At 33.7% G+C, this 72,089-nt stretch overlaps 2 protein-coding genes, 1 long non-coding RNA gene, 1 other non-coding gene and 2 pseudogenes across 4 annotated transcripts; 5 read left to right on the plus strand and 1 right to left on the minus strand.

The window, feature by feature from the left end:
- The first annotated feature begins 19,406 nt into the window (after positions 1-19,406).
- On the plus strand, positions 19,407-20,413 carry LOC108485736 (actin-depolymerizing factor 5-like). The gene is made up of 3 exons (XM_017789581.2): positions 19,407-19,465; positions 19,565-19,824; positions 20,102-20,413. The coding sequence occupies exons 1-3, from the start codon at positions 19,445-19,447 to the stop codon at positions 20,250-20,252; spliced, it is 432 nt and encodes a 143-aa protein (XP_017645070.1). The 5' UTR covers positions 19,407-19,444; the 3' UTR covers positions 20,253-20,413.
- A 2,499-nt stretch (positions 20,414-22,912) lies between these two features.
- Positions 22,913-22,986, plus strand: TRNAT-AGU (transfer RNA threonine (anticodon AGU)). Its single transcript has one exon. It is a non-coding gene; the product is annotated as a tRNA-Thr (tRNA).
- A 928-nt stretch (positions 22,987-23,914) lies between these two features.
- On the plus strand, positions 23,915-25,390 carry LOC108485936 (subtilisin-like protease SBT1.6; annotated as a pseudogene).
- On the plus strand, positions 24,812-27,902 carry LOC108466227 (subtilisin-like protease SBT1.6; annotated as a pseudogene).
- Positions 25,735-28,802, plus strand: LOC108466229 (uncharacterized). Its single transcript, XR_008278968.1, has 2 exons — positions 25,735-26,053; positions 28,764-28,802. It is a non-coding gene; the product is annotated as an uncharacterized LOC108466229 (long non-coding RNA).
- An 8,546-nt stretch (positions 28,803-37,348) lies between these two features.
- LOC108466747 (amino acid permease 4-like) lies at positions 37,349-39,421 on the minus strand. The gene is made up of 7 exons (XM_017767119.1): positions 39,374-39,421; positions 39,143-39,278; positions 38,817-39,050; positions 38,654-38,747; positions 38,323-38,537; positions 38,076-38,233; positions 37,349-38,002 (listed from the first exon to the last, which is right to left on the minus strand). Exons 1-7 carry the CDS (start codon positions 39,419-39,421, stop codon positions 37,349-37,351), a joined length of 1,539 nt encoding a protein of 512 aa, XP_017622608.1.
- Between the last annotated feature and the right edge of the window lie 32,668 nt (positions 39,422-72,089).

The raw sequence follows: 72,089 nt of genomic DNA on the forward strand, positions 1-72,089 counted from the left end.
AAAATATATGTATTATTTAATTAAAATCAAATAAATACGATGTAATTACATGAACTTACCTCGACGATTAAACGTAGATACGGAGGCGACTATTTCGAAACTTTATCTTTGCCCCGCTCTAAAGTCATATGAGGTTTGCATTGATCTAAATGGATAAATTCAGCTCAATTAAATAAATATTCTATACAATTTCACCAAAATCATATTGTAGTAAAACTACAATTTTGCCCCTATACTTTTGATTTCATTTCAATTGAGTCCCTGGCTCATAATGAAAATTCACGCAATTCATCCTTAACCCACTATAGTCGAATTTCATATAGGTCCTTAGCAAGCCCTACATTTCATTTATTTCACAAATCCACCATGAATATTCTCTATTTTTCAATTTAATCCCTATTTGACAATTTCATCAAAAATCATTTAATAAAAATTGTTTATCTATCAACAACTAACCATTTTCTTCCATAAAACATCAAAACTCATACACATTCATTCATGGAAAAACTTTAATCTTTTAATTATTTCACAAATTAGTCCCCGGACTAGCTAGATTAAGCTACAATGATCCCAAAAACAAAGGAATCATTAAAAATAGGAATAAAATACATACCATGCACTTAGAAATGAACTAATCGAATGTTGAAGCTTCTCCAATTGATTCCTAACCCTTATTTTCAGTTGAGGATGAAACAAAAAAATGATAACTTTGCTTTATTTTATTTAATTTGTCATTACTTACCGAATTACTTTTATAACATTTTGAAACATTAAAAATTTCACTAATACCAAGCCATGTATATCCACTAACTTCTTTAATGGTCTAATTACCACATAAGGACTCATACTTTAAGGTTCTATAACTATTCAATACAGTTAGCTACTAGAACACTACTTTTGAACTTTATGCGATTTAGTCCTTTTTATTCAATTAAGCATGTAAACGGCAAAATTTCTTAACGAAATTTTTCTACGATACTACTAACATGCTGTAGACATTAAAAAAATAATAAAATAAATATTTTGACATCGAATTTGTGGTTTCAAAACCATTGTTCTAATTTTCATTGAAAACAAGCTGTTACACTTTTTCTCCTCTAATTTAAGCACATTAAACATGAATTAATATCTTGGAAATATTAAAAAAAGAGATAAGCGCACATAAATGAGAACAAAAATCAAGTATTTATCATGTGAAACAGAAATCAAATAATAGAATTCATCACAGGGTTCATCTTCAATAAGTATCTAGGGAAAACATCTCAAAGTCAAAATAACCACAAGAAATAAAGAAACTTATAAAAACCTCAAAAGAAATTAAAAGGAGTCTTTAGTCTTGATGAAAATCTACTTCAGAGTTGGCCCCAATAATGTTTTTCGAGTTGTTTTCTTCAATATTCTCTGATGGCCCCTTCTCTCTTCTTCTATTTGGTATATATAGATTTTAGAATGCTCAGAAAGCCTAAAAATTGTGTTTTTTCACGTGTTTGGGAAGCAAGTTGCGAAATCGACACGGTCTGGCACATGGCCATGTGTCCAGCCCATGTAGCTTACACGGTCGTGTGTCCAGCCTGTGTGGGAAGGCCCAACCTATGTGGCTCTTATAATCTACTCTCTTTTTTCCTGATTTTGGCTTGGTTTTTACTCCTTTTAAAGGATTAAGAGCATAAAATTCACCAATTTGCTTAAATAATCATCCAAAAATGAATTAAGAATGGATTAAAATATGTTACTTTCACAGCTTATCACAAATACACTTATACTAACTAAGCATCAAATTCATCTATAAATTAATTTCACAAAATTCTGGAAAATCGGTTCATGAAATGATGAAATTCAGATTTCTTTAAATTACCTCACAAATCATGCTTAATCTTGATAAATAAGATAAAAAAACCTTTTAATATATCCATTTTGAGTTGGAACATCCATTGATTTGTGGATTTCCTCTCAAAATTCAAAATCCACCATTAAAGAACCATGTGTTATTAGAAAAATATAACATTGATAAAAATCCTTTAATTGACTTTCGAATCATGTAAAAATGTTTTTAATAATCATAAAAACAAGCTTAGGACTGAAGATTACCTTTGATTCACTCTAAATTCGTTGATTGAAAATCTTGATTCAAGAAACTTGAGAAATTTCAGAATATTTTTGGCTACTTTTGAGAATAATTTCAAGTGAATTGAGAGAGTATTTTGAGAAGGAAATTGGCTGGATCTATTCTACGATGATAGATATTTAAAATCATGCAAAGGAAACGAATTCTAAAGCTCTCTAATCTGATATAAAATATGTGAAAAATGGCCACTCCCACCAAAAATTTATAAATTAGGAAATTTGTCTAATGGCCACTCCCACATTTCCTTTACTTTACGATTTAATCCTTTCCCTCCAAAATTCTGAATTTTGAGGTTTATTTGCCATATAAATACTCTAAATTTTCCCTTATTTTACAATTAAATCCTATTTAATTAATATTTAAGTTTTACTCAAATTACCCTAATAAAATTACTTTAAGATTCTTTTCAACCAAAATTAATTATTTTCACTAATAATTATTTAAAATATTTAAAATTAAATTTTTGAAAATATTTTTAAAATTTTTGGATTATTATTTAATCGATTTTAGATGAAATCAACCTCCTAAATTAAATTAAAAATTACTAAAAACCTTATAAATTCCTAGTTTCACACTCAGAACCTGAAAAACATACCCAAAACTACTAGACCCGGCTTAGGAATATTACACTCAACTCTCTTCCGAAGTCGGTCAACATAGTGCGAAAAAGCTCCCCTTTCCTGCTACGTCCCATCATTGGTAACCTAAATATTTTTCAGGTTTTGCTCTATTCTCACTCCCAAAACCTCTTTCATCGTATCTCTTTCTGTTGCGTCCATTTTCAAGCCAAAGAAGGCAAGGGACTTGTCAAAGTTAACCTTCTGACTAGAAATAAATCCATACTCCAAAATTAATTTCATACAATCTAAGCACTTGCCCTAGAAGCATCGCTAAACAACACGCATTCATCCGCAAAGAAAAGATGGTTAATAGCTAACCTTTCTCTACCAATCTGTGCCCTCTTCATTTCTCCATTCATCTTTGTCATATCAACAGAGTAGAAAAATATATAGGCTAAATGAGTAACCTTTTCGTAATCCTCTCAAGGGCCAGAAATGATCACTTACTTCACTATTTACCCCCACTGTGTAGGATATAGAACAAACACATCTCATAACTAAAGTGACCCTACTTGCATGAAAACCCAAATTCATTATTCCAGTTAAAAAATCTCACTCCACTCGATCATATGCTTTACTTATATCGAGTTTAAACGTAAAGTTTCCTTTTTTCACCTACTTTTCTCATTTTAAACAAGTGTAGAACCTTATACACATTATCAAAAATCTATCTTCCCGGTATAAAAGCCCCTTGGGCCTCATCTATGCAACAATCTAATAGCATACTTATCCATCCAACAATAACTTTGTCTATTATTTTGTAAATGACATTTCACAAACTAATAGGTCTGAATTGCACCATATTTTTGGGTTTATCGACTTTTGGGATCAAGAAAATATGGATTTTATTGATCTCACTTATATCAACCTTGCCATTCAAAGTTGCTAAACAATATTGGGTAATATGATGACCTATTATATGCCAGTACCTTTGGTAAAAGAGCGTTGGAAACCTATTAATACCCAGTGCCCGAACTAGGGACATTGCCTTCGTGGCTACCCATATCTCATCTTCTGTAAATGATTGTAGGAGATCCTCATTCATGTTGTCCGTGATCTTCCATTACATCAAGTCCAAATTTCGTGTGTCATCACTTGCATTCGATGTAGTGAACAGTTCCATAAAATAATTCGATGCAATATGCAACATTTCCTTTTCCTTAAAAACCCACCTTCCCTCATTATTCTCAAATCCCCTAATTTTATTTCATTTTTGCTTTCAACTTACTGCAACCTTAAAGAAAAAAATGTTATTACAATCACTATTTTCCAACCAGTTAACATGGGCATTTTGTTCCCAAAACAATTCCTCCTTATCTTCTTCCAAATTAACACCCAATTGAATCTCAACAATTTCCGCTAGAACATTATCCTCTGGCTATTGATCATAAAGCTCTAACAATCGCTCCTCCAAATTTCATTTCCCCACCACTCTATCCATTTTAAAGTGACGGCTCTACCTCTGTAGATGTCCCCTAGTTTTTCTAACTTAATAGGCACCCATCAGAAGATAGTGCCCACCCACACTGGATCACCTCCTCACAAGATTCTTCCAAACACCAGTTTGCCTAAAAATTGAATTTATAACTGCCCATCCTTAACCTTCGTCTAGAAACTCTCCTTCCGTCAATTAAAAGAGGACGATAATCATATATGGAATGATATAAATGCTCAACTGTATAATCATGAAACAGACTCCACCAATCCAAATTCGCAACGCCACTATTAAGCATTTCCCTGCTATTGTTTGATGCCAACCTACCCCTTTTCCCATCTGAACCATCTACTAATGAAGCTCAAGTCACTTAACTCGCAATCTTTTAACACCAAATGAAATTCATACATCTACCTTTTTTATTGGAGATGCCCACCTCTCTTTTCAAATGAGTAAGCAATCTCATTAAAATCCCTTATAATCAGCCAGGTAATTGCCTGATTTTTTAGTAAATTCCATGAAATGCTCCTATATCGTTCCTTTAGATTCCCATAAAACCCGTGAACCTCCACAAAGATCTCTCATTATCATCTTGAATAGTAACATCAATATGGTAATGAGAGAAACTCCTCAACATAACTAAATAGTTGCCTTTCCAACATAAAGATAAACCTCCCTTGGACCCTAAAGTTTTCAACATCGATACCATTGCCAAAACCACACCTCTTTCAAACTCCTTCCATTCGTTTAGCACTAATTTTTGTTTTCATAAGAAACAAAAATCAGGGAGAAACATCTATCAATTTGTTCCAAATACGATTAACAGCCTATGGCTTCCTCAACCCACGGACATTCCAGCTTAAGATTTCATTGCATACAGCTTCTCTGTATGACAGAGCTAATTGTTTTCTCATTTTTACCCCTTCCTACTTCTTCATTCAAAGAAACAGACTGTTCCCCCACTAAATGTTGCATTTTCTTCCCTTCCATTGTCATAAGCGAATCCCCCTCTCTATCCATAGCCAGGTCTATAGGCCTAACAAGATTCACGCCATTATTTTCCAACTTATGATCCATCAACTGTTTATTGTAATTCCAACTTGATGCCAAAATTCTATATCCTAATGGCATGTGATTGGGATTTTGATATATTTAATCAATGTCTTCCCGCCAATTACTTCGCATGCACCCTAAATCCCAAAAATTTCACCCATTCTCCCCACTTCCCATATCCAAATTTCTATTAATGGAACCATCAGACTCACGCAGCCACTGACTAACAGTTGTATTTCTCCTATTCTCCATTGCACATAATGAGTTGTCCCAACCAAAAATAATTTTTGACAGATCAACCCACACCCTTACCAGACAAAAACTCTCACAATGGCCAAGTTTGCCACACAGAAAACAAAATAGTCTAAGTTTTTCATATTGAAAACGTACATAAAAGACATGATCAGTCCCCACTAGGATATTCTTCTTTCTCTTCAGTGGTAAATTCACATCCAAACGAACCTTGATTCTCATAAATCATTGGATTCCTAAAGTTGAAATAGTGGTATCGTACTCAATAAAAGTACCTAAAAACTCACCAAACTGATAGGCCATTGCCACTGATATTAGTCCCAAAGGCAAGTCATGCACTTGGACCTAAAACTTCGCAGAAAGTAAAAGTATTAATAGCAGATTCTCCCCTGGTTAGATCTTGTGTAACAGTAGTAAATGATTATTAAAAAACCATAGGGTACCCTCTAACACTCTATTCATATCCACTTCATAAAAAAACTAGAATAAATACCTTTTCTCACTAAGATCTGAAATGGATATTCCTCCAATTGGGTGCCACAAGTCAGCCATAGTGTTCCTTAACGAAGGAAAATGGGCAACACAATAATCAGACATCTTCCTACCACGCATAATTTATAATCGTCTTCCACCACCGGTGCCTCCGCTTGGAAAACCACCTCCTCCTCTTCTATCATATTCAAACTAGCAAGTTCTTCCTCCATAATTCCTTGAGGCGAGAAAACTTGAGACAACAAACCCTAAAAATCTCGTGTCAATAGACAGACGAATACATGCCAAAGCGGCAAACTTAAAGAGAAAAAAAAGTCACAAAACAAGGTTTATTCTTTGTTCTTTACTTTACTGGTTTGGAATAAATACATTTAAATAAGGTTTTGGTTGAAATGGTAAGATTTAAATAATGACGACTATGGTGTTTTAGGTTCAAATATATTTTTAGATTTTATAAAAAATACTCTCATAGTAATGTTTGTTATTTTATAAAATGAATGAGTTTTCGATAACTTTTTAAATGAGTGGGGGTTTGATTAATGGGTCACATCAACTTCAACCTTTCAGATGATAGTATAGATGTAACATCCCGAAATAGGGCCTAGTCAGAATAGTGGTTTCGGGACCACAAGTCCGACATCAAAATATTTATTTTATGATTATTATGAGTCCTAGAATATGAGTATATTCATGTGTTAAAGTTTCATGAAGAAATTCTAAGTATAAAATGTCCAATTGAAAATTAGGGACTAAATTGAATAAATTGCAAAACTTGGATTCTAGAAGCAATTTGCATGAAATTGCAATAGATTATGAATTAGAAGGTCTTGGAGATGAATTGTCCCAAGTTCTAAATTTTTGGACAAAAATGGGCTTGCATGGATGAAATTTTAAAGAAAGGGCAGGAGGGCATTTTGGTCATTAGGCATTTTAATGAAATAAAAAGGGAAAAATAAAGCAAAAATATGCTCATCTTCTTCCCATAGCTACCGAAATTTGGAGGACACCATAGCTAGGGTTTCTTCAATTTTCAAGCTCAATAGTAAGTGCTCCCAAGCCCCGTTTTCGTGTTCTTTATATTTTTGAAATCTCGGTAGTTTGCTCTCTCCATTTCTACCCATATTTCATGCTAGGGTTCATGTTCAAAAATTTACCCATGCATGAGTTATTGGTATTTTGATGGATTATGGAAGAATATGAAAGATAAATGTGTGTTAAACATATTTTCCAAGTTGGTTTTCATGAGAAACCCTTATAAGGACTATTTTGCAAAAGATGTAAATGTGTGGTAGAAATAAGGAAAATAATGAAACATGTGGGTTTCTATAAGAGAGAAAAATATTCAGTTAGGCTTGGGTAAGATAGAAATTACATGTGTTTCATTATACGAGCCTAGGGACTAAATCGTAAAGATGTGAAAGGTTAGGGGCAAAATGGTCATTTGGAATGGGCGTAGGTATTAAACTCGAAATATATAATGTGGGGTATTCATGAATTAATTTTGCTGTTATAGACCCCGAGGAACAAATTCCGAAGGTCAATCGTGGTAAACGCAAGGTTTCGGAATAACCAAAATACAACTCCGAAAAGAGTACCAGGTACGTTCGGATAACTTATAGTAAACCCTTGATATGCATAATTGTATGAATTATGAATGCTTGATGATTTTATTTATTATTGGTATGAAATATCATAGAAATGCATATTGATGATAACATCTGAAAAATATCTTGGTTAAGGTTGACAAAGGGAACTCGATGGATAAAACCTCATTGAAAAGGTAAACTGAGATCTTGCATGTGTTGCAGTAAGTATTTAGCCCGGACGGGTAATCTGAGATCTCAGGTATGAAAAGGAATCTAGCCTGGACGGCTGTTCCTTGAATGATCAAGCCTCCCGAAGAATATGTGTGCATGATGGATTTAGCCCAGACGGGTAATCCGATTAGGGTCTGAATTTAGCCTGGATTGGTAATTCAGATTCTAACTCATTAAGGGTGTTTGTTGAATAAGGGATTTAGCCTGGATTGGTAATCCCGACATCATCTTATGAGTTCATATAATGGGGGATTTAGCCTGGACTAGTAATCCTGCCATATGATGTGAGGTTCGCGGGAATACATAGATGGAATAATCATTCATATGAATTGACAGATATTGGGTATTCCATCGAGGTTTCCTAAAAACTCAACGAGATTAACATGGGATATACATATATAAATGAAATGTTGAATGATGAGCTCATCTAGTTAAATTACATAATACATGATTATATGACTAACTCATTGATTGAGTGCATGTGATAGGAAATCCTTTCATAATGGATGATTTCATGAAATAAGTATGGATGTTTGCTAATTACTCGGTAAGTTTACTTTCCGGTTATTCGAGCTTACTAAGCATGAAAATGCTTACCCCTCTCTTTTTCCCTGTCTCACAGAGCTCAATGACTCATAAGGATTGGAAGACAATTGGGGAGTGAACACACTATCAACTAAATAAGCTTTGGTATAAAGACTCAGTTATTTTGTTCAATGGAATGTATAGTATTTTTGAGTATTTTGTTATATGTGTCATTTAACTTGCCCAGTAAAGGCATGTAAAAAATGTTTATCTCTTTGTATATGGCCATGAAAATTGGCTTAATTTAAGTAGGTTATGACCTACAATTTTATGCATGGTTTTAATTACGAAGGATGGATTGCTATCAATTGGCAATGAATCACATGAATAATCCAATTTCATATGGATTAAAGTAATATGAGAACCCATGACACTAAATAAGAAATAACCATTTATGTATGAAACCAATGATATTAGGTTTCTATACAACTATTTTCATTAAGATTATTTACAAGTATATAATCATGCTTCTTCTCAAACTTGGTAACCATTAGGCACAAGTAGTATAAATGGGTGACTAAAAGCTTCGAAAATAGCCTAATAAAGTTCACATGGTTGAACACACGGGGGTGTGTCTAGGCCGTGTGTGACACACGGTTCCCTTCCATGGGCATGTGCTATGGTCGTGTGTCCCCTGTACTTAAAACCTTAGCTCAAAGTTGTAAATAGGTAAGCCACACGGGCATGCGCCATGGCCGTGTTAAAATAACAGTTTCATCCACGGGAAGGTAGCACGGGCGTGTTCCATGGCCGTGTTGATAAGTCAGTGTTGCCCACAGTTAAAGGGCATGGGCATGCCTCAAGATACACGGGCGTGTGAGTCCACATGATCCACCTACACGGGCGTGTGTCCCTCTTAGTTAAGGAAAATTTTCTGAGGAGTCCAAGGCTAATCGAACGTGCCCGTATTTGTCCCACATTGCCTTTCGATATGTTATAGGTCTAGAAGGCCTATACAAGGGACGAGATGTTCATGAGTGAAAAGTTTTAAATTCAAATGAAATTTTGTGACCCGAGTTAGTATACTAAAAGTGTAAAGTTTCGGTAATGCCTCGAGCCCTATCCCGGTATTGGATACGGGTTAAGGGTGTTACATTTATTGGTATCAGAGCTACGATTTAGTCGGTTCTAGGACTACCGTAGAGGATGTTAAGGTTCACTATACATGCCATTATTTGAATGTTGATAGTGTGACATCTCCTAATTGTTTAAATTGTTTTGAATATAGTAAATGTCTTCTAATCAAGCACAAGATGAGTCCGAGGGAGCCGAAAGCCATGCTTCAGCTTTCGTACAACGAGCTGTATCTAGTAGTAGTAGAAGGTTGATGTCAGAAGGTCGAGAAGAGGTCCAAGCTACCTTCTTCGATATGATGGATGAATGGTTTGGGGATTATCTAAGAAATCGCCCCAATATACCAAGACTACCCCCACCCCCTAAACAATCTGAAGAGGATGTGCCACGAGGTATGACACCGATAAGAATTGGTAAAGCTCGGGTAGATAAGCTTAGAAAGTATGGGGCTGAGGAATTTAGAGCAAAAGTTGATGATGATGCTGAAAGAGCTGAGTTCTAGCTTGAGAACACTACGCGAGTGTTAGATGATTTGTCGTACACACCCGATGAATGTTTGAAGTGTGTTGTGTCCCTTTTGAAGGACACTGCATACAATTAGTGGAAGACCATATCCTCGGTAGTGCAAAAAGAAAATATTACTTGGGATTTCTTCCAAGCAGATTTTAGGAAGAAATACATTAGCCAACGGTTTTTAGACTTGAAGCGAAAGGAGTTCTTAAAACTCAAACAAGGTAACAAGACTATAGCAGAATACGCGAGAGAGTTCGTACGACTAAGTCAGTACGCAACTGAATGGGTCCAAACTGAATAAAAAATGTGTAAACGTTTCGAAGAAGGTCTGAATGAGGAAATCAAGTTGTTGATTGGGATCTTGGAAATACGGGAGTTCGCTGTATTGGCCGATCGAGCCAAGAAGGCTGAGGAACTTAATAATGAAAGAAAACAAGCTAAGAGAGAGGCTCGAGTTGTGAACAAGAGGTCTAGCAGTAAAACACTCTCATTCTCCATGAAGAAAGCCAGGAGCCTGCATGAACACTCCACATCGTTAGTGGGATATTCGGGTAGATCAAAAAGCTCTAAGTGACGAGGTCAAAAGTCTTCCTCCCCGATGGTAACTAGTGTGGGGAGTGTAGATGATCAAAAACCGAAGTGTAAGAGCTACAACAAATTTCATTTTGGAGAGTGTCGAATGAAAAGCGGCGCATGTTTCAGATGTGGTTCTCTTGATCATTTTCTCAAAGACTGCCCGGAACGAGCTAAAAAAGATGATGAATTAGCTCCGAAGTTAAGTGCTCCCATTTCACGAGGTAGACCTCCAAGATACCCTGGAAGTACTAGTGGCAGTCGAGTCGTGACTAAAGACGCTGTAAAATCAGAAGTTCGAGCCTCGGCAAGAACGTATGCGATACGTGCTCAAGAGGAAGCCTCTGCTCCTGATGTTATTACGGGTACATTCTCTCTTTTTAATACAAGTATTGTTACTTTAATTGACCTAGGGTCAACCCATTCATATATCTGCATGAGATCGGCGTCTAGTATGAACATACCTGTGGAACCTACATAATTCATTATTAGAGTGTCGAACCCACTAGGCAAGTTAGTTCTAGTTGATAAAGTTTGTAAGAATTGTCCTTTGACGATTCAAGGTTGTTGTTTCCCAGCTAACCTTATGTTGTTATCATTTGATGAATTTGATGTAATACTTTATATGGATTGGTTAGCCCTTCATGATGTAATTGTGAATTGTGGTAGTAAGTATATTAAGTTGAAATGCCCAGATGATAAGACTCTACGGGTTGAATCAAGAGAATTGGGAACGCCGCCGGTTGTAATCACAGCAATGGTTACCCAGAGATATATGAGGAAAGGATACGAAGCCTACCTTGCGTTTGTGATGAACACTAAGGAAATTACATTAAAGATTGAGTTTGTGCCGATAGTATGTGAGTATCCAGATGTGTTTCCGGAAGAATTACTCGGACTACCTCCTGAAAGGGAGATAGAATTTGGTATTGAGTTGATGCCAAGGACGACACCCATTTCTATTGCTCCATACAGAATGGCACCAACTGAGTTGAAAGAGTTGAAGGCACAATTGCAAGAGCTGACGGATAAAGGATTCGCAAGGCCAAGTTTTTCACCTTGGGGTGCCCCTGTGTTGTTCGTGAAGAAGAAAGATTGGTCGATGAGGTTATGTATCGATTATCGGTAACTGAACAAGGTGACTATCAAGAATAAATATCATTTGCCAATGATCGATGATTTGTTTGACCAATTGAGAGGAGCCATCATATTCTCCAAGATAGACTTGAAGTCTAGCTATTATCAGCTGCGAGTTAAAGACTCGAATGTATCCAAGATAGCTTTAAGAATGAGGTATGGCCATTATGAATTTCTTGTCATGCCGTTTGGACTGACGAATGCACCGGCCGTGTTTATGGATCTAATAAATAGGATCTTTCGGCCATATTTGGATAAGTTTGTCATTGTTTTTATTGACGACATTTTGATCTATTCTAGAGATGAGACAGAGCATGCGAAGCATCTGAAAATTGTGTTGCAGACCTTGTGGGAAAAGAAACTGTATGCTAAGTTTAGTAAGAGTGAATTTTGGCTCCAGGAAGTTGGAATTTTGGGTTATATAGTTTTGTGTGAAGGCATCCGAGTTGATCCAAGTAAAATTTCTGCAATTGTTGAATGGAAATCACTTAAGAATGTAACTGAGGTTAGAAGCTTTTTGGGCTTAGTCGGTTACTATCGAAGGTTTGTAAAAGGATTTTCCATGATAGCGACTCCGATGACGAAGCTGCTACAGAAAGACGTTAAGTTTGAATGGACGGAGAAGTGTCAGCAAAGTATTGAAAAGTTAAAGACATTGCTGACTGAAGCTCCTGTTCTAGTGCTAGTTGAACCGGGAAAAGAGTTTGTGGTCTACAGTGATGCATCGTTAAATGGATTGGGTTGTGTACTTATGCAAGATGACAAGGTGATAGCCTATGTTTCACGGCAATTGAAGCCTCATGAGAAGACTTACCCAACCCACAACCTAGAGCTTACTGCTATTGTTTTTGCCTTGAAAATTTGGAAGCATTATTTGTATGGTGAGACTTGCCATATATTCACAAACCACAAGAGTTTGAAATACTTGATGACTCAGAAAGAATTAAATTTGAGACAACAGAGATGGTTCGAATTAATTAAAGATTATGATTTGATTATCGACTATCACCCGGGAAAGGCGAATGTGGTCGCCGATGCATTGAGTAGAAAATCCATGTATGCCTTGAGAGCCATGGATACTCGTTTGACATTGCTTAATGATGGTTCAGTTTTGGCCGAGCTGAAGGCTAGGCCAACATTTCTGCAGGAAATTCATGATATTCAGCTTAATGATGATGACTTGCAAGCAAAAAGGGCTCAATGTGAGTCTGGTGTTGAGTCAGATTTTCGAATTAGTCCTAATGGAAGTTTAATGTTTAGAGATAGGGTTTGTGTACCCAAAGACAATGAACTTATTTGGAAGATTTTGCAAGAAGCACATAACAATCATTTGTCAGTTCACCCGGGAAGTACCAAGATGTACAACAATTTAAAGAAGATATACTGGTGGAACAGCATAAAAAGAGATGTTTCTGAATTTGTATCGAAATGCCTAATATGTCAGCAAGTTAAAGCTGAACATCAAGTGCCTTCAGGTCTGTTACAGCCTGTAACAGTTCCCAAATGGAAGTGGGACAAAGTTACCATGGATTTTGTGACAAGATTACCTTTGACTCCGAAAAAGAAAGATGTCATATGGATTATAGTGGACAAACTGAAAAAGTCGGCTTATTTTATCCCAGTCAGGACAGATTATTCCCTTGATAGATTGGCTGATTTTTACATTTCTGAGATAGTAAGATTGCACAGAGTACCACTGTCGATTATTTTGGACAGAGACCCAAGGTTCACTTCGAGATTCTGGAAGAAGTTACAAGAAGCTTTAGGTACGAAGTTAAATTTTAGCACAGCTTTTCACCCTTAGACTGATGGTCAGTCTGAGCGGATGATTCAGATTCTCGAGGACATGTTGCGTTGTTGCATCCTTGAATTTCAAGGTAGTTGGGAAAAATACCTACTATTTGTAGAATTTGCCTACAATAATAGTTTCCAAACAAGTTTGAAGATGGCGCCTTATGAGGCCTTGTATGGTAGGAAATGCTGAACTCCATTGTACTGGACAGGACTCAAGGAATATCGGATTCATGGAGTTGATCTGATTAAAGAAACCGAAGAAAAAGTTAAAGTGATTCGGGATTGTTTAAAAGTGGCATCAGATAGGCAAAAGTCTTATGCTGATCTGAAAAAAAAAAGGAGATTGAGTTTCAAGTTGGAGATAGAGTATTCTTGAAAGTATCTCCATGGAAAAAGGTACTGAGATTTGATCGGAAAGGTAAATTGAGTCCACGATTTATCGGACCATACGAGGTCACTGAAAGAGTTGGACCATTAGCCTATCGTTTGGCGTTTCCACCCGAATTGAAAAAGATTCATGACGTGTTCCATGTATCCATGTTAAGGAGATATCGATCAGACCCCTCTCATGTGATTTCGCCGACTGAGATCGAAATTCGACCGGACATGACCTATAGAGAAGAACCGATTAAGATATTGGCTCGCAAAGTTAAACAGTTGAGAAATAAATATGTGGCTCTTGTAAAAGTTTTATGGCATCGACATGGTGTTGAAGAAGCTACATGGGAGCCAGAAGAAACCATGATAAGCCAATATCCGAATCTGTTTTCTGGTAAGACTTTCGAGGACGAAAGCCCCTAAGGGGGGAGAAATGTAACATCCTGAAATAGGGCCTAGTCGGAATAGTGGTTTCAGGACCACAAATTCGACATCAAAATATTTATTTTATGATTATTATGAGGCCTAGAATATGAGTATATGCATGTGTTAAAGTTTCATGAAGAAATTCTAAGTATAAGATGTCCAATTGGAAATTAGGGACTAAATTGAATAAATTTCAAAACTTGGATTCTAGAATCAATTTGTATGAAATTGCTATAGATTATGAATTAGAAGGTCTTGGAGATCAATTTTCCCAAGTTATAAATTTTTGGACAAAAATGGGCTTGTATGGATGAAATTTTAAAGAAACGGCATGAGGGCATTTTGGTCATTAGGCATTTTAATGAAATAAAAAGGGAAAAATATAGAAAAAATATGCCCATCTTCTTCCCATAGCGGCCGAAATTTGGAGGACACCATAGCTAGGGTTTCTTCGATTTTCAAGCTCAATAGTAAGTGCTCCCAAGACCCGTTTTTCATGTTCTTTGTATTTTTGAAATCCCGGTAATTTACTCTCTCCATTTCTACCCATATTTCATGCTAGGGTTCTTGTTAAAAAATTTACCCATGCATGAGTTATTGGTATTTTGATGGATTATGGAAGAATATGAAAGATAAATGTGTGTTAAAAATCTTTTCCAAGTTGGTTTTCATGAGAAACCCTTATAAGGACTATTTTGAAAAAGATGTAAATGTGTGGTAGAAATGAGGAAAATAATGAAAAATGTGGGTTGCCATAAGAGAGAAAAATGTTCAGTTAGGCTTGGGTAAGATAGAAATTGCATGTGTTTCATTATACAAGCCTAGGGACTAAATCGTAAAGATGTGAAAGGTTAGGGGCAAAACGGCCATTTAGACTGGGGGTAGGTATTAAACTTGAAATATATAATTTAGGCTATTAATGAATTAATTTTGCTGTTATAGACCCCGAGGAACAAATTCCGAAGGTCAATCGTGGTAAACGCAAGGTTTCGGAATAACCAAAACACAACTCCGAAAAGAGTACCAGGTACGTTCGGATAACTTAAAGTAAACCCTTGATATGCATAATTGTATGAATTATGAATGCTTGATGATTGTATTTTTTATTGGTATGAAATATCATAGAAATGCATATTGATGATAACATGTGAAAAATATCTTGGTTGAGGTTGACAAAGGGAATTCGATGGATAAACCCTCATTGAAAAGGTAAATTGAGATCCTTCATGTGTTGCAGTAAGGATTTATCTCGGACGGGTAATCCGAGATCTCAGGTATGAAAAGGAATCTAGCCCGGATGGGTGTTCCTTGAATGATCAAGCCTCCCGAAGAATATGTGTGCATGATGGATTCAACCCGGACGGGTAATCCGATTAGGGTCTGAAATTAGCCTGGATTGGTAATCCAGATCCTATCTCATTAAGGGTGTTTGTTGCTATAAGGGATTTAGCCTGGACTGGTAATCCCGACATCACCTTATGAGTTCATATAATAGGGGATTTAGCCTGGACGTGTAATCTTGCCATATGATGTGAGGTTCGCGGGAATGCATAGATGGAATAATCATTCGTATAAATTAACGGATATTGGGTATTCCATCAAGGTTTCTTAGAAACTCAACGAGATTAACATGGGATATACATATATGAATGAAATGTTGAATGATGAGCTCATCTAGTTAAATTACATAATACATGATTATATGACTAACTCATTGATTGAGTGCATGTGATAGGAAATCATTTCATAATGGATGATTTCATGAAATAAGTATAGATGTTTGCTAATTACTAGGTAAGTTTACTTTCCGGTTATTCGATCTTACTAAGTATGAAAATGCTTACCCCTCTCTTTTTCCCTGTCTCACAGAGCTCAATGACTCATAAGGATTGGAAGACAATTGGGGAGTGAACACACTATCAACTAAACAAGCTTTGGTATAAAGACTCAGTTTATTTTGTTCAATGGCATGTATAGTATTTTTGAGTATTTTGTTATATGTGTCATTTAATTTTCCCAGTAAAGGCATGTTAAAATATGTTTATCTCTTTGTATATGGCCATGAAAATTGGCTTAATTTAAGTAGGCTATGACCTACGATTTTATGCATGATTTTAATTACGAAGGATGGGTTGCTATCAATTGGCAATGAATCACATGAGTGAACCAATTTCAGATGGATTAAAGTAATATGAGAACCCATGACACTAAATAGGAAATAAGCATTTATGTATGAAACCAATGATATTAGGTTTCCATACAACTATTTTCATTAAGATTATTTACAAGTATATAATCATGCTTCTTCTCAAACTTGGTAACCATTAGGCATAAGTAGTATAAAAGGGTGACTAAAGGCTTCGAAAATAGCCTAATAAAGTCCACATGGTTAAACACACGGGCGTAAGTCTAGGTCATGTGTGACACACGGTTCCCTTCCATGGGCGTGTGCTATGGTCGTGTGTCCTCTGCACTTAAAAACTTAGCTCAAAGTTGTAAACGGGTAGGCCACACGGGCGTGCGCCATGGCCATGTTAAAATGACAGTTTCGTCCACGGGCAAGTAGCACGGGCGTGTTCCATGGCCGTGTTGATAAGTCAGTGTTTCCCACGGTTGAAGGGCATGGGCGTGCCTCAAGATACACGGGCGTGTGTCCCTTTTAGTTAAGGAAAATTTTCGAACGTGCCCGTATTTGTCCCACATTGCCTTCCGATATGTTATAGGTCTAGAAGGCCTATACAAGGGACGAGATGTTCATGAGTGAAAAGTTTTAAATTCAAATGAAATTTTGTGACCCGAGTTAATATACTGAAACTGTAAAGTTCCGGTAATGCCTCGAGCCCTGTCCCGGTGTTGGATATTGGTTAGGGGTGTTACAATAGATAATAACTATCACTAAAAATAATGATTCACTTAAATTTTTATTTTTATTTTATTTTATTTTTTGGTACAAAAAAATGATTACATTGCAATAAAAGAGGGGGCAATGTGTTTATAAACATAAGAACGAATTGAACCATGAATTTCATGCGGATTAACATAAAACCCATAAGAGTATTGTGAATTTAGTGTACATATAATGGTAAAAAAAATGTTAAGCTTTTGTTGGAAAACAAAAGAATTATTTTATAGTGCAATAGGTGAACTCTGATGAGTTTTTTTATTTAAATATTAGTTTAAGAACTATTTAATAATTTTTAAAAGAATTATTTATTTTATTAAACTTAAAAATAATATGTTAATTTAAATTCTATGAATGAACATCTTAATCAGAGTCACTAATTTTTTTATTTGAATTATTTAATAATTAAAAGATAATAAAGATGTACCAAGATAAGATATAGAGTAATTTATGAGGCAAACCCAAAGGTAATAATTTTTTAATTTTTCAAAAATTATTAGAAATTATGAAAATATTAGAAAAATTAGAAAATATTGAAAATTAATAATTTTATAAATAATTTGAATTTTATATTTTTAAAAATCAATTAAACCTCACAAAATGATTAAAAACAATTAAACTTTTCACGTCAGTAATTTTTATGGTTTGTTTTTTTGCATTTAAGCCCAGTTAAATTTTGACAAAACTTTTACCAACAGTCAAATCAATTATTTATGGAAGACATTATTAGAAAGTTAATAAATTAGTATTAAAAATTCGAAAATTTCTATGTTTTTTATTGTTGGAACTCACTTAATCCATATTGACAAGATCATTGAATTTCTTTTCAGTTTTTAGCACTTTTCTCTTTGGCTTAGCTCAATCAATACTTTTTCTATTTGACTAAATAATGAAATTTATATTTTATTATATAATAAGATAATTTATTTAAAATTTTTAATATAATTCATTTCTAACTCTTAAATAAAAGAATAAAAATATTTCAATTTGATCGAACCTACAAATTTTTACGCTAACAACAAGGCTAGTATCAACTAAATTAAAATTCAATCGATTATTTAAATTTTAGTTTGATGTAAACAGTTTCTTTTTAGTATTATTATTCCTATAACTTTATGTCACTCCAACATTGTCCATATCAATAACATCTTTCATTAAATTGATTTAGATATTATTACAAATAATTGTTTTATTAAAACATTCTTCACTTAATAATTATTATATAATTATTTATAATATATTCAATTTTTAATTGAATTTTGTGTCAACTCATTTAGTGAAAATACAAAAAATTGAAATTATTTTTTAAAAGAATTATGTCATCTAATTTTTTTATTCACTATTCTTAATTAAACAAACCATTTTTCTTTTGTTAAAATTTGAAGTACTCAATACAGTTCACATAATTCTTCATGGTTAGGAAAACATTACCCACTATTTTCTTTCTAAAAAATATTTTTCAAAATAAGGGCAAAGTTAAAAAAATTTATTAGGGAGGAAATTAAATTGTATATTTTATGATAGTAAAAATATAATTTCACTATTTTAATATTTATATCTTTATAATTTTTAAAAGATTAAATCAAATTTTTATAAATTTTAAAGGAATTTAAATAAAATTTTTCTATTTTAAAGGCGAGGCCTAAAACTTTTTAAATATATATTTTTTTTCGGTCCATTTAGTGTCTTATATAATAACTGTAAAAAAAAAACTTCCTTTACTAAAGCACTAGGAATTACTTTTAATTAATAATAAATTAGTACATTTTTCCTAAGCAAAACTACAAACATAAAAACTAAAGTTGTTAGTATCGTATCGGTGGATATATATATATATATAATATTTTATTATAATATTAATATGTATTGATTTCGGTTTATTTTGTTATATATATACAAATATATATCAATTATGTACATACAAATATAAAATTAAAAATTATGTTCAATATTTTAATTGAATGATAATATTTTATTTGTAAGTTTAATTATAAAATTAAATATAAATAAGTTAAAAATATTAAAATTTTATACCAATATTGGTACAAACCGATATAAGTTAAAATTGACCGAAACAATTCCAAAATTTTGACCCAAACGAAAAGCAAACCGGTTTTCCAAAATCAAATCTATTTTATTGCAAATTAATTAGTTGTAATTATCAATGAAGTTTAGTGGCAATTTCCTACCTTTTTCTTTATATAAAGCTCATCACCACTCAGTTCTCATCACCTTCAGTTTCAAGTCTCTCAAACAGATTCAACAGCAATGGCGATGGCTTTCAAGATGGTACATATATCCCAATTTTCTTTTCTTTTCTTTTCTTTTCTTTTCATTTCAACATCAATGATTTGTAATCTAGTGTATTTGGGTGTATGAAAACAATAGGCAACAACTGGGATGTGGGTCACTGATGAGTGCAAAAACTCATTCATGGAGATGAAATGGAAGAAAGTCCATAGATACATAGTGTTCAAGATCGATGAGAAATCAAGGCTGGTGACCGTCGATAAGGTCGGCGGTCCTGGCGAAAGCTACGATGATCTCGCTGCTTCTTTGCCTACCGATGACTGCCGTTACGCTGTCTTTGATTTCGATTTTGTCACCGTTGATAACTGTCGGAAAAGCAAGATCTTCTTCATTGCATGGTCCGTCGCCTTTTCTACTTATACCGTCACTACTGTACATTTTCTTGTAGGAACTTTATTATTTATACAAGGATAACATGGTATATGGCATACATAAAGAACAATAATGAAGAGTATTATTTTCTTTAGTGGGTTAATAATAACCAAATAATTGAGGTTTATATAAGAATGGTCGGGAACATGTATTAATAATTTATGAATTGGAATCCAAGTATCTCTTTGCTTTAGGAATATATGTTTTTTCATTATTATTAATTAATAAATTGTTGGATTATAGGTCCCCAACGGCATCAAGAATTAGAGCAAAAATGCTGTATGCTACATCCAAAGATGGGCTGAGGAGAGTGCTAGATGGCATCAGTTACGAAGTTCAAGCAACTGATCCAACTGAGATGGGGATTGATGTGATTAAAGACAAAGCTAATTAGGATTTTAATTTGAAACATAAATCATGTTTATTACCATCTTAATAACTACAACAACATATGCCCCTTCTCTTGTTGTTACTAATTATGCTTTTTGGGGGGCTAGAGTTTTAGCATTAATCTTCTAATTTATAAAAATATTTATGATGTTCCATGTTTGGTTATTTGAGGACAACACCTAACTTGACCACCACATTAATTTGTTTGCCATGTTGTCTTCATCAAACTTGTAAAAAGATGTAGCAGTTTGGTAATCCTTGATTTTAGGCTTGCATTAATCATACATAAAGTTTGCCAATTCAATAATAGAGAGCATCTTTTGCTTTGCTTTGCACTACTCATTACATGCTTCTAATTAACCCCATCTCCTTTACTCAACACTTACCATTTTAGGGAATATATTCCCTTTGATATCTTTAATACAATAATTTATACATGTTTGAAGTGGTGATTAAAATTTTCGTCAAACACTTAGATAATAAAAGTCCAAATTATGTTGATGAAAATAGTTAATTACTACATATACATAATTTGGCATTTAATTTTGAGGGATTAAATTGCCTAGAAAATTGCATTCACATTGAACATGTTTCAATCATACAGTTTTTACTTAAATAATATAAAAATAAACAAATAATTATTGAAATGAGATTACATGGCATTATTTATAAAACTAGGCAAATTAAACAATAAAAAAGGTACTATCTGACCAATCAGCGACACCAACCTCTCTTGCTATCAATTATTACACTGATAATTAGTTTTTAAAAAATATAAATTTTTTGTGCTGCCTTTGGCGGCATTGATATGTATCATGTGAAAAATACGCCCTTGAAAAGTACGAACACAAGCCAAAAGAAATTATTTTTTTAATGATGTCGCAGATCAAGCGACATTGGAATAAATTAATATATAATTTTTTTTAAAGATTAAAGAAAAGTTGAAAAATAAATTTAAATTCGAATCCGTGAGATGGCACCGGCCTGACGACCTGCCACCGCGGGTGGCCGGTCAGTCACAGGTTTGGCTTTCATTCTGGTTTCCATCTCATCCCTGGTGAGGCTTAGTGATATAGCCATGGGAGTGGAGGCTGGATTGCCGTTCTCCACCTTTTTTCTTTTCAACATTTCCAGAATACACTAGCGTCGTTGAAGGAAAACACCCCCCATCTACTTGCTTCACCTCTATACTAAGGAAATACTCTAATAACACAACTTGGTGTGAAGTTGCCGTACTAGTGCTTCAATGCCATCGCCAGTAACTAATATATCACAAAGACATTAACGTATAAACTAGATACATAACGTCAGTCCTTTCTTTTAACAAACAAAGACGGATGAAAATCGAGACTGACTACAGAATCTCTAAGCATGGCAAACCAATTCTGTGGCTGTTGCACAGTCAAGAAACAAAGTGAGTACTGTCAGTGCTCTGTTACTCAAAACTCTGTGGTTGAACCATATAAACCTCCTCACTAATAGTCACTAAGAAAGGCGTTGTTAAGGTCAAGCTATCAAATTTGCCACTTACAGCATAGGTTAGTAAGATGTGTGCAGACTACCCTTAGCGACTAACCGGGCCTTACAACAATCAACCGTCCCATCTGGATTTCGCTTTACTTTGGAAGCCATTTGCAATCAGCTTGCTTCTTACCTTGAGACAGTGGTACCAACATCCAAATGCCGTCAGAAATTAAAGCATTATACTCAGTTACAACAGCTTCTCGCCAAATTTCATTACTGTGCTTCTTCGAATGTTGGTGGCATATCATCACTCACAGTAGTGTGAAAACATTTTGGACCAAAAGCCCAGCTTTACTCCTTGTAACCATGGGAAGAGATTTATCATGTAAACTATACAGCACCTTGGGCCTTAAGGATTCCGCCATCAAGCTGAGCTATGAGAGATTTTGGGCCGAAATTTTTGTTCTTTTCAACATCCAGGGATTTCAATCTCAATCTCAACTATGACTTTCCAGATATTATGTACTTTAATACATTTTAATGCATTACTTGTAGATTATTGTAATAATAATGAATTTAATCCACAAAATTAATTTCATAGCAAACAATTGTTGATAAGTTATAACCGTATTAAATGCATTCCAATATAATTAAATAAAATGTAGAAAACAAATTATATACATTATTAAGGAAATTGTTTGAGGCTTTTCTGTATTTAATAATTACGTTGTATTTTAATTAAATTCAAAATCCAAACTGAGATTTCAAACGAAGGAAAAGATCTGGTAATGTTATTGTATTCCTCCACAAAATCCTAAAGGCATTAAATTTCTTAGCGTTGGACCGTTAGTATTGGAGAGATTTTATTTAGACAAGTACAAGATCCTGTTTTCAAGGTTAGTTCGAGTAAAAACATCCATGTACAATGTAACAGAAAATCGCGTTGAAAACGGTAGCATCTCTCAAATGTGAAGACAGGAGGGGTAATAAGGTGAGACAGGTGTTCATATCCCCTGCTGTGCTGTGATCTGCTACATACAGTCCGAGTGGACATTCCAACAGACAAATGTCACTCTTTAGCGTCAACACTCGACCCATTTTTCGCCCCATTTCCACTTGAAATAAATGGCCGCGATGACTAATGCACACTGATTAGCTTACGATAAATATTCCTAGAAATTTCAAATCATTGATCGTCAGGCTCTCGTAGCTCAGTTGGTTAGAGCACCCGTTTAGTAAGCGGAAGGTCTTGAGTTCGACTCTCAACGAGAGCAATACTAAAAATTTTCGCTTCATTTTTAACAAAACCCATTTTCTTGATGATCGAAATGATCACATGTCCGCCACGCCACAAACCTCGAAGTATCTATGCCGTTTAACTACCAGTTTATTACAGAACAGTGGTCTGTTAAATTTCTATATTTGTCGTTTATTTTGGGGTACAGAATAAAACCTGTTCCCTTTGCAATTTATTAATTGCACCTTTTAAACATATTTCTAGTACTACTATTATTCTCTATCTGATCAACGGTGATGAATTATTTTGTCATATTATAATATCATAATCCCTCAGCTACCCCATTTCTTTCCTACAAATCATACTCTTTTATTATTAAGATTAAAAAAATGAAAACAAAATCTCACTTCTCTTTTATTTGTTTTAATTTATCTTTAGTCCCTGTACTCTTTAATTCTTAAAATTTAATCCCTTACTTTTAATTTTAAAAACTTAGTCTTCTATTTGTTTGGTTCTAAAAAAACTAATCGGACCAAACAACCTTGGTTGAACTTCTGTCATTTATGTGTTAGATAAAAATTCTTCAAATAAGTATTGCTGTTCAAACCTGATTAAATTAGCCGATAAAAGTAATTGAATCGAAAATCGTTTAATATGTTATTTTTAGTTTGGATAAAGAAATTGAAACTAAATGAATCACTTAGAATTGATAAAAATTAGAAATCGAGTAAAAAAATAACTAAGTTATAAAACTTTCATTTAACTTTTGCCATTTTTTTAATTGTTGTTGTAGAACCGAAAATATTGTGCTTTGGATGGTTGGGTTTTTAAACAAGGTAAACAGAGGGTTTAAATTCTTGAAGTTGGAAGAGTACAAGGACTAGAGTAGAATTAGACCCGTTAATTTTGAACGGTCAAACAAGGCAGTTTTGTCGTTGATTAATTAAAGTTTTTAAATTAAGGGAAAATAATAAGAGATAATAATGAGATACTCTCTCTCATAGCACTCTCATCTCCTAAAACTCACTCTAGTTCACTTCTCTCTTCATCAATGGCTACTTTACTCTACAGTTTTCTTCCTTTGCTTGTTCTTTTGTTTTTCTCTAATTTTTCGAAATCATTTTCCACTGATGAAGCCATTAAAACCTTCATATTTCGTGTAGATTCTCAATCAAAGCCGTCCATTTTCCCCACACACTATCACTGGTACACTTCCGAGTTCGCTGAGCCAACTCGAATCCTCCACACCTTTGACACTGTCTTCCACGGCTTCTCTGCCTGTTTGACTGAAACCCATGCTGCTTCCCTCAGTAACCACCCTTTAGTGCTTGCTGTTTTCGAAAATCGCCACCGACAACTTCACACCACTTGCTCCTCTCAGTTCCTGGGCCTGCGAAACCAACACGGGCTTTGGTCGAATTCCGATTATGGTTCTGATGTTATAATCGGAGTCTTCGACACCGGAGTCTAGCCCGAAAGGAGAAGCTTCGCAAACTCGAATCTTTGACCGCCTCCCGCTCGCTGGAAGGGAGTTTGCTAAACCGGAGCCAGATTCGTTGCTAAAAACTGTAACCGCAAACTTATCGGTGCAAGATTCTTCTCTAAAGTTCATGAAGCAACGGTGGGACCGGGTGGTCCAATCGACGGAATCAACGAAACAGTTGAATTTATGTCACCCAAAGATGCTAACGGTCAGGGGACCTACACGGCTTCAACTGCCGCCGGAAAACATGCATTTCGCTCCAGCATGGGAGGTTACGCTGCCGGAATAGCGAAAGGTGTGGCCCCGAAGGCAAGACTGGCAGTTTACAAGGTATGCTGGAAGAGTTCAGGTTGTTTCGACTTCGACATTTTAGCCGCTTTCGATGCCGCTGTCAACGATGGCGTCGACGTAATTTCAATTTCTGTCGGTGGAGGAGATGGAATCTCCACTTCATATCATCTCGACCCCATCGCAATTGGAGCATACGGTGCGGCTTCGCCAGAGGTATTTGTTTCATCCTCGACTGGAAACGATGGACCTAACTTAATGTCCGTTACCAACCTTGCTCATTGGTTGGTCACCGTTAGAGCGGGAACAATCGACCGAAACTTCTCCGCTGATGTCATCCTCAGTGATGGGCGGAGGTTAAACAGAGTTTCGTTATACTCCGACGAGCAGTTAAAAAGGAAAGATGTATCCATTGGTTTATCTTGAAAAATCTAAGGTACTTTCAGCTTCTTTATGCATGGAGAATTCACTTGATCCAAATGTTGTTAAGGGAAAAATCATAATCTATGATCGAAAGAGTAACCCAATGGTGGCTAAAGGCATGGTTGTGAAGGAAGCTGGTGGTGTAGGGATTTAAATTGCGGTTTCGGCTGATTTTTCGATCGCGTTGTGTTTATTGCGGTTGCGGACATAATGAATGCTTTGTGGTCACTACGAGTATTGCGGTAAATTTTTTTTAAATTCACACAATTTATTGTAAAACATAATAATTAGAAAATATAATTATAAAAATCATTTTAATAATTTTAGAATATTTTTAATACTTATGAACTTTTATTAATATGATATATTGATATCAGAACATAACTTAACATTACAATTCATTAAAATTCTAATTATATTCTTTAAAAAGAAAAAAAAAAATTTCTATATATATATATATAACAAATTAACATTGCAAATCATGAATAATTAAATTCAATTTGAAACGTAAAGTCTCATTAATTTTATTTTTAAAAAAATTCATGACATCAACCGATATATTAATTAAATAATAGAGTTTAAAGAAACTTAAAATTATAAATAAAAATATGGTCAAAACTCAAAAGTTAAAACAGCTAAGATCTTTGATCTTTCCCTTACCCGTGTAAACTACAAACCCTATATTTTATCCCTTTCCCTTTGCTTTTGGTTTTGAAAAAACCCAATTCTTATATTCATTATTCTGTTCTTAATTTTGGTTTTGATTTTTCTATGTTCTTTCTTCAATACATTACAGAAGCATTTGGTCGTCTCGTCTACTCGTCTCTCCAAGTCCAAACTGTTGTTGGTAACTTGGTATGGAGAGTGGAGACTGGAGAATCGGAGATGGCTCTTTGGGGTTTGGGCTAAGGTGAGTGGCCATGCAGTGCTTTAAACATGCTTTCACAGTTTCACTCGCACCCGAAACCCCTCTCTTGATTTTTTAGACTCTGCAAATTTTGAAGGACCTGCCTCTGGGCTCTGTTCTTAAATCCTAGTCTAAAGACATGCAAGCAAGAATGCAGATTTTTGTTGAATTTTAATTGAACTGATCATTAAAATCCTAATTATCCGATGTTTCCTATCTTCTCTAGTTGAACCTGCCCTTTTGTTTTATTGTGTTTCTGTAGATTTTGTTTCAGAGAAGAGATGATTTTTTTTTTACTGTAACGGAGAATAACGGGAATAGCAGCCCGTTATTGCCGCAATTGGCCGTTACCCGTTAAATTGCGGCCTCACACCGCTATTTTTAGCAATAGCAGTTTCGGACGGCGCCGACACCGCTATATAACGGCCGCTATTCCGATATCGGACCGCTATTTAAATCTAAGGCATGATTCTTGCCAATGGTGCTTCAAATGGTGAAGGCTTGGTCGACAATGCCTACCTTCTACCCACTTGTTCTCTCGGGTCGGACGAAGGGGATGCCATGAAATCATATGTTTCATCGTCCCCGAATCCCACGGCTACTATTGATGTTAAGGGTACCGTGATCGGCATTAAGCCAGCTCTGGTCGTGGCTTCCTTTTCCGCTACAGGACCCAATGGGTTGAACCTTGAAATTCTTAAGCCGGATTTGATTGCTCCTGGGGTTAACATTTTGGCTGATTGGACTGATGTTTTTGGCCCAACTGGCTTAGATTCTAATCAAAGGAAAACAGAGTTTAACATCCTCTCAAGAACCTCTATGGCTTGCTCTCGTGTTAGTGGTGCAACAACGTTGCTGAAATCTGCACACCCTAATTGGAGTCCAACAGCAAATCGATCTACTATAATGACTACTGCTAGTATAACTGATAATAAGAATTAGCCGATGATCAATGAAGCAACCAAGAAGCCATCGACTCCTTACGATTTTGGTGCTGGGCATCTAAATCTCGATCGAGCAATAGATCTGAAACTTATTTATGACATTACCAACCATGATTATGAAAGTTGGTTATTATAATCCTAAGTTAGTACAAGTAGTTACACGGTCTCCAGCAGTTTGTCCAATGAAGAAGCCATTGCCTGAGAACCTTAACTATCCTTCAATTGTTGCATTGTTTTCAACCACATTAAGTGGTCGAACAAGCAAGACATTCATGAGGACGGTGACTAATGTGGGTCAGGCAAATGTGGTTTACATTACAAAGATAGGGGCACTAAAAGGGGTAACGGTGACAGTGAATCCGATGAAGTTGGTGTTCACACCGATGGTGAAGAAAACAAGCTTTTTTGTAACCATAACAGTAGATAGCAAGCATCTGGTGTTGGATGATGCAGAAGTTGTTTTCAGGTCGCTGACAAGGACAGATGGGAATAACAAGCATGTGGTGAGGAGCCCCATTTTAGTTACCCAACTCGATCCCTTGTAAGCTAGTGGTAATCATTCGATCAATGTAGTTTTTGATCAATGCAAGGCGAGTTGTAGGTCACTGAGTTTTTAAGTTAGCGTAAGTGTAGAACTTACTACGCATAGTGAAGAAGCACTTTGTTACTTTTTTGTGTGTTTTATTTCTACTTCGGCAGGGATAGGATTAGAGTATCCTTCTGAAAACTGGATTTCAGGGTGATTTAGTGTGAGTTTTTCCATTTAATTTTACTTACTTATATATATTTCTTAATGTGTGTGTTTATAAGCTTGATAAGTTTATACGTACAGATTAGTTTTAAGAAATAATGAGACAAAGAAATCTCTATCACTGTAGCATTTACTACATATAGTATTCTTGCAGTAACATAGTTTCTTTTACTTGCATTTTTTTTGTTTGATACCATCCAATCCATAGTTTCTATTACACTAGTTTTGGCAGAATCCGAAGTTAAGCTGGATTGAACTTTTTACCAGTGGATTCAAATTACTATCATTTCATTATCAATCAACTGCTCTGTTGACTTTTCTGGTTGTGGCTCATGGCTTGAAAGTAACCATCAATTTATATGGTGGTTGAAAAGGTTGTCACTGTTGCTTTTACCCACATATTGATCAGTTTATGTATGAAAAGCTTAGACCATAGGAAGTAATGGTGTTTGAATCCTATCAGTGATTTTGTTTGCTCCCCGATTGGGGTAGGTTTCCCATGTCAACATGAAATCTAACTTTCTAGGGTACAAGAACAATTTAAAATTTAATGAAATATTTACTGTTTTAAAATCATAACTCAAAAATGACATTTAAAGCTCCCAAAAACAAAGGTTTGTAATGCCTTGCACTTTTTTAAACCTATTCTTTTATTTAACTCGAAATTTTGAATAAGCATTGAACACCATCATCAGAGTGAGCTAGTAGACGAAGTCTATTCTTTAATTTCTATTCAAACCGATAAAAGCACAAAAGATAAAGGAAATTAAAGGTGAAAACGAATAATCCCAATTTTTTTTATCATTAATAATTTATAATTAAATTGTATTTTGAGTTGTCTTAGGGCAGGGCCATGGACATCATCTCCTTAGATTGTCATGATCTTTGCTTTCAATCTAATATTTATGTCATCTAGCCCCCATATAAACCCCGTAAAATGATCCTTTAAAATTGATAGAAGAGAGAGGACCCATACATACACGTATATAGCTTTTAATTTCTTTATATAATCAAGCAGGAGATGGTGGCCAATACTGTTTCATGGTGGAGGGGGACCTTTCAGCTAGCATTGTGAAGAAACAAAATTGGTGTGTCGTCCACAGTCAATTTGGACTCATCCATGTCAATATTGTCTAATCAGACGTGTTGGAATGAAGACCCTCTTGGGGTCCGCCTTTATCAGTGCCATGAAATAATGCTTACGGGATAGGCGATTTCTAGTTGCATAAAATTCCAAGTTTTTATGTAATAGATAAAGTCCAGAGTAAATAAATATTGGGCCACTTTTCTTTATTTTCTTTTCCTTCTGCTGGGATAGGAAAGCTGAAGAACATCCATAAATTAAGGGAATTCTTAGTACTTGTTTGGCATATGAAGAAGCAACCACCCTACACAAATTTGGACCGAGGGTCCTATCCTATGGTACAAACTAGAGCTTATGGGGAAAAGGGTTTGATTGCAACTCATTTTTCTTTTTTATGAGAGGAAAAAAAAGTTTAGGCAATGAGGATAACTCAATCTAAGGTTAGGGTATACCATCAAACACTTCAAAAAGTATTAAATGTAGTGTTAAGACACATTACGTTTTTAAGGAAAAATGCATGTTCGAATCTTAGAGACGAAATTGTTGAGAAAAGTAACAACGAATCCCAAACATAATTCAAACTGATGATAAGATTCAATCTCTAATATTTATCACGATATTAATAAATACTCAACCAACTAAACAATTCATTTGACTATTACAACTTACTTTTCAACCTTTGTGTTTTACTTCTAACATTTATATCAATTAATCGTTTAGGTTCTAATAAGTCAAAATCTTCTTCAACAATTCATTTGAATTTATTGAATAATTGACTCAATTTTGAATAAAATGTATATATATATATATATATAATATTTACTTGTGAAGACCCAAGAGATTAGAAGCACATGGAAAGGATTCCTACTGTAGACATAATCTTTACCTAATACAACATGTTAAAAAACAGATTTCTTACCTTCAAAGTGAATTCTTAATGAATAGTTATATCATGTAATTACATATTGGATTTGGATCTTGTGTTAAAACTGTGTGGAGGATTTGTAAATGGTTAGCAACAAGAAAAGAAAAAAAAATGAAAATGTTGTGATTGTGATTCATATGATATGGTATGATGGGTAGGTTATTGAAAATTGTACCAACCTATGCTCTCCTTCGTAGGTTTTTTTGGTTAACTGGGCTTGAATTATTGGAATGAAAGAATAGGGTAAATAGCAGCCAAGTCCACTAGTGATGAAACTCATAATAATAATAAAAGAGCCTGATGTTGCAGGACATGCAATTGAAATTGCTTGGGCTGTCTTCAAGATGAGAAATGCTGTAAATCCACATACCTTGTCAAGTTAAATGTATGATTGAGAAATAATATTTCTTTTTCGAAAGGGAACAATATTTTATTAACCTATTAAAGCAAGGTTGGATATATAAAATTCCTTTAGGCATCATCCAATAATAGATGATTCAGCCAATCAAGAGGTTAATTGTGCTAAGGTATCGATACATTTGTTCCCTTTGAGAAATATATGCTACAAGGAATATCATACACTTATAAATCAAGGGAATAAAGTGAGATCAGGGATAGAAGTATTTTTCATAAAATGGATAATAATGGTAACATCTACTTCAGTCTCAAGATTTAAGATGTTTAGTTCATAAGCTAGCATAAGTCCATCTCTAAGGGTTCAAAGTTCCACTTCAACACTAGTTGTACATGGGATATAATGGAAACTCCTTACAATCCAATTGCCATTGTGATCCCAAATAAGCATGCTTACTCCCACTTTTTCCTGATTTCTCAAAAAATGAGCCATCCGTGTTAAGTTTAAACTATCCATTCAAAGGTGGCTTCCAAAAAAACCGAGGCAAAATCAAGAAGGCCTCCTCAAATCTGTTCATTGTTAAGAACTTGTTCTTTGGGTAAATAATTTGTATAAAAATTATTTAGTTTGTAATTAAGTTGAAGAAAGAAAGTCTTAGTGGAAAGATTAATCTTAGTTTGTGAGTGAGTTGAACTCAAATTAGGTAATGTATTATTGATTGATAATAAATTACTCTTTAAACAATACCATGCAAATATAGGAAATTTGTAACAAAGACTTATCTTTATATATATATATATATTATAGTGGACCTCACATCAATCAACTTAAAATTAACACATTTACCACTGAACTAGTGGTTTGATTGGTGGATATATAGCTTTTAGTTTTTTAATTAAAGATCATATAAAATTACAAAAAAATATCAACATAATAAAAGAAGTGTAGATCAATATACTTTTTGAAAAATTTAAAACATACAAATTTAATAGAGTAATATAAAACTAATTAATTTGATTTTAATATGACTTTCAAATTGGACCGAATTAATTAGTTGAATTGATTTAATTAAGGATCAGTTAAAGTATCACTTCAAGATAAAAGGTTGAATTGATTGATCCACAAGCCAATACGAATTGATTGAATCGATTTTCCTTTTTCTATTTTTATTTTTTAATGAATTATTAATAATTTTTAATTTTAATCGATGATGGACAAATTCCAGCACTGATCCAACTCTGAAAAAACCCACGACATAAAATTGAAATAAAAAAATAAACCGAATGGATTTGATTGAATGAATGAACATATTTCCATGGATTTTGGCTCTGTTGGAGTTTGAGTGTACTTTAACCGGGTAAGGAAGAATTTCAAACAGAGCACCAGCAGCAACGTATTATACCCGGATAAAATATGAAGGAAAAATGCTTGGAGTTCAAGCTTTTAGCTACTGCCAAGAATGAAGAACAGAACTTAGAAGTTTTTAGAAGGCAAAGAAAGATGGAGCATATGGAAGAAAATCTGATGATTTCATTCATTTGAAATATTGGCTTAAAGCCATTACATATACCAGTCATTTGGCTGGTCAAAAGATTAACAAATCCTTTACCTAAACACTACCTAACTCCACTAATTACATAGGGACTAGGTGATTTTGCTTGCAAACATAAACAAAGCTGGTGATCAGCTCTATCACCATCAAATTACATCAAACATAAACTAAACTTAGTTCAAAATGAACTAGATTACAAAAGCATAGTTAAACGGTAACAAAATGTAACTGAGACGGAAAAGAAGCATCAACCCCTTCAGTTGCATGTATTTTACCCGGGTAACTTGTGTGTATGAATTCTTGCACATACTTTACCCGTATAACATAAGTGCATTAATTTTCACGTGCTTGAATCTGCATGGGCTGCATGGGAACTAACTTCAACACTCCTCCTTAGTTTCCATGCTTGTAACACCTAGCTGCTTTCTCAGTTTTATAAACCTTGACACACCAAGGGCCTTTGTGAAGATATCAGGAACTTGTTCCTCCGAATTGCAATGAATCGCTCCACCTCTCGAGCTTGTTCCATCTCCTTATCACATGTAACTTGATGTTTGAAGTGCTTCGCTCGCCATGGAAGACAGGATTCTTTGCAATTGCAACAGCAGACTTGTTGTCACAAAAGATCTTTGTTGCTTCCCTTTGATGTAGGTTAAGATCAGCTAGAATTTTTCTCAGCCATATGGCTTGATTTACAGCATTTGCAGCTGCAACATATTAAGCTTCTGCTATTGATTGAGCCACAATCGATTGTTTCTTTGAGCTCCAACAAAACATGGTTGAGCCAAGGGTAAAAGCATATCCAGAGGTGCTTTTCATATCATCACTTGAACCAGCCCAGTCACTATCGGTATAGCCTTTCAACTTCAAGGTTTCAGTTTTGTTGAATAACACACCATAGTCAAGAGTGCCTTTGATGTACCTTAGCACTCTCTTTGCTGCTTGAAAGTGTTGGACATTACAGCAATGCATAAACCTTGATAACATACTCACAGTAAACAAGATATCTGGCCTAGTTGCTGTCAAATATAACAAGCAGCCAACTAGGCTCCTGTAAGTAGACTCATTGACTGGTTCATGATCTCCTTGGCTGGACAGCTTCATTCCAACAGCAATAGGAGTGCTTGTTGGCTTACAATTCTCCATCGAGAACTTGGACAAAACCTTCAAGGAAAATGTTTTCTGTCCCAAGAAGATTTTTCCTTCTATTTGGCGCACTCCATTCCCAAAAAGTATGTCATTAGCCCCAAGTCAGACATTTCAAACATGTCCATCATTTTGGCTTTGAATTCAGCCAACATATCTTGATCTCCTCCAGTCACCAAAAGGTCATCAACATAGAGGGATACAATAAGCTGTATTTCAGCTTCATTCTTCTTGACATATAGTGTTGGTTCATTAACACTTCTGTTAAATCCAAAACTGACTAAGTAGCTGTCAATTCGAGCATACCAGGCTCTGGGAGCCTGTTTTAGGCTATATAATGCCTTCTTAAGCCTGTACACCATTTGTTCTTTGCCAGACACAACAAATCCTTGTGGCTGATCAATGTAGATCTCTTCTTCAAGGAAGCCATTAAGAAATGCAGACTTCACATCAAGCTGGTAGATTTTCCACTGCATCTAAGCTGCCAAGGCAATCAGCAATCTAATGGTGTCTAGCCTGGCCACTGGTGCAAATGTTTCTAGGTAGTCCAGACCATATTTCTGGCTGAATCCTTTGACTACAAGCCTGGCCTTCAGTTTGTTCAAGCTCCCATCAGCATTTTGCTTGGCTCGATAGACCCACTTTACTCCAATAACCTTCCTCTTGGCTGGTCTAGGAACCAATTCCCATGTCTGGTTCTTCTCAATCATGGCAATTTCATCAACCATTGCCTGTTTCCAGCCTTCATCAGCTCCAGCTTCTTCAAAACTGCATTGCTCCACTATGGCAACTTGAGCCCTTTCATAAATTTCAGCCAAAGGTCTAGTGCCTCTGACTGGTATGTCATCAATGTCCATATCAGGACTATTTTCTTCAGGCTCTGTTTGATCAACCACAAGTTCTTCAGAGACAGCTTCAGGTTCATTCTTGTCCCAATTCCAACAAGCCTTCTCATCAAACACTACATCTCTGCTCACTTGGATTTTGTTGGTTAAAGGATCCAGGATCCTATAACCCTTTTTTACCATACTATACCCGGTTAAAATACCAGGAACAGCCCTTTTGGACAACTTGTCCCTCTTAACAGCTGGTACTTGGCTGTAACATAGGCAACCAAAGACTTTCATATGAGCCAATGATGGCTTGAACCCGAACCAGGCTTCAAAAGGTGTCTTGTGAGCAAGTGCTTTGGTTGGAAGCCTATTCTGAATGTAGACAGCAGTGTTGACAGCTTCAGCCCACATGGTCTTAGGCAAATTCTTCTCAAACAATAAACATCTGGCCATATCCATCAAGCTCCTATTTTTCCTTTCACTAACCCCATTTTGTTGGGGTGTGTAGACATTGGTTAGCTGGTGTTTGATGCCAGCGTCTTTGCACAAAGCTTGGAACTGAGCTGAAGTGTATTCAGTTTCATTATCTGACCTAATGGTCTTTATCTTGCAGCCTACTTCTGTTTCTACTGCAGCTTTGAACTTCATAAACACTTGAGCAACCTCAGACTTATGCTTCAAAAAATAAACCCAGCAGTATCTGGTACAATCATCAATGAAGAGAATAAAGTACCTGTTGCCACTAAGTGACTCAGTTCTCATGGGGCCACAAACATCAGTGTGCACTAGTTCTAGCTTGCTTGATGCTCTCCAGGCGGTGTTTACAGGAAATGGAAGCCTAGCTTGCTTTCCCATCTGACAGACTTCACAAGCATCTTCATTATGAACTGTCTTGGTGAAGTTTTCAACCATTTCCTTACTGACCATCCGAGCCATAGACTTAAAGTTGGCATGCCCAAGCCTTTGGTGCCAAAGCTTGGAGTCTTCAGAAGAAACAGCATAGGCATTATCAAAGCCTTTATTCCAGTCCACAACAAAGCTCTTTTCTGTCATGGCTACTGACATGAGCATGGATCCACTTGGATCACTAATCTGACATTCATTTCCTTTGAACACCACTGTATAGCCTTTTTCAACTAACTGAGCTATACTTAACAGGTTTCTGTCAATTTCAGGAACTAACAAAACATTTGAAATGATTTTGTTACATGTTGGAGTGTGAATAACCACATCTCCCTTTCCTTCTGCCTTGATAAAGTGGCCATTGCCAACTTTAACTTGTGTTTTACAGCTTCTGTCTAAGGACTTGAAAATAGCTGCATCTGGTGACATATGGTTGGTGCAGCCACTGTCAAGGAGCCAACTATTTGAGTCTTTCTTCTGAGCAACTGAGCAGGAGACTGCAAAGACCTGCTCCTCATTATCACTGCCTTCTTCAGCTACCCAAGCTTCAGCCTTGTGTTGTTGGTTTTGGCCAGGTCTGCCTTTTTCTTTGCAGACCCTTTCAACATGGCCTTTCTTTTTGCAGTGTTGACACACAACATCTGGTCTTAACCAGCATCTGGCCTCTGGATGACCAGGTCTTTTTCAAAATCTGCAGAGTCGATCTCTTCCTCTTGCAGCATCAGGCTTAGGCCTGTTTTTCCAGTTCTTCTTGCCCTTATAGGCAGTGGTACTTGAGGTTGCTTTAGCTTTGGCTTGAAAAACTCCCTCCTGGTGCTCCTCCATTCTACTGGCTCTCATTTGTTCCTGAGCATAAAGAGCATTAATGAGCTCTGTTAGAAAGATTGTTGCCAGGTCTCTCGAATCCTCCAAGGATGAGATCTTTGCCTCATATCTTTCAGGCAATGTTGAGAGAACCTTCTCCACAATTCTTGCCTCATTGAACTGTTCTCCTAGCAATCTTATACTGTTGACCACAGCCATTATCCTGTCTGAGTACTGCTTCACTGTCTTTTCTTCCTTCATTTTGAGATTTTCAAAGTCTCTTCTCAAGTTTAGTAATCTTCTGCTTTGCTTAGTTCTTTCAAAGGCCTTGGAACTCCTCCTTGAGTTTGTCCCAGCCGCTTGGGAGTCTTACAAGCCATGATTCTAGTGAAGATAACATCAGAAACACGGTTCTGAATGCATGACATGGCCTTGTGCCTTTTGGTCCTCTCATCTGCATGTTGTCTGATTTGAGCCACTGTTGGGTTGGCTCGAGTGGGCTGCTCAAGATTCTGTGTTGACAACTTCCCACAGATCGAAGGCCTGCAGGTAAGTCCTCATCTTAACCTGCCATATGTGAAACCCTTCACCATTAAAGACTGGTGGTGCAGCAGGAGAAAAGCCTGATGAAGCCATTTAATTTTCAACAACAGGTCCTCTAAGATGAAAGCTCTTGATACCAATTATTGGAGTTTGAGTGTACTTTAACCGGGTAAGGAAGAATTTTAAACAGAGCACCAGCAGCAACGTATTATACCCGGATAAAATATGAAGGAAAAATGCTTAGAGTTTAAGCTTTTAGCTACTGTCAAGAATGAAGAACAGAACTTAGAAGTTTTTAGAAGGCAAAGAAAGATGGAGCATATGGAAGAAAATCTGATGATTTCATTCATTTGAAATATTGGCTTAAAGCCATTACATATACCAGTCATTTGGCTGGTCAAAAGATTAACAAATCCTTTACCTAAACACTACCTAACTCCACTAATTACATATGGACTAGGTGATTTTGCTTGCAAACATAAACAAAGCTGGTGATCAGCTCTATCACCATCAAATTACATCAAACATAAACTAAACTTAGTTCAAAATGAACTAGATTACAAAAGTATAGTTAAACGATAACAAAATGTAACTGAGACGGAAAAGAAGTATCAACCCCTTCAGTTGCATGTATTTTACCCGGGTAACTTGTGTGTATGAATTCTTGCACATACTTTAGCCGTATAACATAAATGCATTAATTTTCACGTCCTTGAATCTGCATGGGCTGCATGGGAACTAACTTCAACAGGCTCATCCCTGACTGGATGGAAGTGCTTGGTCTGTCTTCATTAAAAACAAGAAAGGCTCTAAACTCTAAACCCCAATAGTGTTGTGAAACCCACGTACATTTTTAAACTCGATTTAATATTTAGCTACAAGTTTGATGATTGGTTCTCTGTGGTTGAATGTATTAAATTCTACTGATATGTAAGGCCATGCACCCCAATGTGAGATAAAAACCATATATAATATAGCTGATACAGAGGTAATTAAGAGGCTACAGTTTTTTATTTGTATGTCTGTCTAATGATTCAATAAGGATTAATTCTTTTAGGTCTGTTTCTGCCAATGAATATGATTTAATTACGCTTTCGATCCTTATGCTTTTCGTAATTTAAAATTTATTTTTTCCTACTTTTAGTATCTCTATCTTTTATTTAATGATTAAAATTCAGTTAATAACCTGACAAAAGAATTATATTAAATTAGATTATGTGACATTCTTTTATGGATTATTAATCGGATTTCATTTATTAAATTATTCTTAAAGTAAAAAATTTTAGAGAAATTAAATTTCAACTATTCAAATAATTAAACTTGGAAAAACAGATACCTTATTCACTACAGAAATTTTATTTGATAGATTTGAAAACCGATAGAATCATAAATTTGCGGCTCTTGCTCACAAGTCACATTCAAATACATGCAATTTCTACCAACATCTTCATGTCTCTCTTAATAACTAGTTTTAAATGGCTTGTAAGTCTTGAGATCCAGCACAACTCCAGCTATGGAGCCAACTGCAGCAGCCACTGTGACAAAGAAACATGCCACACTTATTATTTGGAGAGCAAGCCACCTGCTTGTTCCTCGTCCAACCTTCTTATGAGATATATACATATCAATTGGGAAATAAACAGTCAATGGCCAAAATCCCATTGCCCCAAGGAATCCAACAACATCATTGAAAAATGGCATTAGCATTGCTATAAGAGTTGTAAGTGCAACGAATATCGTCCTCCATACTAGACGGAAGAGGTTGAGTTCATACGCACCACCGAAAGGGGTCGGTATTTCATATTCTGCCGTCACGAAGTTGCAGTTTGGCCACTTTTGAGCACACCATTTCTCAACAAATGCAAACAAGGGCTGGCAAAATACTTGATATGCGCCAACAAGGTGGATGACGATCGCTAGATTAGCAATATCGAGCAGCCAGTAAGGGTTATAAAACCCGAACCCTGTCAAAAGTTTTCCTGGAGAGAGATCACCAAAGGCTGCATATCCAAAGCAACCACAGAGTAAATAAAACACAGTTGTTACAGTGATGCTGAATAATGTAGCCTTCTTCATTGTCGTGTACTCTGCTGGAGGTGATTTTACCGTATCCTGCGGAAGAATAGGCCATGTTAAGTTACAGGCAACATTTCTACATCATGAAGTGCTAATTATCCTCCAATACCTGAATTTCAATAAGGATTACAGAATAGGAATATGCAAAAGAAATAGCTCCCAGGGCTTGCAAAGTCCTCCATATCTTTTGCATACCAGTAACAGTTCCAGCATGTGTTACTGTACCTATGCTGATACCTAACAGGCTTCCGTCAAACCTCTCGTGTTCTGTAAAAAAGAATCCAAAACTCATTTATATTCAGATATTGAAAACGCTAAATGCACGGTACCAATAGATTACTATCCATGTTATGTACCTGCAACTTTGCCAATGCCAAGTCCAAGGGCAACCGAGGAATATGTAAATGACATAATAGCCGCAGCTATGGAGAGCCACCCTATATGACTAAAGTTCGGTATCTGAGAAAAAATCACTTCTGCTATACCAAATGATATCATATACCCGTTGCTGGACATATGACATGGATCTTTTCCACCGCTCTTGTGGAAACAGTTCGATCTCTTGATCGCCCTAAACAAGCTCGGAAAAAGGGATTATATTACATAAGCTTGATTTTGGTGCTTTGAAACTAATGAAATCCCTAAAGCAGAATGGAGTAGTTGATGTACTTAGGCAAGATAACTCACATCATACTCACTGATGCAGCAATTGTATACCCAATTGCAACACCAAACAAGTTCAAGTATTGAATCCATCCACATAACTTGACCTTCCATCCTCCTGTAATAACAGAGTATATCAATAATATTGGCACGACTTTAGCAGATATACAAACACTAATTAAGTTACCTAAGTATGCCTTGACAGCCTCCATGTAGGTATAGTTTCTTTGTCCAGTTACAAGGTCACCAGACCTATAACACTCTGCTAGAAGGTTGGAAGTGTAGAGATTGACATAGGCGAAAAGTACAAGGACAGTCGGTCCTGCGACCCAACCAAGCTGCGCAATGGCCCATGCCAATGACAGAACACCTGACCCAATGACCGCAGTTATAATGTGCGATGTTGCAGTCCAAAAAGTGCCTGCATGCACGTGTTAGTTTTTGTGTCAAGGACAAGAAAAAAAAAGGTTGTAAGCTTTGTAGAGTTGCATATCAACTATGTCATAGTGGTACCTGTTCTCTTCAAGCGGCCATCATCATCGAAGCACTTGGAATAGTCGGGTGGAGTGTTCGTTGCTTCACTCTCATTCTGAGCTTTAGGCTGCACTTCTACTTGTAAGTAGTGCTTGATATCATGCCGTTCTTCGACCTAAAGCATAAATGGACATCAATGTTAGAAACAAGTGGAGGACTGCAAAAATAGAGAAGGAAGAGTATTCTATGGAGGGGTGAATCGCATATTACGACGCCATGGTGAATCCTGCTTGGCATAGTCCGACTCCTAGGCAACATGGCTGTAAGGTCAATGGAAGATAGAAAATATGGTAGTGAAAGGGAAGTAAAGGGTTGGTAGTGAAAGCGAAGATGAAAATGATGGATGCTTCAGATTGTTTAATAAAGGGCATTTTATAGGAGAGGATAAACTGAAGAAAGTCGAACTGTTTTGGATCCAATGATGCTGGTGAACACTATTGAATGTGTAACACGTTTGTCGCTCTGTTCATATTAAAAATCTCCTCAGTTTTGAACCCAAGTACCTAACACGATAACGAAGCATGAAAGTTTATCATAGGCTGAAGATTAGTGCATGATAAATGGACAAAAAATGGCAGATTAAGTATGAATATTTATGCAAAAGTAGAATCATACGCCTGGCAAGACCTGCTAGAACTAGATTTTGTTTGGGTAAAACTATTGTATTTTCCTTTTTCTCCCCTACGACTTTTAGACCATTGTCGAGACAGTGAAGGATAGAAAGTACAAGACTGTATAATTATGATACCATAGTAGATAATGTACAAAGGCAATTTAGATAGCAAATAAACATTTTGAGCCTTTGTAAGAGTGATTTGTTATGCCGACCCATTATAATAAGAAATAGATGGCTCAGAAGGTTCAATGCATTCACAAATAATAATGTGCAACAAATCAAATTTCGAGTCATAGCTTTTAGCCTCCAACAGTTAAGAAAGGTTTACGAGAAATTAACGAAGTCATGTCTCAAAGACTGCCACATTGCTAAGGATGCACATTGTCTTACTTAGCCTTTCGACTAATGACAAGAAATTAGCCAATTCCAATTCTTCCTATAATTTTAGGTATTTCCTCAATTCTCATTGTTTTTTTACTATTTATTTATTTAGTAGAGAAGAGCATTTTGAAGTGCTATCTCTGGTGATCCAATAACTCATTTTCCTTTCGCAGGTCTATCAGACCAAACTTCCAAGATTTAGTCCCAGTAACTATTAGTGCATAGCCTTTTAATAAAGATGGAACCGATATTTCTAAATAACAAGGTGCGCAATTTAACTGTTACCCTGATTGCTTCAATACTGTTGCTTTATACAGGGGCAAAGAGAGGAGCAGGTAAGAGTCTTAGCTCCCTTAAAATAAAAAATTGAAATTAATATATAATAATCTTTAAAAATGTTAAAATTTTAATATAATCCTTTAAAAATCATAAAGATAAAGTTAATAGAACGATGAAATTATATTTTAACTTAATCTCATAAAAGGATTTTGACTTCACCCCTAACTTTATGTCACAAGTAATATTGCTACGACTTGGATAATGCCATTACCTCTCTTACTTTGCTCTATCGTTTTTAAGTTTTTGATTAATTTTTTAGGCTGTTGCTTTATGAGTTCACTATGTTAGCAAAAACTTCATTTTCTTTGTCACAAGTTGAAAAATCTAGGTGGGTTGTTCATTGTGGAAATAACAACATTCAAGCTACTATCAAACTTTGTTGGTTTTTTACATTTCAAGAGTTGTTGAGTTTTAATTATTAAATAATTTCTACAAATGCATTCACAATCTTAATTTAAATCCCGAACTCAAAATACAGCACTCAAAGAAAATATCATATATATATATATATATATATATATATATATATATATCTTAACCAACACCACAATTCACCTATGGTGGCCAAGGTTAATATGTAAGTTGATATGATTGAAGTGGTAGCATGCCAATTTTCCACTATGGGGAAGGACTTGCAAAAACTTCCATCCTAATCCTTTTAGTGGTTTTCCTCACTGCCAATAAAGAGATTGGTATTTTGATTTTGTACAAATTGAACTGACATAAACCTTCCCCAATACTTTAAGTGTGGAGTAGCCTTATTCTTTGCCTTCTGTAACTCTCTGTTATTTTATTTTATTTTATATCAGTCCCTTTTCTTTATAAAAAAATTAATCATATCAAAAGAAAAGAAGCATTTTTTATGACCCTTTTTCCCCCTGAAGTATCCCTTTCCTAACAATGCTTGCTGACACTCCCTCCACAATAAACAGCTCTCAAAACCTCAACATCCCCCCAAACATCTTTACTCTATCAGTTTTGCATCTTCATGATATTTAAAAATATCCAGTGATATTTATGGTAACGTTGTTGATATTTTGTTAGAACAAATATGTAGAAGATAAAAGGAGGATCTGTTTGGTTTTATGTAACATAGATAATTTCGTTCTCATATATGAAAAATACTAAAGAAATTATATTTGATTAAAATTTTTAAATATAAAATATAAGAAAATTAAAAAATAATAAATATATAAAAAATAAAATGTATTTATATATATATACTAAAATAAATTTAAAATTTATTATAGGACATTAAAAATAAAGTTTAAAAAGGCATTAGAAAAATTTGAAGGGAAGTTAATAAGTATAACAAAGATAAGGTGGTTAATATAAACGATGATGGGAAATTAAAAAGTGAAGTTGCTTTGTTTTGCTACTACTTGTCTTAGTTTTAGGATGGGATTTTCAATTAAATTTATGGTTTATTTGAATTTCTCATATAATAAACACTTATGTCAACCAAATAATCACATGGGCTTAAAAGGAAAAAGAAACTCAAGAGATGCCAACTTATTTGGGTTCAACCCATTCTCTCCCTTTGCATAATTATAATATTTTTTAAAATAATATTAAAATATTTTTATATTTTTTAGTACCAATAGAATTAAAATATTGATACACATATTATATTTAAAAAAAACAACTTTTCATATTTTTAAACTTTATATAATTTAAAAAATCATCTTCAATAAAGTGGACAACATTATGTCCGATTCATTCTAGACATTAACTTTTAAATGGTTTTATTATTTTTATTTTTTTGAAATTTATTTACTATTTTTATAAATTTTAATAATATTTTTATAAATTTATAAATTTTCTTTTAAAAAATTAAGTTTTAAATGAATGAACATGGACAAACATGTGTCCAAGTTCATTCCAGTTCATGAAAAAAATGTAATAATTACCATGAGATAATAAGATCATATTTGGTGAATGAATTTAACATAAAGAAAATAATTATATCTTATGAGAGTAACACTTATGATAAAGTCATTGAACAAATACTTATTGAATTGCTTTCGTAATGATATATAATATAAGGAAGAAATTCAATCATGGTTCTTTAGTGGAATGACTTAATGATTAAATAATGTTGTACTTAATAGGCTAAAACTTGGAACTTCATTACAAATTATTTAAGCCTAATTATAAATGTCCAATCGGTCTCCCCACTAACTCAATATAACCTAAAACAAATTGCATGTAGAACCAATACTATGGAATGAATGAAAACGATAATTAAGAGAAATAGATCACATGTATCATTATCTGTAGTATATGTGTTTTCTCGCTAAGTACAAAAGATGACATAGAAATTAAATTAATTTCTTCAAATTATTATTTAATTAATTACAATTAAATAATTAAAGTTTGAAATAATAATTAAATTAATTAGTAATTTTAAATTTATTAAATGAGGCAATTAAATATATTTTCCCATAAAATTTTAATATGGTAAAGTTTTCATGACTTTCTTGAATTAGAATTAGGTTGGAAAAATAATTTAATTGAGAAAATTAATTAATTAATATTTTAGGAAATAGAAAAATAGTTATTAGGTTGGATAAATTATAAGTGTTTGTAACACCCCTAACCCTGAACCGTCGTCGAAATAGGGTTACGAGGTATTACCGGACATATCAGACAACTTACGAATAATTCACAAATAAAATAACATTCATAGTATAATTTAATAACTAAGTCCCTATAATGAACTCTCGAAGTCTAAAACATGTATTAAAAGTGAAACGCGACTCGTTCAAGTACTTCGGATTTTTTTTTTATAAATTTCGACAACATTTTTGCTTATTTTTACATAAAACCCCTTGCAATTAAAACCGTATCCATTTCAAATATAACCAATTCAACCAACTCATTTCACATACTCATTTTCTATTCTAAATACCTTCTAATCAAACTCAATCAATATAATATCAATTTAAATTTATCAATGTACTAATTTAAATTGAAATGGATAAACTTCTTTCATTATAATTCTTAGACTTGTAATACTAACATTTTTAACCATTTATATGCAAAACATAATAACCTTTATACACATCCTATGTACATGCCACATTACCAAAAGAAAATATGCATCACCAAAAGTTTGTTGAAGTCGGGTCTGGCATTGGATGCTGGTTCAGTACTTGACTTCTACAACCTGCGCACGGAAACAACCGTACGCTGAGTATACATATACTCAGTGGTATCACTATAATTCAATTTATAATTAAATACATTAAATCACACACATACTTTTACATTACAATTATCATCACTTAATGAACAATTCAATCTTTTTATGTTATCATTTGATTATATATATATACCATTCTTACTTCTTTATTTCAATTCTCACCTTTCACATATGTCATATCATTCAAATTTAGTTGTATCAAGAATTTATTTCATTTGTCCCTATTAACTTGACTCGAATCGGTGGATACACTAATTCCAACCAACACACCAAGACGGTACATTGTGCCTTAACGCATACACATACCTAAACGAAGAATCGATAATTCAGTAGCGATATGATAAATATATTCAACACACAAAGTGCTAAATCATAACGATAATAATAACGATAAGATGAGTCGGCACATAAGTGCCTGATCAGTAAGCCGGTAAAAACCCGTACTCTTCCATATCCTATAGCATGCCAACTATATCCGACTAGCCCGACTAGTTAATAGGGTATTTAATTCACTTTTCAATACAATTTCCATCTCAATTCAATATCAAATATAATTCCCTATTTCAATCAGTTTCACAGTATTGCAGTAATTCATTACTTCAATAATTTCACAGTTCAATGCAGTACACACAACAATATTCAGTAACTTTACAATTCAATTCAGTATTCCAAACAATATTCAATATTCCATAATTCAGTTCAGCATCAATCTCAATTTCAGTACCCAATCATAAATTTATCATTTTACTAAACACTTACCTTAAAATACTTACCATACATATCATTTTACTAAACACTTACCTTAAAATACTTACCATACATAATTAGTAAATTAAACACATAATAATGAAAAAGTTTGAATTATAGTGATACAAACCAGAATTCTCTTCGGATTTAATCCTCAACGATCTTTTCTTTTCCTTTTTGGGCCGATGCTTCAGGCTCGATATTAGCTACAAACAATTAAAATAATTTCAAAATCATTAACACAACACAATTTAATTGCTGAAATTTTTATCTAACTTTTACTTTAATTTCAAATTTAATCCTAACTAAACCTATATATTTTTCTTTCTCAATTCATATCTTTTTGGTACTCAATTTCTTGCCAAACTCACATTTAACTATTTAATTTTTATCATATTTTCATAATTTTGAATTTATTTCAATTTAATCCCTAAAACTCAAAACTTATAGCTTAGTTTACAACTCAATCATTTATTCAATTCCAATCAAAATTTCTATCAAATAAACCCCCAATTCCATCATTTGTTCAACATAAACCCTACTTAAAAATCTATTAACTTTCAAAATTTCAACTTAAATTCAATAAAACTTTATTCTAAAGCTTCTAAAACATCAAAATTAAAAGAAAATGGCTTAATTGACTTACCTATTAAAACTTCAAACTTAAAACCCTAGTTTTTCCTTTTATTTTTCTTTCTTTTCTTTTTCTCCTTTCCCTGCTCCGTTTTCGAATAGCTATTCTATTTCTTCTTTACTTTGTTTTGTTTTTTATTTTATTTTATTTTATTTCTTTTATTCTTTTATTTTATTAACTTAGTAATAATAATTATTATTATTATAATAAATATCTTATTTAATAACAAATATATATATTACAATTGGACACACATATATTTTACACTTGCCTCTTATCATCACCATCCAATTATCCTTATTTTATTTATTTTATATAATTTAATATTTTAATATAATAAAATCTTTTTACTTAAATAAAAAGTAATTAAATAAATATATTACAAATGTATAAATATCGCATTACACTTGTATAATTTAATCACCATACATTTGTCTTTATTTTAATTTATTTTTAATAATAATAATAATCATAATTTAATAATATAAATTATAATTTGATAGAATAATAATAATGATAAATAATAAATATCTATTTACTTAAATAAAAAGTAATTAAATAAATATCTTACAAATGTATGCATACTATTATTACATTTGTATATATATATATTTATTATTATACACTTGGCTTTAATTTAATTTAATTTATAATATGATATTTATAATTAATTAATTTAATAATATATTTAATAATTAAATTATATATATATATATACATAATTATAATCTAAAAATATCTTAGATTTTAACATGTTTGCCGCCTCAAATTATTCTAAATGGCTTAATTCCCATTTTAGCCCTTTTTACTTTCTTTTAATCTATAATTAGACTTTCACTCTTTATTCAATTTAATCCTTTTTCCTAATTACTTTAAATTAAGCTAAATTCACTTAATTAAACATATTTAGACACACAACTTGTAACGCCCCCGTACCTGAGACCATCGCCGGAGTCAAGCACGAAGTGTTACTAAACTTAATTCATCAATTAAACAACTTAAACAACTTATTACTAACCATGCATGACAACCAAGCATATGCACATCACCAATATCAAACATAACATAAATAGCTAGATTTATAAGTCGAATCATTAGCTCACTAAAGACCAATATATTTGGCCAAATAATAATAACACATGTTATAAAATTAGGTCCCTATACATGCCACTCACTTGATAAATCTAGCATATGTGTTTATCTTGTCAAGGTGTTGGCTTGATAGTGTGATCTTTGCCTCCGACGGTCTCCAACCCCGAGCTACCCTGACAACACTAAAAGAAATGGAAAGGAGGAGGGTAAGCTTTATGCTTAGTAAGCTCACATGAAATAATAATAAGCAATTTACTAACATGCTTCCACAATAAAACTAACTCATTTGTACATTTACACATGTTCTGGTTAAGCTGTTTTCTTGAGTAATAGTCACTAAATCATTTATATTTAGAGTTACAGAACTCCAAATTAAGATCCGTAAATTTTCCCAAAAACTAGACTCATATATATTTCGACCATAAAATTTTCAGAATTTTTAGTCCAGCCAATAAGTACAGTTTATTATTCAAATTCTCCCCTATTTTTCTGTTTAACAGATTCGACCTTTCTTCACTAAAATTTATTTATCTCATAGTACAAAACTCGGATGATGTTCTCGTTTGTTTTTATTAAAAGTATACTCATCCAATATTCTAGGCATATAAATTATACCCCAAAATTATTTTTCTATAATTTTTAACAATTTTTCCAAGTCAGAACAGGGGATCTCAAATTCATTCAGACACTGTCTCACAAGAACTCAAATATCACATAATATGGAATTATTTTGCTTCCCCTATTTCTTTTATGTGAAAATAGACTCAATAAACTTTAATTAAATATTTTATTTGAAATTTAATTCAACTTAAACAATTTTTGGTAAATTTTCAAATTCATGCACTGTTGCTATCCAACACTGTTTTACTACTAAAGTTCACCTTTGCACAATTTCACTTAATCCCTTCCATTTACCGAGGTTCGCTCAAATATCGAGCATATTGCTCATTAATTCAAATAAACATATACTTGCACTTGTTCATCACATAATCACTTTCACATTTATTTTCACTTAATCGATTTCCCGTTGAACTCATCGGAATAATAACAGATACACAATTGCCTGCACATTTTCTCATTTCCACACTTGTAGCCGAAGCTATCTGGTAGGCACAGTAGCCTGCACTTAGTACTACACATGCGACCAATTATCCGGTACACGTAGTAGCCTGCACTTAGTACTACACACGTGACCTAACCATCTGATACACGTAGTAGCCTGCACTTTGTACTACACACGTGATCGAAGTTATCAGGTACGCATAGTAGCCTGCACTTAGTACTACACATGCGACCAATTATCTGGTACACGTAGTAGCCTGCACTTAATACTACACACGTGACCTCACAATAGCTCATTGGTATCGTTTCTATTCCGAAGGTTCAACCGGGAAATTTCTCACTTTTCAACATTTTACTAAATTGTCCGTAATCAATTTAAATTCATAATTTACATCAAATAATCATTTGATAGGCAACCACATTTCATATGATATCAAAATATATTAACATAAAAAGAATCGATAGATTATTTATATACGAACTTACTCGAAGTGTCGATCTCACTATCCATAGTACCAATTGTCCATTCATAGTATGATAAGACACAACTCAAATAGAAAATCAGCTTTTAAGAATTTACATAACATAAATCACATATTTCATATATCACTTGTCATGTATCATCATTTTCTTGCACTTCATGTAACATTCTTTCATGTCATATTTCCACATCATAAACACCATTCCATCAACTTTTCCAATATATTAAATCATACAATAAATGCAATAATAGTAAGAGATATAATTCAAATATAACATTGCATTATTATTATCATACGAACTTACCTCGATACAAAATATTAGCAATCGGGCCTATTCCTTGTAAACTTTGTTTTTCCCTCGATCACGACTTGAATCTCGTTTCTCTTGATTATTGAGCTTGGAAAGCTTGAAAACCCTAGCCATGGCTTCCCCTATGCTAATTTCGGCCTCCATATGGAGAAAATGACCATTTTGTGTTATTTTTCCCATTTTATTTCATTTAATATACAAATGACCAAAATGCCCTTACTACTAATCTTTCAAAAAAATTCCATCCATGTCCAATTTTTGTCCACAAACTTCAAAATGGTCTAATTACCATTTAAGGACCTTTGATTTAAAAACTCATAACAATTAAACACTTCTAACATGTAAAACTCAACTTTTGCACTTTTTACAATTTAGTCCTTTTGACCAAATTGAGTGCCCAAACGTCGAAATTTTTGAACAAAATTTTCACGAAATCATTCCGTGAAATCGCAGACCATAAAAATATAATAAAAATAAAATTTTCCTCATCGAATTTGTGGTCCTGAAATCACTGTTTCGACTAAACCCAAAATCAGGATGTTACATAATTAGACTCAAAAATATTCCTAATAAATTTTACGACTCGGTTTACTAAAACGAAGGCCCGATAATGTAATTTTCTGATGCCCACGGATTTTGGGTCATTACATTTCTCCTCCCTTAAAAAAATTTCGTCCTCGAAATTTTACCCGAAAATAAGTGAGGACTCTGTGATCTCATAGTTTCCTCTAGATCTCATGTTGCTTTTTCCACGTTATGGCTTCTCCACAATACTTTTACCAGAGGGACCTATTTGTTTCTTAATTCTTTCACTTCTCAAGCTAGTATTTGAACTGGTTCCTCTTCATATGACAAATCCAATCTAATCTCAATGTCTTCAGTAGAGATAATATGAGATGGATCCGATCGATACCTTCGTAACATGGAAACATGAAAAACATCATGAATTTTCTGTAATTCCGGAGGTAAAGCCAATCGGTAAACAACTGGTCTAACTCTCTCTATAACTTCATATGGCCCGATAAACCGAGGACTTAACTTTCCTTTTCGGCCAAATCTTAATACTTTCTTCCAAGGAGAAACTTTGAAAAACACTTTATCCCCGACTGAGTATTCAATGTCTCGACGTTTCAGATTAGCATAAGACTTTTATCTGTCAAAAGCTGCTTTTAATCTCTATTGAATCTTCTTAACAGTGTCTTTTGTTTCTTGAATTAATTCTGACCCAATCATTTTCTTCTCATTCAATTCTGTCTAACACATTGGTGACCAACATCTCCGACCATATAAAGCTTCATATAGTGCCATTTGAATACTTGATTGAAAACTATTATTGTATACAAATTCAGCTAACGGTAGATAACGTTCCCAACCTAATTCAAAATCAATAATACAAGCTCGAAGCATATCTTCTAAAACCTAAATAACTCGTTTTGATTGTCCATCAGTTTGTGGATGGAATGTTGTACTAAAATTAAATCGAGTACCAAGAGATTCATGCAGTTGTCTCCAAAATCTGGATGTAATCCGTAAATCTTGATCAGAAATTATTGACACTAGAATACCATGTAATCGTACTATCTCTCGAATATAAACTTTAGCAAGTTTCTGAAGTGACCAATCCGTTCTGACTGCTATAAAATAAGCTGACTTTGTAAGCCGATCAACAATCACCCAAATAGCATTTTTCTTACTTACTGACAATGGCAACCCTATTACAAAATCCATTGTGATGCAGGCCCATTTCCATTCAAAAATATTAATAGGCTGAAGTAAACCAGTTGGAACCTGATGCTATGCTTTGACTCGCTGACATGTCAAACATTTAGCCACAAATTCCACTATATCCCTCTTCATACCCGGCCACCAATATAATTCTCGTAAATCACTATACATTTTTATTTATCCGGGATGTAATGCAAAAGAACTATCATGTGCTTCTTGAAGTATTAACTCTTTCAATTTTAAATCATTTGGAACACAGATCTGATTATGAAATCTCAGACAATCATGCTTATCAATACTACAATTTCCTACTATGTCACTCTGAACCATTTCTTTTTTCTTCATTAGCTTATCATCTTCTAATTGAACTGACTTGATTTGTTCAAACATCATTGGTTTAATTCTTAATTCAGCCAATAAACCTCCATCATCACTAATATTGAGTTGTGCAAACATCGCTCGCAATTTAATTGTTGCCTTCCTACTCAATGCATCAGCTACCAAGTTAGTTTTACCTGGATGATAATCAATAACACAATCATAATATTTTAGAAGTTCTATCCATCGACGCTGCCTCAAATTCAACTTTTTCTGTAACAGAAGATACTTGAGACTTTTATGATCTATATAAATGTAACATTTTTTACCGTATAAATAATGTCTCCATATTTTTAAAGCAAAGATCACAGCTGCTAATTCCAGATCATGTGTCAGATAATTACGTTCATGTGGTTTCAATTGTCGAGAAGCATAAGCTATCACTTTCCCACTTTGCATCAGTATACACCCGAGCCTATTTAAAGAAGTATCGCTATACACAATAAAATCTTTTCCTAATTCTGGTAAAGGCAAAACTGGTGCCTCTATCAACATCTGCTTCAATTTCATAAAGCTTTCTTGACATTGATCATTCCAGAAAAATGGAACATTCTTTTGCAATAATTTTGTCATCGGTAAAGCTATTTTTGAAAATCTATTCACAAACCTTCGATAATACCCAGTTAATCCAAGAAAACTACGTACCTTTGACACATTTTTGGGAGTTTTCCATTGGACGATTGCTTCAATCTTTTTTGGATCCACTCTAATTCTATCTACTAGACCACGTGACCAAGAAATACCACCTCTGATAACCAAAATTCACATTTACTCAATTTCCCATACAACTGTTTCTCTCGTAACGTTTGCAAAACAATTCGAAGATGTTGCTCATGTTCAGATTAGGACTTTGAATATACCAAAATGTCATTAATAAAAACTACCACGAACTGATCTAAGTACAGTTGAAAAATTCGATTCATAAGATCCATAAAAGTAGCTGGGGCATTTGTTAACCCAAATGGCATCACTAAGAACTCGTAATAACCATATCTTGTATGAAATGTTGTTTTCGGTACATCACTTTCTTTCACCTTTAACTGATAGTAGCCCGATCTTAAATCAATCTTTGAAAATACTGAAGCTCCTTTTAGTTGCTCAAATAAATCATCAATACGTGGTAACGAATATTTGTTCTTGATTGTCACCTTGTTCAATTACCGATAATCAATACATAACCGCATCGAACCATCTTTCTTTTTAACAAATAACACTAGTGCTCCCCACGGTGAGGTACTAGGTCGTATAAAACCTCGTTCTAGTAAATCTTATAGTTGTACCTTCAACTCCTTCAATTCAGTGGGTGACATACGATATGAAGGTATCGACACTGGATCTGTACCCGGGTATACTTCGATCATAAATTCAACTTCCCGATCAGGAGGTAATCCAGGTAACTCTTCAAGGAATACATCAAGAAATTCACATACAGTTCTAATCTGACTACACTGACTTCCGACTAAATTAGAATTAATAACATATGCCAGATATGCTGTACAACCCTAATGAAACAACTTATTAACTTTAATTGCTGATATGATTCGAGCTAACCCACTGGTACAAATTCCATTTACCTCAACACTATCACCATCTTCAGTCTGAACACTGAATTTCTTTTTATAATAATCCAAAATTACCTTATGTTCAGCTAACCAGTCCATACCCAGTATAACATCAAAATCCCCAAAAGGCATTGTTAATAAATCCACCAGAAAAGTTTTATCATATATCATTAACGGGCATCTCGGGCACACCTGATTAACTAATATTGTTTGCCCCAACAGACTTAATACTTCTATTGAGACTTTAGACATTTCTGTTTTTAATTTTCCCGACTCTATTAATTTTGAATTAATATATTAGTGTGAAGATCTAGGATCAATCAAAGTATATACAGGTTCAGAATACAGTAAAAATATACCTGTTACCTTCCCGGGTTCTGACTACATAAGCTCTAGCTGGAGCTCTAGCTTCAGATTGTTGTGTAGCTATATCACTGCCTCTACCAGCTCCTCCTCTCCTTGAAACAAAACCTCCTCTAAACATTCCTCTACCTCTGGCAATCGATACCGATCTCTGAAATGTGGCAGGTGTACTATTCTGAGTTTTCGAACAATCTTTAACAAAGTGTTCAGTAGAGCCACAGTGGAAACATCCTCTGATTTTTTTCCAGTATTCACCAAAATGTCTTTTCCCACAATAATCGCATTCAGGATTTTCACTTTTTTGGGGCAGAGCTTTTACACTACCGGTGGAGACAATAATTTGTTTTCCTCTGCTTCTGTCACCCCTATCAGATCAAAAGCTTGATCTTCAACCACTTCTTGATTCTCTGGATCTCTTTGATAATGGATTAGAACTGGTAGTTCCCATACATTTCCCAGCTGATTTATCCATTTCTGACTTTTTATCTAGGCCCAGTACTTGTTCTATCATTTTTGCTTGCTCAACCAGATCAATAAGTTCAATAATTCTGAGACTTACCAATTGAATCTTGATTTTATCTCGCAGTCCCCGTAGAAATCGTTTACAACTATCAGCCTCAGTTGGAACATATTCTGAAGCATACCTGCTCAGTCTAGATAACTCTCACTCATAATCCAGTACTGACATATTACCCTGTTTCAACACTAAAAACTCTTGCTTTTTCTCTTCATGTACATTTCCCTAATATACTTCTTCTGAAATTCTTTTTGAAACAAGTCACAGGTTACCTGATCATCCGGAAAATGCCTAACCACATATTCCCACCAGAGATACGTTTCTCCTTGTAACAATGATACAACACATATCAGACTCTCTCGGGGGGTGCAATCTAATTGTTGCAAAATTCTTTTTGTTGATTCCATCCAATTTTCAACAGCGGACAGATCAAATCTTCTTAGTCCCCAAAACTCCATGGCACCATATTTTCGTAGCTCTTTAATCGGGGCCCGTCTAACAGTAGGTACTGATGTAGTAGCAGGTACAGTTCCCGCTACACGCTGTAATGCATCGGCTATAGCTCTTAACAGTTGTGAATCATCTCTTTCTCTTCCTACGTTAGGAGGTTGATTATCTAACGAATTCACACTAGGTATAACAGATTCAGTTTCTTCAAATTCTCGACTTCCAGTATACATTTCCTGTTCAACATCATCCATTCTTTCGTCTGACATTTAATTATAAAACAAAATCAAATAAATATATTAACATCCAAAAACCCGACTCAGTTTCAACTTAAATGTAGCATTTACTTCTAGACTCGTAAAATTTAGTCTGAGAATTGGCTAAACCTTAGCTCTAATACCAATAATTGTAACACCCCCTAACCCCGAACCGTCGCTGAAACAGGGTTACGAGGTATTACCAGACATATCAGACAACTTACGAATAATTCACAAATAAAATAACATTCATAGTATAATTTAATAACTAAGTCCCTATAATGAACTCTCGAAGTCTAAAACATGTATTAAAAGTGAAACGCGACTCATTCAAGTTCTTCAGAATTTTTTTTTATAAATTTCAATAGCATTTCTGCTTATTTTTACATAAAACCCCCTGCAATTAAAACCGTATCCATTTCAAATATAACCAATTCAACCAGCTCATTTCACATACTCATTTTTTATTCTAAATACCTTCTAATCAAACTCAATCAATATCAATTTAAATTTATCAATGTACTAATTTAAATTGAAATGGATAAACTTCTTTCATTATAATTCTTAAACTTGTAATACTAACATTTTTAACCATTTATATTCAAAACATAATAACCTTTATACACATCCTATGTACTTACCACGTTGCCAAAAGAAAATATGTATCACCAAAAGTTTGTTGAAGTCGGGTCTGGCTTTGGATGTTGGTTCAGTACTTGACTTCTACAACTGCATGCGGAAACAACTGCATTTGAGTATACATATACTCAGTGGTATCACTATAATTCAATTTATAATTAAATACATTAAATCACATACATACTTTTACATTACAATTATCATCACTTAATGAACAACTCAATCTTTTTATGTTATCATTTGATTATATATATATATATACCATTCTTATTTCTTTATTTTAATTCTCACTATTCACATATGCCATATCATTCAAATTTAGTTTTATCAGTAAATTTATTTCATTTGTCCCTATTAACTTGACTCGGACTCGACGGATACACGGATTCCAACCAACATACCAGTACGACACATTGTGCCTTAACGGTACACAATACCTAAACGAATCAATGAATCGTAGCGATAATAATAATGATATTCAACACACAAAGTGCTGAATCATGTAATATGATAACGATATTCAACACACAAAGTGTCGAATCGGTAACGATAATTGATAATAAGAATGATGAGTCGGCATATAAGTGCTCGATCGATAGTTTCAAAAACCCGTACTCTTCCATATCCTATGGCATGCCAACTATATCCAACTAGCCCGACTAGTTAATAGGGTATTTAATTCACTTTTTAGTACAATTTCCATCTCAGTTCAATATCAAATATAATTCCCTATTTCAATCAGTTTCACAGTATTGCAGTAATTCATTACTTCATTAATTTCACAGTTCAATGCAGTACACATAACAATATTTAGTAACTTCACAATTCAATTCAGTATTCCAAACAATATTCAGTATTCCATAATTCAGTTCAATATCAGTCTCAATTTCAGTACCCAATCATAAATTTATCATTTTGCTAAACACTTACATTAAAATACTTACCACACATAATTTGTAAATTAAACACATAATAATGATAAAGTTTGAATTATAGTTATTCAAACCAGAATTCTCTTCGGATTTAATCCTCGACAATCTTTTCTTTTTCTTTTTGGGCCGATGCTTTAGGCTCGATATTAGCTACAAACAATTAAAATAATTTCACTATCACTAACACAACACAATTTAATTGCTGAAAATTTTATCTAACTTTTACTTTAATTTCAAATTTAATCCTAACTAAACCTATATATTTTTCTTTCTCAATTCATACCTTTTTACTACTCAATTTCTTGCCAAACTCACATTTAACTATTTAATTTTTATCATATTTTCTAATTTATTTCAATTTAATCCCTAAAACTCAAAACTTATAACTTAGTTTACAACTCAATCATTTATTCAATTCCAATCAAAATTTCTATCAAATAAACCCCCAATTCCATCATTTTTTCAACATAAACCCTACTCAAAAATCTATTAACTTTCAAAATTTCAACTTAAATTCAACAAAACTTTATTCTAGAGCTTCTAAAACATCAAAATTAAAAGAAAATGGCTTAATTGACTTACCTATTAAAACTTCAAATCTTAAAACCTTAGTTTTTCCTTTTAATTTTTCTTTCTTTTCTTTTTCTCCTTTCCCTGCTCCGTTTTCGAATAGCTATTTTGTTTCTTTACATTGTTTTGTTTCTTTATTTTATTTCATTTCTTTTATTCTTTTATTTTATTAACTTAATAATAATAATTATTATTATAATAAATATCTTATTTAATAACAAATATATATTACAATTGGACACACATATATTTTACACTTGCCTATTATCATCACCATCCAATTGTCCTTATTTTATTTATTTTATATAATTTAATATTTTAATATAATAAAAATCTTTTACTTAAATAAAAGTAATTAAATAAATATATTACAAATGTATACATATATGCATTACACTTATATAATTTAATCACCATACATTTGTCTTTATTTTAATTTATTTTAATAATAATAATAATAATAATAATAATAATAATAATAATAATAATCATAATTTAACAATATAAATTATAATTTGATAGAATAATAATAATGAATAATAATAAAATCTATTTACTTAAATAAAAATAATTAAATAAATATCTTACAAATGTATGCATACTATTATTACATTTGTATATATATATATATTTTTTATTATCATACACTTGACTTTAATTTAATTTAATTCATAATATGGTATTTATAATTAATTAATTTAATAATATATTTAATAATTAAATTATATATATATTTACATAATTAAAATTTAAAAATATTTTAGATTTTAACATGTTTGTCGCCTCAAATTATGCTAAATGGCTTAATTCCCATTTTAGCCCTTTTATTTTCTTTTAATCTATAATTAGACTTTCACTCTTTATTCAATTTAATCCTTTTTCCTAATTACTTTAAATTAAGTTAAATTTACTTAATTAAAGCATATTTAGACACACAACTAGACTAAAAAATATTCCTAATAAATATTTAGGGACTCAATTTATTAAGACGAAGGCCTGATAATGTACTTTTCCAATACCCACGAATTTTTAGTCTTTACAGTGTTGGTTAAAAAACCAAATAACATATAAAGTTGTACCCAATATATGATATGAGCCCGAAAGTCTATCCCATGTGAGAGGGGGCAGCAAATCCTAGTATCCCTTAGGGTTGCCACTTCCCCTTGATATTTCACATCTAGTGGAATAATATTTTTTCATTAAACTATTATTATGCATATGATTTTTAATGTTTGTAGTCATTTGTTCTGTAGTGTCTTCACTTCGCAGACTTGTTTGCTATTTTAATAAATTAATTTTTATTGAGAAAAAAATTAATTACTCCTCGTTCAAGTAAACTTTTTGTATCATTTTCCTATAAACAAACTATGAGATGACCTAATTATATAACTGATTGAGCTTCATTAGTCTATCAAAAAATAGTAGTAATTTATTTACAAAGAATAAATTCTATTTTCTCAAAAACTCAAAGTTTTCCAGTTCTTATAGAGAGATATTAACTTTGTCACTGAAAATTAATAAAAGTTCTCATTTTTTGTGTTCAGTTTGTTTTGTTTGAGCTCACACTCAAAGCAATTTAAGGTTCAAGGATAACAAAAAAGATCATTTGGTAGAAACGACCTAGACCGCCATGCACAAAGTATAGGTAATAATTCAGTTAGGATTTATTACTATCAATATCGCATGACTCAATGTTAAGAAAAAAATTAAACTTTTGTTGTGACTAAAAACACATCTTTAAACTAATTTATCCAACAACCATCTCTAATAATGGTGAGGTCAACATCTTGCAATTCAAGGTCTCCATCCATTTCATCAAAATGTAAAGAACATACGTTTTCAGTATTATTTAATAACTTGCCTCTAAATGATACCTTAGGGAACCCTACATCTTCCATAGCTTGCTTTATAAGCCTACCTTCCTCGCCATCACTGTCCTCTATAGCAGTTTTTGCTATAGTAATTTTTTATTTTTTATTATTAATTATGCAAACTATTAACATATTATTAACCCTTTCATTTCCTTTGCAATGAAAGTTATGAATTCGTTGAATTTACTTTCCAGATTTGCGTTTAGTTGTAATTAGAAAATTTTACTAACAATTATAGAATGCAAAGACACAAAAAGTTCAGTTATCAATTTAGAAACTTCTTATGTCTAAAGGGCATTACCTAGAGAATAGTCCACTACAAATCAATATGTACAATATGTGATTTCAGTCCAACTCACTCACTAATTTGTAACCTCACTTTTATACACAATCTAGATCACCTCCCACTAAGCCTTCCCCCTAACAACTTAGACCTTAGTTTTAATAATTAATAAGCTAAGTGGTCTCTTTCACATACATTAAACCTAAACAAGTCATCCTACAAATAAACACAATATGGCCTCAAAGTGGCCTTAAAATATGTCTTCAATAAAGAGTATATTTGGCAGAGATCTTTTTGTCATTAAACTCTTTGAAAATCAAATCTCCTATTTATGAGAACTTCGATCACATTGAAAGTTTTGATTCAATCCTTACTGGGCTTGATTCTTGCACGACATGTCTTCAGTAATAAGATGTTAAAACCCCTGAAAGATAAACAATTAAATACTTAAACAATTTTGGTCAAAATATTCCAACCAAATAAGATAAATCACAATAATTTGTCAGATACTCCTTAAGTTGCAATTGACATTACATTTGATTCTTACGATTAGCACTACTGTGGAATTCTGCCTCACATTTTAGACTAAAATGTGTGTCATGTCGCAACGAGGAAGTGTTCTTTGTCCCAACGAGCAATCGACGTCACGATGAGAAGAAAGCACTCGTCTTAACGATGTGATCCTTTTTCGTCTCGATGACACAATTCCACGTCACGATGTGGTGATGTGTAGTTCAAGTTTTTCGGCTTTTATTCTCCCATTTAAACTCAGTTTCAAATTTTCCACTTAAAATTTGTTTCTAGTTACTCTAGGTTTTTACACAACATAAATAATTAGATTGAGAGAATTATGTTTTTTGTTTTGAAGGGTTTGTCTTGTGGAGCTTCGAGTTATCCTTTAATTCTCTTCATCTTTTGTACTCTCCTTTATTATTGATGCATCGACGAAACTAACTAAAATTTTGACTAAGGCAAGAGCACCTATCAATTAATAGTGAACAAAGATATCGTTCTCTAGAAGACTAAAAGTACTAGTAATTACTACATTTTTTTTATTTAACCGATAAATTTGAGTGATTGATTAAAACTAAAATTAACTAAATTAATTAACTACGAACACGAAAAAGAACAAATCAGGAAAATAAACTATTAACAATCAAAAAGCAAAACAATACCCAGGAAAGAATTCACCTAGATTTCATTTGTCACTATCAATCTAAATTACACAATTTATTTACTTAGTATCTTGATCCGTAGAAATCTCTAAATTATGCTAATATCTCTTTCGAGAGTAAGAGCAATTGACTCTAGGTTGATTAATTGAAATTTCTTTCTAATTAAAACCCTATTATCGCATTAACTCGATCTATGGATTGCCCTATTAGATTTGACTCCAATATGATAGATTTATGTCATCTTATTTCTAGGATTGCATGTAACTCTAATCAATTACGTAAGATCTACTCTTAAACAGCGTCTATTCCTCCTCTAATTTAAGCACATCAAACATGGAACAATAATCTAGAAATATCAAACCAAGAATTAATCACACATAATTGAGAATAAGATCTAAGTATTTATTGTATAAAATATAAATCAAAAGACAGAATTCATCATAGGGTTCATCTACCTTAAATATTTAGAAAATTAATTCATACTTGAAAATAAAAACATCCAAGATATAGTATAACTGATAGAAATAAAGGAATTCATGATAATCTCCTAAGAAATCAACTGGAGTATTAGATCTTGACAGAAATCTGCTTCAGAATCGACTTTAATAGTGTTTTTCGAGTTATTTTCTTGAATATTCTAAGACAACTCGCTCATATCTTCTTATTTTTGTTATATATACATCTTAGAATACTCTAAAAACCTAAAAATCATGTTTTACAAAAGTTCAGTGTGTCAATTGGCAAAATCGTGTGGGTAACACAGCCATATAAAAGGAGTCAGGCTGTGTGGCTCTTGTACCTTGCTTCGATTTTTTGGTTTTCGCTCCTTCTACTCCCAAATGCTGTTCTAAGTATAAAAACATAAATTTAAAGGATTAGGACCATAAAATTCACTATTAACATTGAATAATCACTAGAAAACCCCATACCCGGCCTAGATGTTAAGACCAAGTCTAAAGACCACATCAAAATGTTTAAGGGAAAAACTAACCTTTAAGTATTTAATTATTCATTATACCGAAAGCATTTCAACAGTTAAATCGACATGGAAATCTGAATTTACAAATCGTAGTATGAAATAAAATATACGATAGTTTAAATTTAAACAAACAAAAAAAATCTAGAAAAGAGAGATGACCAAGCTCTCAACATGTCAAGCTTCTTAAGTCTGTGGATTTCCTGCAATTCAGTCAACAAAATATGTGTAGCCAATATATAGGCAAAACAACAATATAGATATAACAGTAGCTTCCCAAATTCAGATACAAAATCAGAAACAAATGATACTCAGTGTTATTGTAACAATTCAGAAAGATGCAGAACAGATCAGATACAGATACAGAATAGATCAAAATCAGATGTAGTTTCCTACCCCCATCTGCTATACACCATCTTCGGCCACCCCAACACACCATATAGGGTATCAGGTACCCATCCAACTCTACACACTAATTAGTATTGGTATGACACATTTTAGAGTGATTACAAACTAGTTGCCACATCAATATGTGATAAATCGCCAGAATCAGATACAGAATTGTGGCTTAGCCACTTAATTTGGTAGATCATTAAATTGACAACATTTCCCTCTTTATACCATTCCCACTCAATGCAGATGCAGGTTACAGATATCAAATATCAAGGATGTTCATACAGTTATTCAATTATAATTCACAATCAGATAATACATGTCATTATCATTTAACAGTTACCGTATCAACTATACATACAGATAATCGATTATTCAGCCTCAGAATATTGGATATCGAGTTATACAGTCTAATTTAGATCATATGGACCCTATGGAAGGCCTATGTTCGATTCGAATGACGCTTACGGTCTTAGGAAAAATTTTAATATTTGAGCCCACACGTTCGTGTGGATTCACACAACTTGGGTGTCTGGCCCATGTGGTCCACACAACTATGTGGCTTAAAATAGTGACTTACATGGTCTGGCACACTACCAAGCACATGCATGTGTGACTCAAAACCCTTCACATAATCTAGACACACGTCCGTGTCCCTGACTCGTGTAACCCTAAATCCAAAATAATGAGTTACACGACTTGGACACATGCCTGTGTTCCTAGCTCGTAAGACCCAAAATTCAAATAGTGAGTTCACGGCCTAGACACACGCCTATGTCCTTAGCCCGTTTACCTCTAATTCATAAATAGTGAGTTATACGCTCTGTCACATAGCCTATCACACGGTCATGTAGCATCGACAACCATGTTTTCTAACATTCAAAAATCGTAAAAAAATTAAGTTTTCAGTACACACCTAGTACGATTTTGACATAGAAGTAATGACACAACGAATAACTTAATATTTCCAATTAAACCCTATAGCAGCCAATGGAAGCAAGTAAAAACAAAAAAGAGAAAAAAAAATAAAAGAATGAAAGAAGAAAATGAAAACGTGAAGGGAAGAAAAAGAAAGGGGAAAAAACAACGTTAAACAGAACGTTTTAAATAACACAAACTAAAAAAAACTAACATGCTTTTACAAGTACCATAAAAATATTTCCTTAATGCATGCACAAAGATTCGAACACAGGACCAGAAAGTATACTGAAGCTTAACCATCAAACCAGTAAGCTCATTCTTAACACAGATTAACGCAAAAGTAAACTTAAGTAGAGAACCTAAGGATAAGGGTTAAACCAAAATAACAGAAAAATTTCAAGAGGGAAGACTCGAACCCCCAATCTCAAACATATAAACAGAACACTTACCCATAGATGTGAAGACTCAATTATTGGCAGGCTTTAACAAACAAAACATCAAATTTTTGGGGCATTACAACTCTCTCCCCCTAAAAAAAATTTCGACCTCAAAATTTACCTGACTCAAACAAGTGAGGGTATTGCTTACGAATTGAATCCTCAAGTTCTCAAGTGGCTTCCTCAGTGCTATGATTCCATCACAAAACCTTAACCTAAGGAATGATCTTCCTCATCAAGACTTTTTCATATCATTCTAGAATCTGAACAAGTTCCTTATCAAACGTCAAATCCGGTCTTATCTCAATTTCCTCAATAGGACATGAAAGGGGTCCAATCGGTACCGTCTCAGCATAGAGACATAGAACACGTCGTGAATCTAATCCAATTCAGGAGGTAATTCTAACTGATAAACCACAGATCTGATACATTTTAAAATACAATAAGCCTCGATGAATCTCGGGCTTAATTTACTATTATGACCAAACTAAAGAACCTTTTTCCACGGAGAAACTTTGAGGAATACTTGATCACCCATAAAATACTCAATATCACGCCGTGTTAAGTCTGCATACGATTTCTATCGATTAGAAGCTGCCTTAAAACGGTCTCGAATCATTCTAATAGTATTTTCAGTCTCTGAAACCAACTTAGGACCCAAAACCCAGTGTTCACCTAACTCAGTCTAACACGAAGGGGTATAACACTTACGACCATACAGAGCTTCGTAAAGTGCCATTTGAATGCTAAATTGGAAGCTTTTATTATACGCGAACTTAGCCAGCAGTAAATAATCCTCCTAACAACCTCAGAAGTCGATTACACAACTCCACAACATGTCCTCTAGAATCTAATGACTCGCTTAAACTGTCCATCGATCTGAGGATGGTACGCTGTACTAAATTCCAATAGAGTGCCCAAAGCCTTGTGAAGCTTCTTTCAGAATCGAGAAGTAAAATGTGAGTCTTTATCAGAGATAATTGAAACTGGCACTCCATGGAATCTTATGACCTTAGAAACATAGAACTTAGCCAATTTTTAAAGTAAATAGGCAGTCCTAACCGAAAGAAAATGAGCAAACTTATTCAAATGATCAATGATGACCCAAACTGAATCCTTTTTAGTAGGTGTCAAAAGTAGTCCACTAACAAAGCCTATAATCATATGATCCCACTTCCAAAGAGGAATCTTAACCAGTTGTAGCAGACATGCAGGTAGTTAATGCTTCGTCTTAACCTTCTAACATGTCAGATAATGAGTAACAAAAATAGTTACCTTTCATTTCAAACTAGGCCACCAGTAAAGCTCACAAATATTTCTGTACATCTTATTCTTACCAGGATGCATAGCATAAGGACTACTATGTACTTCTCATAGAATTGATTGCATCAACTCAACATCATTAGACACATAGATTTGACTGCTAAAACACAGAATCTCATCATTATTTAGTCCAAAATCAGAAGTCTCACCACCCTCAATTTGACGAAAACGAGAAACTTAAGACTAGTCATTTTACTTTAGCTATAATTTGATCAATCCAATTCGACTTAACCTGCAACTCAACCAGAAGACTACCGTTGTCAAAAAAACTCAAACGAGTGCACATTTCTCTCAGATTAATCATCGCTTAATGACTAAGAGTATCGACCACAATATTAGTTTTACTAGGATGATACTCTATCATGCAATCATAATCCTTAAGCAACTCAACCCATTTACACTACCTAATGTTCAACTCCTTCTGAGTTAGCAGATTTTTGAGACTCATGTGATCGGTGTAAATGACATACCTCTCACTATACAGATAGTACCTCCAAAATTTTAAAGCAAAGATAACTGCAACCAACTCGAAGTCATACGTATGATAGTTTCCCTTGTGCGACTTAAGCTGTTGAGACGCATAAGCCATTACCTTTCTATCCTGCATCAGAACGTATCCCAACCCTACGTGTGAAGCATTACTATAGATAACAAAGTCCTTATCAGCTTCAAGTTGTACCAAAACAGTTGCCTGTGTTAGAACAGACTTTAGCTTTTCAAAGCTCGTCTGTTACTCATCAGCCCACATAGATGAAGCATTCTTACGCAACAGCTAAGTCAGGGGAGCTGCGATAAGAGAGAGCCTTTCAACAAACCTTTAGTAGTAACCTGCCAACCCAAGGAAACTATGGATCTCAAATACATTTTTTTTACTGTTTCCACTCGATTGTAGCCTCAATTTTCTTAGGATCAGCTCAAATCCTCTCGGAAGACACAACATGCCTCAAAAAGGTAAACTTTTGCAACTAGAACTCACATTTGCTAAACTTAGCATACAACTGTTTCTCACTGAGTATTTGAAGAACTATCTGAAAATGCTCATATTGCTCATTTTTAGTTTTAGAATAAACCAGAATATTTTCAATGAAGACTACAATGAACTGATCTAAATACGGCTGAAATACCCAATTTATCAAATCCAGAAACATAGCTGAAGTGTTCATTAAACTAAAGGACATGACCAGGAACTCATAATGCCCATAACGAGTCCTGAAAGTAGTCGTATACACATCCGTCCCCTTAACCTTGAGCTGATGGTAACCAGAATGGAGATCAATTTTGGAGAATATAGATGTCCCACAAAATTGATAGAAAATATCATCAATCCTCGAAAGCAGATATTTATTATTTACCGTAAACTTATTCAGCTAACGATAATCATACACATTCTTATCGTGCTGGCTTTTTTCTTAACAAATAGAACCATTGCTCCCCATAGGGACACACTCAATCGGATGAACACTCGATCAAGAAGTTTTTGAAGCTGGGCTTTTAATTCTATAAGCTCCTTTAGTGCCAAGCGGTAAGTAGCAATGGACACCGGAGCATTACCTAGTAACAGTTCAATACCGAAGTCATGTTTCTTGTCTAGAGGTACTCTTGACAACTCATCAAGGAAAATGTCCGAAAAGTGTCACAATTCTAATATTCTTAATAGAAAGCTTTATAGAACCAAAATCAGATACAAAGGCTAGGTATGCCTTGGAACCTCTCAGAACCTCGTCCGATCTTAAAGTAACCCGCTTATAGGCACAAGCTAAACTAATTTAATGTTCCACGAGTCAATCCATTCCCAGAATCAGATCAAACTCGCGGAATGGTAATTCCATTAAGCTAGCTGGAAACACAATGCCCTGAGTCTTTAATGGAACCCGGCTATATATTTTATCGACTAGAATCGACTGACCCAAGGTTATAATTATAGAAATCACTTTAGTAGTACACTTAGTAGATATACCCAAATCTATAGATATAATGCTAGATACGTATGAACGTGTAGATCCAACATCAATCAGAGAAAAGTATGAAATAGTATGAATAAAGAACGTACCGTTATAACATCGGTATTGTCTCTATCTTCGTGGCGCTACGCCGCGTACATAAGAGTAGGCTGTCGTGCCTTAGTTTGAATCGCACCTCTACTCAGTGCTCTCTAACCTCTTTCAGAATTGATACTACCCCTGGCCATACCACGACCCCTAGATGGTTGTTGATCCACTCTCGGAGGTTGAACAGGACCCAGAGCTAGAGCCTTTGCAGAAGCTAGTACTTGATCAAATCGATGAGCACAGTCCCGAACGCGGTGCTCCATCTATTGGGAAATTTGCCTATATTGTAGCAAACATGTAACTGTTTTCGATTTATTTTAACGATGAATAAATAAATAAATTTGATGCGTCATTGAGAGCACCAAAAATATCCTATTCCCTGTAAAATAGTAAAAATAATAGTAAGAATAATAGTAAAGGGGAAGTAGGGTCGATCCTCAGGGACTGGATTGTACGAATACTCGTTTCTTGAAATCCTGGACAATTTCTTGGCCAAGAAAACCTGCGTTCTTGAAAAATAAAAAAAAATAGAATTAAGAATCTGGAAAAAAAATAAAAACAAAATTTAAAGTGAATTGAAATTGTGAAATTAAATAGATTGCAGAAGTTAACATGGAAAAATAATAAACAAAGTTTGAAAATAAAGAAAGTTTCTTATGTGGCGAAATTCCAGCCTCTGGTTGTATCGTTCCGCCTTGGGTTCAATCCTTGACTTTTAAATAACCCTTTTCGAGCAAGATAAGCCAGTTATAGTGGAAGAGGACGCCTACGACCACCAGCTTTAAAGATTTAAACTGAAGATTTGACTGAACCTGACTCTAGCCAATAATCGCTTTTGTGGGACTATCTTCTGCTAGATCACCACTTCCCAACAACGAATACCACACCGTTTTGTCTCTTGGATTTGCCAACCTTTGACGCAGAAAGCCAACGAACCAACTGTGCAATCTTCCCAAAACGTACAAAGCGGCCGTTCCTTGCACAAGTTGAAAAGATCACCTATTAAGGGACATGGATGGAAGCGTCAGCCCCGTAATACGGAGAAGCGATGAATACCCTGTTGAGAAGGCTAAGCACGGATTCTAAGCCTCATGAATCTTTTTTGGGGAATTTTGACAACCTTCGGCTAGATTGGTTTAGTGGCTTATGGTTTTTGGGGAAGAAATAGATAAAATAGATATGGGATTTTTATTGAAGAAAATATGGAGAGAACAAAAAGACAGAGTTTTTGGGAGAGGGAGTGATTACAGAAAAAGAGATGTCAAATATGTGTCACTCCATCCCTTATTTATAGTATTAGAAAACCTAGTCTATTCCTAATAAAATTCTAAACGATAAATACAAATAAATAAAGATAATTAAAGATAAACAAATATAAATAAAAATAAATCCTAAAATTTAAATCTAAATAAAAATCCTTAATAATTATCCTAATATAATTGAAATTAAAATAGAGTCTTGTGCTATAAAATCTATTCTTTTGCATTGTAGTCCTTGGGTCTTCCATGTTTGCATTTTTGGCACCACTTTTCTCTTTCTTTGCATGTTGGCCCATTATATATTCAAATTGGTACTTTTTACCCTTAAATTTTCTCTTGCCTCCAATTTAGTCCCTAAAAGATAAAAGACCATAAATAGCCCAAATTAGTAACATCATACTCAAAATAAATATATAATTAGCACATAAAAATATGACGTTCTAGAGTATTATCAATAAAGTTAATTTTACATTTCACAATTATGTCTTTTATATTTTCTGTCTTCTATATTTTACATGCATAGCAAAATTGTGACAAGAAAATATTAGCTCATTGATTGTCTAAAGTTCAAACTGAATATAAGTGGCATTTGTAAAGAATGTTTACAATACGAGAAAGACAACTTACTTCAGTAGATAATTTAAATGAGTCTGTAATCTCGTAAAAGAATCAAAGTGAGCATTTGATTCAAATACTAAGAAGGATTATTATATTGTTTACAATTCCAATTGAGGAGATGGTTAGTCTTGGCTATCGGAGCAGCTAACTCCACGAGTAGAGACATAGATGTATTTATTGGTAGAATGATACACTAGACTGGACCTAAGATGAATTAATTTTGAATCCGTTTGTGAAATAATTCACTTGTGACATTAATAGTGTGATTTCCCTAAACCCTAAGTTAGTCATTGACCATGCGTATGCAACTCATATGCTTTGATATAAATGGAGACTTATGCTTTAAAGATGATCAGGCCTATAACCGGTATGTTGGGTACATGAATTGTGTATGGCATGACTTTACTAGCAACAATGGAATTCATAGCTCAATTAAAGATTTAATGATACCTTCTTATTGGCATTGTGTGGATTGATAAATATGAAATGTGGCCACGGGTTGCTAGTTCTCGAACGAGCAATTTATCACAGTAATTTGTTGACAGTGATTATATCAATCATTAAGAAGACATAATAGTGACAATGAGATAAAATAGGATTGTATTGAGTGAACGGATATAACTCAAAGGAATCAAGGATATCATATGAGGGTAACATACACATGACGAGGTCATTAGACAAAAAAGTTAGATGAACTGCTTTCGTAAAGAGTACACAATAAGGAGTTTTCAATCATAGTACTTATTGTGGACTGACTCCATGATTAAGTAATTGCAAATTATTGTAACGACACTTCTAGACATAATTGCAATCACTAAAGCCTAATTGTATATGTCCGATTGGTCTCTCTGCTAGCTCAACAAAAGCTTGATTAGGACTGCATTTGAATCAAAAGAAAATTCTACAACTTGGAAAATAACTTTGATCAAGTAAAATTAAATTAATCAAATTAATTAAAATTAATATGATATTTTTAGAAGTTAATTTTCAAGTCAGAAAATTGGCCTAATGGGTAATTGAACTTGAAAATTGGACATGATATTGTAAATTGAGCTCGGGAATCCAAAATCGAGACCAATACTCAAAAATTGGTCGAATCAAGCTCGGTATGTGAAACTGGGCCACCAGTCCAATTGGTGGCTAGACCGAACTGGCAACAGTCGAATCGACTTGGGGTGTTCTAAGGGTGTCAAAACTAGATCACCGAACAAGGTATCATCCCAATGACCTACGACGGTTGGTAATCAGTGGTTGATCAGTTCAAAAGTTACACTTCTATTGGGCTTCTATTAGAAAATTTGATTTGATTAATTATTCCAAAATAATATTATTTTAATAGTTTAAAATTAAATTAAATTTAATATTTATCTTAATAGTATTTTATTAATTTAATATTAAAGTGATTATTGTAATATTAAATTAAATTAAATTTTGATCTTATAATAAATATTTTATTATTTTAATAAGATTTAATATTAAATTTAACCTAATATTTATCTTAATAAATATTATATTAATTTAATATTAAAGTGATTAAGTCTAATACCCTTACCCGTATTCATTGCCGGAATAGAGTACGAAGTATTACCAGAGTTTACGAATTAAATTTTTTTTAACTCAATATAACCCCTTTATAGATATCTAACATTCCCTGAAATTTTAAACAAAAAACAATCCACATCAACCAATCCAATTTAACATATTTCCAAGATAAATTCATGCATATTTATAAAATAACGTCATCACATACCCAAAACCAGGTTTGTTAACCATACTAATGGCTAACTTTACATTCATTTCACGTTAACATTTACTTTATTAGCTTATACATGCCATTGATTTCCAAAATAAAGTTTCTTTATATACCAAAATCCTGAGGTTGATAGTGTGATGTGTCTCCGACCAAATCCGACCTCCGAGCTCATAACACTATAAAATAGGGAAAAAGGAAACGGGGTAAGCACTTTGTGCTTAGTAAGCTCATGTAACAAGAATTATACTTACCTAATATTTTCAATACAATACAATAAACACCATTCAATGCATTATTACCCTAATATGCACAACTCAGCATTCAAGTTAGTACAATAATTTCCATATGTCAATAATAATATATATCATAATTGATGTACTCTATTATTTTTTCATATTTATCTCGTTGAATTTCTCGAAATATCGATGGATTTTCAGAGGTACACTTTTAGTGTACATTTTCGGGTCCGTCAATTCATATTCATGTGCGCACATTTAAACTCATATTTATCCCGTTGAACCTCATCCTTGCAGCGGGATTACCAGTCCAGGCTAAATCCCCTGCAATATAAACTCATAGAGTATTGTTGGGATTACCATCGAGCTAAATCCCACAGAACGACAATTATTTAATGAGCTTGGATCCGGATTACGGTCAAGCTAAATTGAACCTAATTCGGATTACCCGTCCTGCTAAATCCATTTTCCACATATTCTTCGGAGGGCTATATCAGATAGGATCACCCGTCCGGCTAGATCCTTTTACCGTCAATTCCTTTTCGAGATCCATCGAAATTTCCTTTCATTCAACCGGATTTCTTCCCTTTTATCAAATATATCAATGTTTCATTAATTTTCATACAATGAACATTCAAATCATATTCACATCAATAACATACAATCTCAAGCAATTTAAGAATATAATTCAAGTTACGAACTTACCTTGATACTTGTTCGTGTACAAAATCTACTAATCCTAAAATTTTTCCTTTCCTCGATCTAGCTTCAGATTTGAATCTTCGGATCTAAAAAATAAATTTAATTATCAATTTAATACATTTCATGTTCATATGCAACATTCTCTATAATTCAACTATTATTATTTATAGTTTATTCAAAGTGTCTATTTGAGTCATAGTCACTAAATTATTTATAACTCGAGATACAGGACTCCAAATTGAGATCCGTTAATTTTCCTGAAACTAGACTCATATTTTCTTACCATAAAATTTTTAGAATTTTTGTTTATCCAATGAGTACAGTTTATTCTTTAAATTCACCCCTGTTCTCTTTGTCGACAGTTTTGACCCTTCTTCACTAAAATTAATTATCTCTTCATACAAGATTCAAATGATGTTCTTGTTTATTTCTCTTAAAATAGACTCATTCAGGATTTTAGAAATATAAATTTAAGCCCATAATTATTTTTATTCAATTTTTATGATTTTTCAAAGTCAGAACAGGGAACCCAAATTCATTCGACCTTGTCTCACAAAATTCATTATATCTCAAAATTTAGAAATCCATTGCTTACACTATTTCTTCTATGAGAAACTAGACTCAATAAGATTTAATTCCATATTTTTTCATCTTCTAATTTCATTTATAAAATTTATGGTTATTTTTCAAAGTTAGTCTACTGCTGCTGTCCAAACTGCTTTTGTGCAAGTTGTTTATTACCATTTTTCCCCTAAGCTTTTAATAAATGATAATTTCGTCCCTACTCAATTAGCCTCTCAATTGAGCTGATTTTTATCAATTAAAATTTTATTCTATCACCTTAAACTAGTTTAAAACCTTTAGGAATCAGAATTTCAGCAATAGACTTTAATTCTAAGCATTTTCACAATTAGGTCCTAAAAATCAATTTCTATTGAAATTACCTAATAAAATCATCTAATAAACAAATTAAAGCTTTAATTTCATTCTATTTCATCATAAAATTACATCACTCAACCATGGTGACTTTCAATTTCATCCATGAAATCAAAAACTAATGAATTTAATAGTAGGACCTAGTTGTAAAAGTCTTAGAAACACAAAAATTACAAGATAAAGGCAAGGATTAACTCACTTGGTGCAAAAATTATGAAATACCAGCTTAGAGAACCCTCCTATGGTGTTTTTAGCTGCTGGAATTGAAGAGAAATGAAGAGAAATCTAGATATTTCCTATTTAGTCCTAGTTTTATTTAGTTAATTTTCCAATATTCCAATTTTACCCTTAATTTATCAATTTTCCTGCTGATTTCATGCCCTTGCCGTCCAGCCCAAATAAATTTTGGGTCTAATTTCCTTTTAAATCCTTTCTCATTAGACTCTTAAGCTATTTAATCATTCTAGCAACTTTTACACCTATTGCAATTTAGTCATTTTCATTTAATTGACTACCCAAACATTAAAATTTCCTAACGAAATTTTAATACCACATTACTAACATTTCATAAATATTTATAAAATTATTTTTGACCCGGTTTTATGAGATAGAGGTCCCGATACCTTGTTTTTACCCAATTTCTTCAATAATTTCTTTTTCTAACTAACCACTAAATCAGTAAAATTTTTCTATCAATATTTTCATACAATTTTCCTATCATATCAATTTTCATGAAAAAATATTGAAATAAATTTCTCTTTAAATCGGATTTGTGGTTACGAAACCACTATTCTGATAACTTTGAATTTAGGCCATTACAACTCTCCCCTCTTTAAGGATTTTCGTCCTCGAAAATCTTACCAGTAAAGAGATTTGGGTATTGTTTCCTCATTGCCTCCTCTGGTTCCCATGTCGCTTCCTCAATCCCGTGCTTTTGCCACAATACTTTCACCAAATTTATCTTCTTATTTCTAAGCTTTTTTGTCTCCCGTGCCAATATCTTAACCGGTTCTTCACTGTAAGTCATATCCAGTTGAATGTCTACTTCTGTCGGAGAAATAACATGTGAAGGATCTGATTGATATCGTCGTAACATAGATACATGAAAAACATTATGGATTCTATCAAGTTCCGGTGGTAATGCCAATCGATAAGCGACCGGTCCAATTCTTTCTATGATTTCATATGGCCCGATAAACCTTGGACTCAGTTTACCCTTTCGACCGAATCGGAGAACTTTCTTCCAAGGAGACACTTTCAGGAATACCTTGTCACCGACTTGAAATTCAATCTCTTTTCGTTTAAGGTCGGCATATGATTTTTGACGATCGGAAGTCGCTTTTAGACTATCTCGAATAACCTTTACTTTTCTTCGCTTCCGGATCAAATCAACCCCATGTATCTTCCTTTCATCGAGCTCATCCAATATAACGTTGTTCTACATTTTCTACCATACAAAGCTTCATACGGAGCCATTTTAATACTCGACTGATAACTATTGTTGTAAGCAAATTCAATAAAAGGTAGATACCTCTCCCAATTACCTTCAAACTCTAGTATACAACATCGGAGCATATCTTCCAATACTTGAATTACACGCTCAGATTGACCATCTGTTTGAGGATGAAATGCAGTGCTGAAATACAACTGAGTATCCAAGGCTTCTTGCAATTTGTCCCAGAAACGAGACGTAAATCGGGGATCTCTATCTGATATAATGGAGACAGGCACTCCATG

This window comes from Gossypium arboreum, chromosome 2 (genome assembly GCF_025698485.1).
Source record: "Gossypium arboreum isolate Shixiya-1 chromosome 2, ASM2569848v2, whole genome shotgun sequence".
Lineage (NCBI taxonomy): Eukaryota > Viridiplantae > Streptophyta > Magnoliopsida > Malvales > Malvaceae > Gossypium > Gossypium arboreum.

Bases quoted from the DNA above. Each gene is read 5' to 3' on its own strand.
- LOC108466747 (XM_017767119.1), bottom strand. From the start codon at position 39,421: ATGTTGCCTAGGAGTCGGACTATGCCAAGCAGGATTCACCATGGCGTC. The intron at 39,279-39,373 runs GTAATATGCGAT...TTTATGCTTTAG, and splicing joins GCAGGATTCACCATGGCGTC to GTCGAAGAACGGCATGATAT. The intron at 38,538-38,653 runs GTGAGTTATCTT...GAGCTTGTTTAG, and splicing joins GCTGCATCAGTGAGTATGAT to GGCGATCAAGAGATCGAACT.
- LOC108485736 (XM_017789581.2), top strand. From the start codon at position 19,445: ATGGCGATGGCTTTCAAGATG. The intron at 19,466-19,564 runs GTACATATATCC...TGAAAACAATAG, and splicing joins TGGCGATGGCTTTCAAGATG to GCAACAACTGGGATGTGGGT. The intron at 19,825-20,101 runs GTCCGTCGCCTT...GTTGGATTATAG, and splicing joins AAGATCTTCTTCATTGCATG to GTCCCCAACGGCATCAAGAA.